Source organism: Thamnophis elegans, chromosome 5 (assembly GCF_009769535.1).
Source record: "Thamnophis elegans isolate rThaEle1 chromosome 5, rThaEle1.pri, whole genome shotgun sequence".
In the NCBI taxonomy this organism is placed as follows: Eukaryota; Metazoa; Chordata; class Lepidosauria; order Squamata; family Colubridae; genus Thamnophis; species Thamnophis elegans.
The window spans coordinates 26,904,390-26,965,438 of NC_045545.1; the positions used below are offsets into that span (position 1 = coordinate 26,904,390).

Below are 61,049 nucleotides of genomic sequence, written 5' to 3' on the forward strand. Positions count from 1 at the left end.
TTTGAAACAAAAATGTAACTCCAGAGAACAATCAGTTCAGTCTTCTAGCAGCAGTTACATTACGTGGTCATAACCATTCTCTCTCCCTTACACAGTGGTCTCAAGGTGCACATTTTTAATGCATTTTAACAGTTTCCAACTAATGTTTTTTTATTTCTCTAGCTATTATTTTCTGTTGAAAGAAAACTAGTAAAGGTTGAATCAGGAAAGGGAAAACAAATGGGAAAAGATCAATATTAACACTCTACAAATATTGACTTAGCAAAGTGACTTGGTTGCTTTTCTCCCACCGGAATGGGTATTGAATGGATGACTTATTTAAAAGAAATTACCTGTAAAACTTATTAGCGTAGATAACACTCAATATTTTCAAGCAACAGTGTATATTTACCAATTAATGTATTCTGATCTGAGCAGGTTTGAAGATATTTCTTTCCAATTACCTTTCCTATAGAAGATTGTGATATATAATCTATATAATCAGGCTACTTAAGCATTTAAGACCCTAATAAGTTATTCAATTTTGAATTTCTCAATGCAATTTTATTCAAGAATGCTTTGCTTTATAGAAAGGCTTAGGTTGTTTTACCAAACTTTCACACCTGCAGAGCCTGTATCTGGTGAGGAAAGCATGAAGAACAATAAAACACCTCTATTCAGTAAGCTTCAGTAAGCTTTGAAGTTTTGTTGCTCGTGGTATCAATACTAACAGAGCAATACATGTGATTTGCACTGACTTCACTGATAACTGGTAACAAATTTCTATATCTGCCAAGCAGACTCAAACATTACAGGATCCATCTGGTTTGAATGAATAAACATTAGAATCCATATTTTGAAATCAGCATCATTATGATACTAAGGAGAGATCTAGTTTAGTGACCATAATTGGGAGTGGCATTCTGGCTGCTAAGTGCTACAGTTACTAAATGGAAAATCACATGACTGATGGTCTTATGACCTTACTTCCACTTCAGTTGTTAACTGAAGCAGCAAAGAATCACATGACTGCAAATTATTATTTTACTTTCTCCTTCTCTAATAACTGCTTGTCACAAAGCATGGGATGATGATCACTTAGGATGCTACAATGAAGAATGATTTTTTTTCTTTCATGTTTCTAACTTTGAATGGTTGCTGCATGAGGTAGGTGTTAAGTGAAGACTCTCTGTATGTCTTCTCATTATGAAGGAAAATTCACTAGGTTATGTTTTTCTCTCAATTATCAAACTAAAGTCTGAATAGAATATTCTCTGAAGTAAAAAAAGTGGTTATCAGTAAATGAATAAGATGAACTAACTTGTTAAATGACCAGGTATAATGAAATTTCCTAAGCTCATATCATTTATCCTATATTTATTGCTTGAATTTAGATATAAAAGCAAAGCACTGCTAGTATGTTTCCACAATCTTATTTGCTATTTTCTAAGCTGCAATTGTATTAAGTTATACTATTTAAGCAAAAAAGAAACACTTATTTATGGAACTTGTATACTATTTATTTTGCAATTGAGGGAAGAACACAAATTAAAACACAAATCACAGCCATTGATGATACTTCAGTAGTTCTGAGTCCACCTAATTTCAGAGGGAAGTCAAATATTTAATTAAGCTTATTGCACTACAGTCAATGGCACAGTTAAATATTTCCTGCTGGCTGCATCACAACCAATATTTGAAGTAAAATCTACTCATTCTCTCTGTTAAATCAATGGAATGATAAACAGATGGTTGATATACCATATTTTATGTTCAGTTGTTTCTTCAATTTTTGAAACAAAGTGATATATGAGTCAATGCATAATATACAAAGAAAAGAACTAGAATGACAGATTCTAGTCTCTAGCAATAATGACAAATTATAATTTTTGGCATTAATGAAGCTAAAGTTATTAATGAAATAATGGTGCCAAACTGACTCTGTCTACTGTAAAATATAGTGTAATAATATATAATATTTATTATTGTAACAGGCCTTTGAGATGGATTTTGCTTGGCTTGCTGAAGGACTGTACAATAGAGCAAAATATTCACATTTCTTGAAATGGATAGATTTGGTTTTTTTCAAAGCAATCAAAATGTGTAGTGATTCAAATTTCACTTTCTTGAATATAGTATTATTTAAATCTATTGTAAACTATTTAAAATTCATTAGCACAATAAAGTAAGGAGTCCAGTAGATTTAATTCTGCTAGTTGTTGGCAACTATAGTGGGTGGTGCGCACCTCCATTTCATTAGTGCAATACCACTAGTATACCAATACTAGTGCAATATTTTCAGGGAGGGCTTATTTTCAGGGGAGGGCTTATTTTCAGGGAGGGCTTATTTTCAGGGGAGGGCTTATTTTAGCACATGTGCTCAAAAGTCCAATTGGGCTTATTATCCAGAGAGGTCTTCTTTTCAGGGAAACGGTATTTTTGCAATCATTGTTGAATTAACAGGTTTTGGTGTAAAAATTATGTTGACTTTATTTTTCCAATTGCCACATTGCCTTGAGGGTCATACTTTGTTTTTGTTTTTTTTAAATTACAGCTATAGTTCTGCTTTATTGGCTTCAACTCACACCTTATATGCAGGTATAACATGTGACACACCTGTTCATTGCTGATGAAATCTATGATAAAATAGATTTGTATGGAGGCTTTAGATATCTGATTCCTAGCAGTTTTATCAATACACAGCAACACAGTATATTTGGGGCATACAAAGAAAAACCTGCATCTGCAATAATTTACAGCGCTTATTTACATTTTTAAATCATATTTAGAAATATTGATCACAATCCATATAGTTCCTTTAGGCACTGTATTGCTTAATGGCACTTTTACCTCTTTCTTTTTTAACAGCAGCCTCCAACGCTAAATGATTAACTGCAATATGAATTCTGCTAAGTTTCCAGTATAGTTTGTGAGAAGACTTCAGGTATGGGGGGGGGGGGAATCCTCCAAAGGCCTGGCAGCATTTATATCTACTTTCCACTGTTCATATTTTGCGATTAACCATTACATGGTATTTTTTCTATATGGCTATTTTAGTTACCCGAAGAGGTTGCTTAGCCTCCTTCTTTGACACAATGTTCATTAAAAAAAAACCTGGGGAAATCCCAATTCTCCAGAGAGATACTGTAAAATTCTGTTACCTGATATTATTTGTACTTCCTGGGAACTATACTTGCTATGAAATGCTAACTTGCCTCCAAAGACTTTTAAAACAAGGTATTTTACATTACAAAATGTACTTGTAAAGAACAGTTGGATGCTGGTAAGTGCCTTGAGACATTTCCACCTAGTTCATAACCTTCTATTTCAGCAAGTAGTTACAATTCATTTATGTACCTCAATTTGAAGAATATTGAAAGTTTGGTGCAGTGGATAAGGCATCAGTCTAGAAATCAGGGCACTGAGTTAAAGTCCTGCCTTAGGCATCTAGACAGTTGAGTGACCTTGGACTAGTCAATCCTAGGAAGGAAATTATGGCAAACCACTTCTGAAAAACCTTGCCAAGAAAACTGCAGAGATTTGCCCAGGTAGTCTCAGAGAATTGGACATGATTGAAAAGGGGAAGATGAAACATACCAGTTATATATGTTATAAATATTACAAATTATAAAGCAGAATTTATCTTATTTATCAATCATCATGCAGTCTGTCTCATTCTAACAATTTGACTTATCAGTAGTTTGATATAAACTAACAGATGTTCTTCAGACATCTCTAATTATATAAAAGGATTGAACTCAATACTGTCTGTACTGAATAGATCTTCAAATGGGCATTGGCAAATATTTGACATGTACTCAAGTGTCATGTGGACAAAGATGAAAGAAACATCAGGGAAAAGTTCACACATTCATCTTTAAAATGCAGATTACCAAAAGATAATGCTGATAATTGACCACCACTAACTGTAAAAAGCCACAAATACCGACCAAATAAGAAGACTACAAAAGAATTTTTGACAAAACCATTTTTTTGTATATTGGATAAATATATAAAAAAATTTAAAAGTATGTATTTCTTGTTTGCTCTGTATCAATTTCTTGCACTCAGCATGTTCTTGTAAATGATGGGTAGACAACCCATGAAACGCATGATCCCAGAAAACTGTAGGAATACCATATGCCAATTTGATTAGTGATTTGCAATGATTTGAGATTGCACCAAATGACTAATTTGGGGTAATTATTTTCCCCCAGTTTTTAAATGAAATAATCTGGTATATTAATCGTACAGTGGTCTTAATGCATCTATTTTGAGCCAAATTCTATGGTCCCCTCCATGGGGCATATCTAGCACTCGGTTGGATGGGGAAGCAGAAAGTAAACATCATATGAAAAAGGGTTCTCTTCCTCCTTTGACCTCATTTGTTTATCATAATTAATCCTTCCAGATGTGCTCCTGATACCTCACCCTTAAGATCCAACAACAATGTATAATAACAATGGAGGGCAGATAAGACAGGCAGTCAGCAGGCTGATGATCCAAAATAATGCTAAAATGGTTTCAAAGTATGAATCTATGTTTCCCAGATATAAGATGAAATAGTGAATTAAACACTCACATTCTATGCATCAATGATATTTTAACACACAGGAGTCAAACTTGCCTCATCACATTGCTGTCACATGACATTCCATGATGTTTTCTCCATTTGCGGAACTAGGGTAGGCGTGGCCTGAGTGTGACGCATGTGGCTGCCAGTTTGACACCCCTGTTAAACACTTCCTTAATATTTAAATTAAAAAACACCCAAATAAAGCTGTTGTTTTGATTCAGTTTTCCAAGTTACTTTTAGAGACAGCTAAATATGTTTCTCTGCAATCTTTATAAAACATTGTCTCTTCATAACGCTGATTTTTTTTTAACTTCAGAATTTTTAGAGAATGCATTTGCTTACAGAATGGCAATGTAGTGCTCTTCTGACTAAGTCACCAGACATCCTGTGAATAATGCAAACATATTTAGAGCCTATTTTTTTTAATTTGGAAGCTTCACTACACATCACCATCTGTCCATCCCCTCTGGTTATGGAAAATACATTAAAAATTAGCCAATGTACTTCCATTTCTGTAAAAAAGAAACCTTCACAAACTTCCACTTTTATTTATATTTCCATACAAAAGTGTAACATTAGTACACTGCTATTAAACCACGGTGGTTCTGGAACAGTTCACAATAATAATATCAAACTTGTAGGTCAATCATTGTGTTAAAACCCAGATTTTGGGTGCAATTCCAAAATGCATTTCATTAAAATTATAGCATCATGATAACATGCAAAAATGAAAATCCATGAAATTGGTACAAGATAATGTTCTACAGTGAATTGTTAGGTCTCCCAAGACAGAAACCTGAAGGTACCAAACTTCCTGTCTCTTGGGGACTGAACACATACACTTACTTTGGAGTAATACACAGATTATTCCTGCTGCAACCTGTTTTCCAGATATGCAGGTAGTCCTTGACTTATGACCACAGTTGGCATCGGAACTTCCATCACTATACAAGGTGGCTGTTCATCACTAAACAAGGGTTTGGAACTTCCACTACTAAACATGTGAATTGTGCCTGATTATATGACTTTTTTGCCATGGTCATTAAGCAAATTGTTGCAATTGTTAAGTGAATCTTGCTTGCTCCAATGACTTTGCTTGTCAGAAGCCAGTTGGAAGATTGCAAATGGTGATCATGTGATCCTGGGATGCTGCAAATGCATGCCAGTTGCCAAGCAACCAAAATTTTATTACATGATCACCGAGACACTGCAATGGTCGTAAATCTAAGGACCAGTCATGAGTCATGTTTTTCAGCACCATCATAATTTTGAATAGTTGCTAAATGAATGATCATATGTCAAGGACTATCTATACTTCGCTAATACGATTTCCCTAATCTGAATGTATGAAAGGTAGAGCTCACACATTGCACTGCCTTTCTGACGACTAAACAATCAGAAAGCAAAAAATAAATACATTTCAATTGTGCCAACTGCTGGCCATGTAGCACAGATTCCTGGAGATTAGAAGATTCAACCCTTATTCTCTACTACAATGTTCCATCGGCAAAATAGAAACAGAATGCTGTCTAAAATAAAGCTACTATTGACAACTGCTAGATTTTATTTTCCCACTGTCTAGATTTATACATTATGCTATGTCATGACTTCTTCTGACCATGGGTTGAATAAGCCTCAGTTTTTGGATCTGCATAACCTAAATTGTAAACCATAACTAACAAGCTACCATGGTAAGCTTTACATGCTAAGACCAAAACAAATATTTTATAATTCTTTGCAATCTAATTTCACATATTTAATTAATAATACAAACTCCACTAAACAGGGGTTTGAGGACCCCTGATGTACTTTATTGAATTGCTAAGTATGCATCAATAAAAATACGTTTTGTTAAAATTATTGTAAAAATTCAGCCAATTATTGCCAGAATTTGATTACCTTTGATGCAGTTAGTTGTGCTTTCTTTTTTCCAGAAAAGAGTCAAGTGAATGTAAATTCAGTAGGTCTATGGAAAACACACATCATCCACTACAAGTGACAACCCGTACAGCATTTCTTTTTAAACAATTATAATTAAGCAAGTCTTTTTCTCATGTATAACTAGTAAATGTCGATTGTCATTTTCTTTTTTTACCAAAAGTGATTTAAGCTTTTAGAAGATCATCAGAAAGTGCATTCAACTGTAGCATTCTGTTGGTAGAACAGCCTGTAAAATCATTTTACCCAGGGCTGACTTCTGAAAAATATATTTTGGTATAATAAATTGAATACATCAAGTTCAGTAAGAACACAACAATAGGTTGGGACCCCTTCAGGACTCATTGGAGCCTTACTTGAGAGGCCTAAATCACTTGCAACTTTTTGAATTATCTATGCCTTTTACACTTGGGAAAGAAAGATAATAATCGCTTATCAGGATAAAGTGCCCTATTTATAACAACTATTCGCTTTACTTGACAGTTTCATACTGTAGTGGAACAAGGAAGACCCCAGGGACACAGTCCAGTTACTGCAAACATGTGCCACTATAATAATTAAGGACCAGTGTTAGCACACACAAAGGAGTTCTAGCCAATGAGTAAACAAAAGAATGTTAATTTTATAGTCATCCATTCCATCAAGTATGAACATGTGTCTCTGGTCATGAACTCTGTCATTATTTAGCCATTTCTCATTTGGGCAGTTATGCACTATGCAGATTATTTAAGTGGAAGAAAGCTTTTTCACTATCTTTATTCAAATAAAAGCTGCATTGAAAGTTCAATAAAAAAAATATTGCTAGAGATAATTTTGGCAAGGCTTATATGGTGTGAAGCCAGATGTGGAATTTTCAAAGTCTAATTCCTATTATTTCTCCAGAACAATTATCTCATATTTACACTTAAAACTATTTTCCCTTCATAATGCTTTTCTGAGTCATTTATTTATCTATCAGCAAGACTAGAACACAACCATGCATATCTAATAATTCATATTGAATATTCTGCATGTAGTCCTTCCAATATGTTATTGATGTCAACTTGATGTCAGGTCTGCAATTATATTCCTTTTAGAATTTTGGCCTGCCACACTTTCTCTTATTTCATTATGCTGTTTCATTAGTATAGTCGATGGGAGGGGGGAATAGAAGGAGTAGGATTGTGGAATGTATTGTTTTTCATTCTTTACTAGAAGCCAAGATCATCCTTTGTCTCCTCACTTTCACACCTGACCGGAAGCAGCTGGGTGGAGACACCAGCGTGGAAGAAGAAGATTGGACCATGTGATGGATTGTGGGTGTGGGGACAAGATCATGAACTTTTAACTGGGTGGAATTCTGATGTCATTTCCAGTATTGGGATTCCATAACACAGATGTGCCTAAGATGTCTGTCTTATTAAATTGGAACAAAAAGTATAGTTTTGCCTTGGACTCTGATTTAATTCTGCATGATACTTGGAACGCTGACACTTGATATACTAGGGTAGTAAATCTGATTTGTACAAAAGGAAACTCTGTTAGTTCCTACACTTGTTCACTCTGCACAATTGAGGAGTTACTCAACTAATATGTCTTCTCTCAGATATTGCCCATAAAATGGCCACAACTGAATGAAAATGGCAAACAATGTAATGAAGATCTGTGCTTATAAGTATATTGATTGGGAGCTGTCCAGAATTGGCAACAAGATGGGCAGCTATATAAATGTTTAAATGTTTTAAATAAACCTCAATAAATAAATTGCATCTGCCAAATATTACTAAAAAGTGATGACAATTGGTAGCTGGGAAAGGGGGAAACCAATGTTTCTTCCATAGTGTACAAGAGAGATGAGTGACTCACAGGATCATTGAAGGAAAAAGATAGTTGGAGGTATTGTTGAGTTGCTTTAATGAGAACTCTCGATATTAGTGGAGAAGTGATTTTATGAATTGGGAAACAGCAATGTCGTATCACTGTATAGAAATGTTGATGTGCTCAATAGGTAGCCAGAAATAGGTAAGGCGGGGGAGGCCCAGATGCAATTAACTGATTTAACATTTAATTATATCTTAAATTTACATATAATTTAGAGACAATATGGTATAGTGAATCTTTCTAGATAGTGAGATGGACAGGCAGGATAGTTAGGGTCAGCAAAATTTATCTCTCAATCTGCAATGAATCCGTGTGGCTGATGACATTCTATAAGATTGAATGTAGAGGGATTTGTTCTGCTATGCATTGATTCAGGACAGCAATAACATATGACTGTTATTACAAGCAACCATTCATGTAGATTCACAGTCACAGTGACATTCTTCAAAACCTAAACCAGATCCCATTGGGGAAACAGCTAATTCCTAGGATATCATATAGATACTGACTCTCTATGCAATTAAAAAAAACCACCACCTTAATCTTTGTTAGAAACCAGTTCCAAACTCCCCCCCCCTTTTTTTTTTTACAAAATTAGTATTTACACTTGGAACTGGCAGAGTAAGTCAAAACATTTCATGGCATGTACAGAGAGCTTCTTCTTTCCAGAATGCAAGCATGACTATCCTTAGAATGTCTGAGATAACATTCATTTATTTATTTACAGTGTTATTTACAGTATTTTCCCACACTTGGAAATAAATATAATTTTCCTTTCAGTTATTCATGTTATTTAAACCTTTGTTGGTGCGCCCACATGTGTATGAGTAATGCAATAAAGTGCTCAACTGAGAACTGAATAGTTGCAGAGTGCATTGGTTTTCTGGGAACTTTTTAAAAAAAAAATAGAGAATGAAAGAAGAAAGAGTATTAAAATAGCAGACAGCGGACTTAATTTCATCTGTGAAACACCAAACGTCCTAAGACACTGCAATTCTTTTTAGGAAAACTTGTAGGTTAGCAGAATTCATCGTAATCAATATAGGAAAAATATCAGCCCAACTCTGGTTATTTTCATTGTGACTTTGCTTGACCGTTCCTAAAATAAAATCCAGAGTTTTAAGGCTGCCTCTTTTCTGTTTCTTGCCACAGCTCGCCTGCAAATAACTACGGGAAATTTTCTATTGGTGAGAATCTGATGGTACTCGAAAAGAACAAGAGGAAAGGAAAACGAAAAGAGAACGATAACAGCGAGCGGAATAAAAAGCCTCGGCCGCTCATACTAAGCCAAGCAAAGAGGAACGGCGTTTTCAGACTGATGTTCCCGCCCGGCCGCTTTTGAGCAGTGCACCGTTTGGACTTGGGGCGGGAGTCTCAGTTTCGCTGCCGAGGAAAGGCTTGGAAGTGGTCCCGATGCCGCGGTAAGACGGAAATTGAGGCGAGGGGGCAGCGGAGGGACACCGTTGCACAGGCGCACTGGCTGGCAGCGCAGGGCCGAGGTTGGGTTTGCTGGTCGCATTTCAATTCAGCAAGTCTTGTGCAGTAGGAACGCAGCCGAAGACCAACGAGTTCTGATGGTGCTACGGAGTGCCCGTTAAGAATGTCTGTAAGCCGGAGGACGGACAGAGACCTATTGCATTAATAACTGTCTTTCACTATACTGACAGAGGAGTGTATTTAGGTGCTGTTGTTTAGGTGTTGAGACTCGTCTAGAAAGAGTGCAGAGAAGAGCAACAAAGCTGATTAGGGGACTGGAGGCTAAAACATATGAAGAACGGTTGCAGGAGCTGGGTAGGTCTAGTTTAATAGAAAGAAGGACTAGAGGAGACATAACAGTGTTCCAATGTTTGGTTGCCCCAAAGTAGAGGGAGTCAACCTATTCTCCAGAGCACCCAAGGACTGGACTAGAAGCAATGGGTGGAAACTAATCAAGGAGAGAAGAAACTAAGACCTAAGGAGAGATTTGCCTGACAGAACAATCAGTGGAGCAACTTGCCTCCAGAAGCTGCGAATGCTCCAACACTGGAAGTTTTTAAGAAGATATGTCTGAAATGGTATAGGGTTTCCTGCCTAAGCAGGGGGTTGAACTTGAAGACCCTCAAGGCCCCTTCCAACTCTGTTATTCTATTCTAGGCAAGGTACTAATTTTTGCATGTTTGCCAAGTTAATTTTTCACTCTTGGCAGCGCCTGGCAGTGTCTGCAATTTTCTTGACAAGGCTTTTCTGGAAGTGGTTTGCCATTGCCTGTTACTTAGATCTAAAGAGTGACTGATGCAAGATCAGTTTATTGACTTTGTGCCTAGAATTCATGGTCTGGTTTATAGCCTGACACCTTAACATTTAGACTAAACTGCCACTAAGAATGTTATTAAAGCAGGAATATATAGAAATAACTATGGGAGTTGTGCTTTGGAGTGTGTACAGCCTATGAGTTTTCTCTGCCCCATGGTAATAAATATTTCTAACAGTGAATAGCCAGTCTGGTGTAGATTGTGAAAAACTTCCATGAACATATGGGGTAGAATATTCAGGTGAAAAGTTATTTGCACCTGCTTGTTAGACAGCCAAACATGCTTTAGCTTGATAAATTAGGAAAAAGTCCTGCTGAGTTTTATAATGTTTAGGTTGAGGATTTTTTTTTTGTTTACTTGAAAAGGTAAAAAATTCAGCACATATATCTCATTTTGTTTCTTTTTCACCTCTATTTATTTGTTAGTACTTTAGCATTGATGAGAATTCCCATTTAAATGCTTGTCCTAAACATTTACTTTTGAGATTTTATATTGTTTCAGAAAAAATTATATATTTAGCATAATAAAAGGATAGAAGAGGTTACTACTGTTGTTTGGGTTCACACATCACATTAATGATGTGGCTTAGCACAATGTTATTAGGATCTTCAGCAACCTATGATTAAATATGACTCCAACTAATAGTAAAGTTTTTATTTTGAACCAAGCATTCCTCTTGATAGCTGCTGCTGCTGGGAACTATACAATAATGATAATCCACTGAATAAACATAACTTATTCATAATTTTCACTGACCACTATCTAACTATTGGGGTTTGATTCATACCACATGCTATGCTAAATTATGGTTTATGGTTTAGTTTGACAGGCAAACATAGATAGTGCCATCCTAGTAAGATATGAAATTAAAGTAAAAAGTGAGCAACATCAAACTTTCAGTTTATACAAAATGCTAGACTATAATCTTCTTGACAATTTGATTGATTTTGGCTTTAAACATTATGTGAACCCAGCTGTAATCAGCATAGATTAGCAAGAGTTTTAAAAATATTCAGGCACATGTACATATGTGAACTGACATATATTTGACAGACTTCTGTTAATTCTCCAAGTCAATTTTTGGTGAGTTTAACGTGATGAAGGACAGCTGAGGACTAAATTCTGAAGTAATAAGGCAAATTGCTCCATTACGCAAGTAAATAAACAAGATTTTTTTTTGTTTGTCTCTGATATTATGAGGAGTTTTTATCTTTAAACTATGTCAGGTCTATTTCAGGATTTGCTAAACATTTTTATAGTTCTTTAAAATCAGAGATGCAGAAAATGTAGCCCAAAATCTGCAAAATCATGCACCAAAAGGCAAGACAAAAAACAATGGTTGGAAACTAACCAAGGAGAGAAGTAACCTAGAACTAAAAAGACATTTTCTAACGTGAGAACAATCAACCAATGGAATGGCTTGCATTCAGAAGTTTTGGATGCTCCACCACTGGAGGCTCAGAAAAGAGATTGGGCAACCATTTACCTGAAATGGTATAGGGTTCCAACTCTATTATTCTACATTCTATGTTCTGTATGTGACTCATTAATATTTCAAATTTCCCCAGAATGACTTGGATCAAATTCTAGATCTTGTATTTCCATTGCTGAGGGATTATGAGGTGTACAGTATAATGGATGTCTGAAGTATTTCAGAAGCTTAATGTATCCATGGAAATGGTGATAGTAATAATTTATTATGGTTGATCAGAATTCCCAGTTATTCACATAATTACTTTCTATTTTGAATAAAACCAAGAACATAAAATTATAACTAAGTCACTGAGCAAATCAGGGTATATTTAATTTATAGACAGTGAAAAAAAACTAACTACATTCAAAGAAATAAAATTTACAGGAATGATAAAAGCAACTGTACGAAAAATAATTCAAAATTGTCTGGATACTTTGCCAACTAGGGAATTATGAAGCAAGCCATTATGTTCTTATAGAAGGAACTATTGGCCATGAGCTATGGCTTCAATGGATCCTTTCTCACAAGGGCACAATCTCAATTTGTAAGAGGGTGGTTTTTTGCAGAATATTTGCCTTGAGACCAGCTTTTGAAAGAGGATTGAAATATGTTAATGTTCTTTTGGATTTAGGGATCCTTACTTAGTTTAAGTATCTTGCTGGTTCAAAAAAAGGCAGTTGACTACTCAGAAACACTTTCTTGGGTAGAGCAGATTGATCTGATTAAGCTTCCAATTTTGTAGCACTTTAAAACTATATGATTGTCATAGAAATATGAATTCTAGCTGCTTTTCATGTAATGCAGATTATACATGTTTTTTATCTAGACTAATTGATGTAACAATGGTAGATTCCTTGAGGTTAAATGAACAGGACAGCTATATGTTGCTGTTTTGGATTGCTGATTCTCAAGATGGCCAAAAAATGAATATAACCATGATTCATAACATAATATGTTTCAGACTGCTAAGAAGGTTATAGGATTTCCTTCAGAGCAAAAAACAAAATGAAACTATTGCTAGAATAGCTGACTTGTGCCTTAAGTTAGAAGTTACTATCTCCAGTCTTGTTGCTGAGAGATGATGGGAAGCTATTCAAAACATTCAAAATATGCCAAATTTCCAATATTATGTTGTCACACCAGCTTTAATGAATGGGTATATGTGCACCTTATCTTATAAAAACATAAGAATTCCATGTCACAACTGAGCCTATGCTCAAAAGACAGGAAGTGGTTCCAAGGCTTGTTAATCATTTATGATAGGTTTCTTTTGAAATCATCTGAGCAAGAATGTTATGACTTTACATCACTGGATTTCTTGGGAAAATAAATTTAATTTAAAGAGGCTTATGCATTTTTAGAGGCTCTATATTTACAGGGCCCTGTATTTAAAAAGAGAACATGCTGCTAAGAATTTTGTGAAATCGTTTTAGTTTTTCGTGAGGAATTTTGCAGGATTAGCCAGGATTGGGTATTGTGATGTCCAGTTGGCCTCGAGACAGAGTTAATTTGAAGCCATGCCTCTGTGCTCCTTGCTTCTGGTTCCCAGTTTCAACTCTGTCTGGCCGAAGAAAGACAGGTTGCTTTTGGTTCCTGATTCTTCCAAAAACAATCCAGTGCCATCCTGCAAATTCCTTCTCCCTGCCTTCTTCCCCTTGCCTCCATTTGATACCTGGAAGCCTCCCCTTGGTGTGGCTCGTTCCCGGCCGGCGGTAAGGGATTTAAAAGTTGCTTCTTGGGGCTTTAGATGCAGGACGCTATTATGGTGGCCATTTTGGGGCCTCAATTCCTGTAGGCTGCATGGGTTGGGACAGAGGCTACTATGAAGCCTCATTTTCATCCCTGCCTTCCTGGGTGGCAATCCTTTCTATAGCGGCAGCAGCAGCAAGGCCCTGCAGGCCCAGATCGACACCAGGAGGCCCAGAGCTGCGCAGCTTGCAAAAGGGGCAGGAAAGGTCTACCAGAGGCTGATTTCGTCACGTGGAGACCGTGAGTGATTGGGGGAAGCAGTTTTTGGTCACTGCTGTTTTTGGTGGGCTGAGCCTGGTGGGGCCCTGACCTGGTGCCATGGCAGAGGCAGAAGAGAGGCTGGATTCCCCCCCTCCCATTGTCTCCTGGGGAGGGGACATCCAGTGGGGCCTGAGTGAGGCCCACAGCCTCTGTGAGAATGTGAAAAACTGCAGCAGCTAGAAAATCCTCCAAGGCCTTGCAGAAGGATGAGGAAAGGAGGCCCAGAGCTCTGGAAAAGCAGGTGTCCAGGGCTGAACAGAGGGGTAGGTCTAGTTCTCCCTTGAGGTCTAGATTGCCCATTAGATCCAGGTCAAGGTCTCCTCACGGGGGATTCCCCAGTATATCTCAGGGACATTTCACCTCCCCCCTCACTCTCCATGTTAGAACAGGGCCCCTATCTAAGGGATCCTTTTCAGGGCAGGGGGGATAGTCCCATCAGGCCATCATTGGCTCCACAGTCTGAAGGCTGTGCACAAGAGGAGGAGGGGAATTCCTTCGTTAGAGACACGGAGCAGCTTCCAGCAAGCATTCAGAGGTTTATCTCCTCTGCAATTTCACATGGAATTTCTGCTGGGTTACAGAAAGGGTCTGTGCGACCTGCAATGGTGGCAAAGGTCCCTGGGAGGGTGCCACTGCTCAGGCCAGGCCAAGGCCTTCCCACTTGGAGGTGCGCCGGCCTGTTTCTCCTTCTCTGGCTAGCGAGGGTTCCATGGCGAGGGATCAGGTTCAGAGAGAGGTAGATATGTCTGATGATGAGGATCCCTCAAAACCTGAGGCACCGGCATTCTCTGGTCTGTTCCCTCCGGATTTATTCAAGTCACTGTTGCGCAAGGCCAGGGCCACAGCACAACTGGGTGAGACGGAGGGCGCCAAGTCAGGTGCGAAGGAGGGTGGTCCGAAGAAAAAGCCGGAGGATCGAGTTTACTCAGAGCCTCCTCCAGCGAAGGAAGACATCCCTGCCCCTAAGTTGTTCCTAGAGGTAGTTAAGAAGCAGTGGGAAAAGCCAGGAACATTTCTCAACCCCAGCAGCAGTGATAGGAGGTTCTTTAACATGGAATCTAGTTTCTCTGAAGCATTGCATGTGCCCACAGTGGACTCTCCAGTGATGGCATTGGCGTCCACGTCAACGGTAGTGTCCAGTGATGTGGCTGATTACTTGAAGGCCGAGGACAAGAAGGCGGAGCTGACCCTTTGTAAAACATTCCAGTCTTCCGCATGGGCCATCAAGGCAGCTGCCTCTGCGTCATTCTTCAGCCACATGGCTATCATTTGGCTACAACAGGATTCCACCTGAGGAGGTACGTACTCATCAAGATCTCAACAAGCTGGTTGCTGTTGCTCAATTCTCTGCGGACGCCACTCTGCATGCCATGAAGTAGGCCTCACAGGCAATGGTGGCCTCGGTGACCTCCTGACGTCTCCTGTGGCTGAGAGGGTGGCAAGCGGAGAACAAGACAAAGTGGCACCTGGCATCATTGCCTTATTCCGGAAGATCCTTTTTGGTACCCCATTGGACCCAATCCTCGTTGAGGACAAGAATAAAAAGTAGGTCATGCCTATGCCAGCAAAGAAGTAAGTCAGAGCAAAAATCTGTGTCTTACTTTCGGAAGCAGTCCTATTGTCAGTCAGATCAGGAAGCGCAGCACAGCAGGTATTTTCCGAGATCGGATAGGCAGTCGGATAGGTACTACACCAGGGATAGGCCTAGGTTCCAAATCCCAGGGGAAGAGGCCCTTTCGGGGGGGAGATGGCCATCTCTACAGCCGGGGCAGATAGGTCAATAGCGACCCCACCCATAGGCGGCAGACTGCTTCTGTTTGCCGATGCCTGGGCTGAGATTACCACTGACGCCTGGGTTTTGAATACCATAAGATTTGGCCTGCGCCTAGAGTTTCTCTCCATTCTACCGAACCACTTTTGGATGTTTTTGGTTGCCAAGAGTAAAGATAAATGCTCTTTCATGAGGCAGGCGATCCGACACCTCCTCGAGATTAGGGTGGTGGAACAGGTTCGACCGGACCAAATGGGTCAGGTTTCTATTCCAACCACTTTGTCGTTCCGAAGAGTTCAGGGGGATGGAGGGCGATTCTGGATCTTAAACTGCTAAATTTTCACTTAGTCTATAGAAGATTCAAGATGGCATCGCTTAAATCCATCTTGGCGGGGGTCAGGCACAATGACTTCATGGCCTCCATCGACCTGACAGAGGCTTATCTCCATATCCCCATCTTCCCTGGCCATTGTAAGTATCTCAAGTTCTCCTATTTAGGTAGCCACTACCAGTATAGGGCCCTACCGTTTGGCTTGGCGTCGGCGCCTCGGACCTTCACTAAGGTCCTAGCTGCAGTGGCAGCTTACCTCCATGAGCACTCTGTCAGGGTCCAATGCTTTCTCGATGACATCTTAGTCCAAGCAGCATCGTTTGACCGGGTGAGGGAGGATCTTTTGTTGGTAGTATCCACACTACAGCAGTTAGATTTTTCAGTTAACCTAGATAAGAGTTCCCTCGTTCCTGCCACCAGGATTCCTCACCTGGGGACCATCATAGATTCTAAGCTGGGGAAGGTGTTCCTGTCCCACGACCGTAAAGTTAGTTTGTTAGCCTTAGTTAGACAAGTTAGAAGTCAACGTTTTGTTCCTGTAGTAGTGCTCTCCAGCTTGCTGGGGAAATTCATTTCTTGCATAGACGTGGTGCCTTGGGCTCGTCTACACGGAGGCCGCTCCAGTGGCGTCTCCTGCAGCATCAGAGGTCAAACTCCAGCAATTCCAAGGAAAAGGTTCCAGTGACACCACAGGTGCAGCTGTCATTGAGGTGGTGGCTCTTCCCAGTGCTACAAGGGAGCTGCGAGTTCAGGGAGCTGGAGCGCCTCATCCTGACAACGGACACCAGCTTGTACGGGTAGGGAGCTCTCTTGGAGTCCTGGATGGCGCAGGGGCGTTGGACCTGGTTGGACCTCCAACACAATATAAATTGGCTGGAACTGTGAGCAATTCACTTGGGGGCAATTCACTTCAAGGACCATGTTTGGGATCAAGACGTCTTGGTGCTGACCGACAACATGGCGACGAAGGCCCACGTCAACCGACAGGGCAGCACACACTCCAGGGCTCTTCGAACCGAGGCGATGGCACTCGGCGCCTGGGCGGAGAGGCATCTTCGATCGCTCAGGGTGGAGCACATCACAAGAGTTAACAACCATCAAGCCGACTGGCTCAGTCGGGCCACGGTCGACCACTGGGAGTGGAGCCTTTCTCCGAAACTGTTCCAGGGTATCTGCTCCAGGTTCGGCCATCTGGAGGTGGACCTGTTTGCCACACCGCAGAACGCTCAGGTGAATTGGTTCTTCTCTCGGTTCCTGGCTCGGGGGACGGAGGCAGTCAATACGCTTCGGATTCCGTGGCCAGAGGGCGTGCTCTACGCCTTCCCTCCCCTTCCCCTTCTTCCTGGGGTAGTTCGGAAAGTGATATCAGAGAAGGCAGAGCTCATCTTAGTGGCGCCCTACTGGCCATGCTAGGCGTGGTTTACGCACCTAATGTGCCTGTCAGTGTCACACCTGTGGAGGATCCCGGGGAGAGATGTGGACCTTAGACAGGGGAACCTGGTGCATCCCGAGCCACAGTGGCTGCAGCTAGCCATGTGGAGATTGAGCGGGAGCGCCTAAGGGCTGCCCAGCTTTCACAGAGGGTGATCTCCACAATTGAGGCTTCACGCAAGGGTTCCACCACTAGGATTTATGATTCCACTTGGCGGGTCCTTGCAGAGTGGCGCCGGGTCTTGGGAGCAAATCCTCGCGAGGCTTTGGTACCACACGTCTTGGAGTTCCTCCAAGATGGATTGGATAGGGGGCTTTCACAAAACCTCCTGCAAAACCTCCTAAAGCAACAGTTCAGGTAACACCAACTGTCACTTTACCAATAGAATAACATATACGGCTGAATAGTTGAATAGTGGAGTCCTTGATGCTCTCTGAGCTTAGTTGTTTGATCATAGATGTTTCATTACCTGACTAGGTACTATCATTGATACTAGTGAGCATGGTGTTTGCTCTGGATTTGTCTCCTTAGTACCCTGATCCTGAAAGCCTATGAAGAATTAAGGAACCAATGAAAAATATGTACTCTAATCAAAGGAAGTATGAATGAGAAAGCCATTCCCCCTCCAACAATGGCAAGGCAAGTTGCTGTTTATAAATAGGGAGTAAACAACATACACAGTACCATTAATGAGTGTGTACTCTGTACACTGTACCTAGTCAGGTTATTAAATATCTGCAAGCAAACAAGCTCAGAGAATACCAAAGACTCAACTGTTCAGCTTTGATTGTCTCTTGGAAAGAATACAAATGGCTCTTACCCAGTGGTGGGATTCAAATTTTTTTACTACCAGTTCTATGGGCGTGGCTTGATGGGCATGGCATGGCGTGGCTTGGTGGGTGTGGCTTGGTGGGCGTGGCAGGGGAAGGATACTGTAAAATCTCCATTCCCTCCCCACTCCAGGGGACGGTTACTGCAAAATCCCCATTTTCACCTGATTAGCTCGGACTCAGGAGGCAGAGATTAGTTGAAGGTGGGGCCAGTAAGAGGTGGTATTTACCGGTTCTCCGAACAACTGAAAATTTCCTACCATTTCTCCAGAACTGGTCATAACCTGCTGAATACCATCTCTGCTGCTTTCATGAAAACATAAATACCATATAATTTACGGTAGCTTATTCTTTTCATACACAAAAAATGTTTTTTTCAGTAATCCCTTTTCAAAATAATCCTAAAATCAAAACTAGCAATATCAAAGATGTCCTTAAACTTTTCTCATTATGTTTCATCTCAAGAGAATAAAGTAAAAATATTTTGGTGAAGATTGGCTTGAGTGTTGGCCTTGCTTATATGTTTTTACATGGAAGCATGTCTCATTGAATTCTTAAAACTTAACTTTTGAGAAGATGAGAACTAATAGGCAGCTTTAGCCAAAGCACATCATGTACACTGTTATACATTTCATTGATTCACAGTCCCATTTAGCTATTTGATCTAAATGATAAACCAGTCCTGCTTAAATAAAGTGTATTTTCTCCTCCTCTAACTGTATGATATAGAAGAGCAATACAAAAGAAACGTAATAAATGCTTCTCAGATTATGCTTTCTTTTTCACAATATAGCCTTGAATTGATGCCCCTTCACTTTCCCATTTAAGAAATGTCATTCCCTAAATCTGTAAAGGTCTTTGCAGCTGTTGAGTTTTACTACTATTGCATAGGGGAAATATGTACCTAAAATAATTGTGTAACAGAAATGTGGCAACACGATTTTTCTTCTCCTGGTAAAGTAGTAATTTCTTGGACTGCGAATGGCTAACGAGTTCAATTATTTCCAAGTTTTCAGCATCTCCACAGGCAGCGGAAAGAAAATTTGGGTATGCTGTAACTCTGCTGCCACCCAAAGTCTCTGACAGATTTTAAATAGCATACTGCTTGGCCAGTCTACCATTTTTCCAAATCCCCCCCCCCCCCTCAGTTTGCTATAGTTTAATGGGATTTTCATGTAGTTTGCCATTTATCCTAATCATAAAGCTATCTTGGGTGCAGATTCCACTGTACTTTTGCTTCCAGCTTTCTTTGAAGTCCACCATAAAAACTTCCATCATAACATGCCTTAGTGTCAAATGCAAATACTTGTCCCCTACAGCATCTTTGCAGAGTGAATGTATTAATGTACACAGCGTTTCCTTGCTGCCACTGAGATACAGAAGATCTAATGGAGTCTGCATTATTTAAGCAATACAGGGCACTATGTTTTAAAAAGAACATTCTGTTAAGAATTTTGTCAAATTTTTTCAGCTTTGATTGTATCTTGGCAAGAATGCAAGTGGCTTTTAACATGAAAAATGTAAATACCATACAGCGTTGCTTGTTTGTTTTAAAGACAAAAATGTTGTTTTTATTTCCATTTCAAGCTAGCAGTTCTAAAGTCATACTTCAAAGATGTCCTTAAACTTTTCTCATATGTTTCATTTCAAAAAATAATTAAAGTAAAAATACTTTGTGGGAGATTGGCTTGGGGTTTGGCATTGCACACAGGCGCCATTTATGCAGGTAATTTTTTGTGAGGTTTGCTCAGTCTAGCACTATGGTTGTTTGGAAACGGGAAAATGGCCTGTTTCCAATGTGATACCTGTAATGTTCTTTTCTAAAATGAAAACCCTCTGCAGACATTGTTTAATGAAAAATTATCTTCTGATGCATTTATTAAATGATTTTAAAGGTTCTTAGTACCTCTACAGGGAAAAAAGGCCCTTTAAATATTGTTAAGATTTTAAAAGGTACATTGGAGTTTTCTCTGGGAACAATAGCCTTAATTTATGTTGACCTTTCTTTCTTTAAAGTATTTAGTCTGCATTCAATAAAATTCTAACGACTGCTCTTTAGAAGACAGCTGTACAATCTAAAATATTATAAATATTCAGCTTTCCATTTCTAGTATTGCCATTAACAGCTGAACATCTAGTTCAGGAAAACAGATTTTACAGAGGAAGCTGGCACATTCCTGAATCAGTACAGTGAAGAATGCGAGAAAATATTTTCTTATGGTTTAGGGACCTGTAAAGTCATAGAGCATCTGCTCCTTAATTCAGTCATAGTCTAGCAGCACTGAATCATGTTAAGAGCTGAAATGTAAGAATTGCTTTTTTCACCTTGAAAAATAAGGAGGTAAGTTACTATGCAATTCTGTATAACAATGTTCATTGTTAGTACTTTATAGTTAATAAATATTTTGGGTAATCTGATATTGGTATTCTGGTATTCTAATCAAAGTGTTTATTCCAGTTGTATGCCACCTGTGAGAAAACGGCACGGTTTTCAAAGCAGTATTTACCAACTTGTACAATGTATACCTGTATGAGATTAGCTCTTACTGTAAGAAAATGTTGTTTGCATGTGGTTAGGGTTAGTTAATGGGGATTATTACTAGCTACCAGTAAAGGATTTTCTTAGATTAAAATTTCCCTTTGCTTTCCGTCTTTTGTAGTGCTAAAAGAGCTTTGAAGCTGGAAAATCTTATTCCAGAAAAAGTAAGTATTTAAATTATTTTGTAAATTATTTTGTAGAAAATGTGTGTTTGTAAATAAGCAACATTTCAGAAAAAATATATAAACAATTTAATAATAATACTGTGTAGAAGCTAGAGATCTTTGAAAAAATGCTATTTTATATAATAATCTAGCTTTGCATGAAACAATTGACTATAAACTAAGGAAATATAGTGCTGTTCTTTGTTTTGTTATATTCAAATCTCTTTGTTATATTCAAATCTCTCTCCAATACCAAATGTTTTTATGACATTGTTTATTAGAAATTTGTTTTATAATTAGTGAAGCAAATGCACTGCTATCTGAATCTACATATAACAATATGCAATTATGATAATAGTATAATCTGCATATTATAAACTGCAAAATTGAAAGCAAAACAAAGACATTTTTATGATGAGAATGTAATTAGCTGAGAGAAGTAATTTAACCTAAAATAATATATTGTAACATTGTATTAAATTACCCATTCGGTTATCACAATAAAAATAAAATTATATTGTTTTTGTGTTTCTCTCGTTCTCCTTTGGTAAATGTGACACTGTGTGTTTGTAAACCCATTGTGTCATGACATATGCCAGTTTATTTTCTTCCAATTAATGGGTGTTTCTGTGAAGCTAAACCAGGTAGCTTGTGGAAGAGAACAAATAATAGGAAAATATATCAAAATGTAAATAAAATGAATTTCCATTTTTGTTTGCATGTGCAATGTTTTTTTTTAATTTTATAGAGATTTGCTACAGTTTAGCTAAACTGAAAATTTGACCTTGCTAAAATATGTATATTTTCTCTTTGTTTGGATTGAAACAAAATTCAAGCCAAACAAATAACAATCATTAGCAATGTAATTTGCAATTTCATTTTCTATTATTCATTATGTGCTGTAAATACAGCTGTGACTGTAATTTTGCATCTGTTTTCTAGGTCAGAAGGGTGTTTTTGGAAACAAGCGATCCAGCTTGAAATTATTTTATTCTACCCTAAAGCTGCTTTTTCTTCTGAAATGGAAATTTAAAAGGGGGAAAATGTTTATTTTAAGAATAATTATTTGGCATGTTTGCTTAGTCAGATCTCTTGCTGCAGGTTTATAATTTCATTACTTTTTCAAAAATCAAAGGTAAAATTAATCACGAAAATTGGGAGAACTACTTTTTTTGCTCAGAGTGAAAACTGTATTGCTAAATGTTGCAAGAAAGTGTTCAGATTACAAGACTACCATAATATATCTCATCCAGAGGTAGTTTCTATGGGCTGTTTTGAGAATATATGTAGGTGATAGAAACTTCAATTTGTAATCCTAAAAATTAAATCCTGAATGTTCTTAATTTCTTATTTCGTTCTACCTTTCCTCCTTTCCCTCCACTTTCCCCTAAATTTTGGGTAGTAAAACTAGAGTTAGAAATGTCTTGCTCTTTATATGGCATTTAATAAATATTAAGTTAATAATAATAAAAAACCTGCAGCTATCAGGCTCAAGTCGAAGATTAGACAGCAAAATCTAATTGATTCCAATCCTTTATTTGCTTACACCTAATAGAGAGAATCTTGCCAGATTAAAGCTATAACCTTCTAACCTAATAGAAGTACCCCTGAGAGATTATAGGATGTTGCTTCCTTGAATTTCTTCCTCCCTCTTCCATCCAGTTCAGGACTGTGCAGTCTCTTATTTTGGGCTTTTCTCTGGAGTGTACTGTCTCCTCCCTGGTAAATGGTGGTGCTTTTGCTACCCCCCCCCGCCTCCTCCAGTTATACATTCTATTACAGCGGCAAAGATATTTCCAATTATGAATGAGCGATAAACGTTATTAATGTTTATTTATACACAAACATTAATGTTTAACAATATGGCAATGTGGAAAGGAATACAGAATTTTATATTAAATAGTAATTCTGTTATGTTTAGTTATAATGTGATGCTGAAGGAAACGGCAAAAGTTCATCATATTCAGATTCTGGCTTCCATCTTTACAATGCTTCTATTGAGGTAAAAGGTTCCCTTTCTCCTGAATCATCTATAAGTAGTGTCTGAGGAGGATTATCTAACAGATTAGTTTGTACAGCACAGTCTCAATCAGAGTCAATATCAGGCAAAAGAAAATCTTGCCTTTGAGGACTATGCTGCTTAATTCTTGGTCTTGCTGTAGGTTTAGGCATAAAGAAATAATTTCACCTTCTTGGAACTGGATTGAACAGGTAAATTGGGAAGTTACCCTGTCCTCTAAGTCAGTGATTCTCAACCTGTAGTCAGCAGATCTCTGGGGGCTCACAATGTCGTCACAGGGGGTCCACAAAGGCTTGAAGAAATGTTATTATTTAAGTCTTGGGGCCCCAGTGGTTAGAGCGCAACATTGTAGGCTACTTCTGCTGACTGCCGACTGCTTGCAGTTTGGCAGTTCGAATCTCACCAGGCTCAAGGTTGACTCAGCCTTCCATCCTTCTGAGGTCGATAAAATGAGGACCCAGATTGTTGGGGGAAATATGCTGACACTGTAAATGGCTGTAGAGAGAGGGCTGTAAAGCACTATATAAAGCAGTATATAAGTCTAAATGCTATTGCTATCAGTTAGGTCCAGCTGAGGGATAAGCCATATCAATGAGGAATTGTTTTTGTGGTTCTTTAATCTGGAGTCTGTTCTAAAGATTTATTAACTGAGCATAAAATAGATCATTGGTGGGGAAATGAGAGAAAAGGATGATTGCATTCTCTCTGCACTGAAGCACTGGTTTTAGTAATGATTGTCCTCTGCTCTTGACAGAAGACTGTAGCTTTAAGCAGGTGAAAAAAGTGTAGGTGGATCAGGGGCTGGACTAGATTATTTCTAAAAATTCTAAAGGAGTATTTTTGTTGAAGAGTTTGTCCCATCCTAAAAAAAAGGTACATTAAATGGTTTATGAAAAAGATACTTTTGAACTTTAGTGATATGTATCCAACCTATAGGCTTGAAGTCACAGTTTTAGGAACTTGCTCAATAATTTATTACAGCTTTCCAAAGTGTAAGATTCCTAGCAAAGATCGAGAGCAGAGCCTGGTTCTTTTGAAGCTATGACTTCAGATTGATTGATTTTTTAATAGAGCACCTGGCATTGTTAGATGTTGTAGCATGGCAACCAGTTGTTAGAATTTGAATCAATTTATCAAGCTTATATTGAATGTCATTTGGGGAAATAAAGATGGCCACAACTGTGGAATCTGTAAATAAATAAAGGTCTCCTAGAATATTTGGGACGGTCTCTGAAGAGTGATTTTTGTGTAGCCTTTCTTTTCTATTCTCTTTAGTATTGTAACTTAGGGTTAGGGTTAGAACTAGACAACTATTGTGTTTCCTCAACCTCCTTCAGAGAGGTAGTTTCCTTTCTCATGGTAGCAAGCTTATTCTTAAATAAAAGGGTACTTATAACTCTGTAAAGATCGTGGTGGGGTAGGAAACAATTTTTTGTTATTTCCCTACCTTGTTTTGTTGTTTCCCCATCTTTTCCCCCCACTTTTGAATACTATTTCTCAGTTGCTTCTTTCATTGCTGGTTATTTTCAAGGTAATCTATTTAATTCTTCCTTGCCTTGGCTTTTCCTTCCTTCCAGAGTCAGTGAATAATTGTGGATGTTCCTAATTTCTATAAGTGTTATCAATGGCTTTGTTTTGGGCTAGAATCATATTTGCTCTGTAGAGGACATTTAGGAACAGATTAATGCAAAACTACTATGCATATTTATTATGGTGCTAGATTACTGTATATACTCGAGTATAAGCCTAGTTTTTCAGCCCACTTTTTGGGCTGAAAAAAGCCGCCTCGGCTTATACTCGAGTCAGTGAAAAATTTGCCCGAAATGGAGGAGAAAAAGGGGCGGGGCCATGCCGCTGGGTGACACTCGTGAATGGCCCAGTGCCCCTGTGAGTTTCCCCTCCCTCTGTGTCAGTTTGCCGCGCAGCGCGCACCGCACCATCCCCCCTCCTCACGTTCTAATGTAATGCAGGGCTGTCTTACGATTCCCCTTCCTCCCCCTCCTGCCGCTCTGCAACGATGTCCCACCTCCTCCTTGTTATGGCAAGCAGCCACATAGCGATGTCCCACCTCCTCTGGTACAGTGATCCAATGATAGGAATCACTGTGCCGTGTGTCATAGGAGGCGGGACATCGCTCCCGCGGCTGCACGGGGCATCATCATCACAGCGGGACATCAGCATCATGAGGTGAGTGAAGTATTTCATTGAATACACCGCTAGTTTACTGTTTTTCTTTGAAATAAATATTCAAAAACATTATTGGTATCTATTTTTATTTTTGAAATTTACCGGTAGCTGCTGCATTTCCCACCCTAGGCTTATACTCGAGTCAATAACTTTTCCAGTTTTTTGTGGTAAAATTAGGTGCCTCGGCTTATATTCGGGTCGGCCTATACTCGAGTATATACGGTATACCATAAATGTTCCTGTATAGATCCAACTTATTAATATTGTCTTCTGTAAATGCTACCTCTGCTTATGACTCTAGAAGCATTACTGATCTCTGAATTTATTAAATCAGTTCAGTGTTGGTTTACTAACAGTGATTTCAACTAAATGTTAGTTCTTATATTATCAAACCAATGCCACCAGCACAAGAAGAAAACAGTAATTTTGAAGAAATCTGATAGTTCACAGAAGTGCTAGAAGATAAGATAATCTTTAGAAGTAAAAGTCATTTAAATGGGGGGGGGGTTGAAGTAAGAATACTGACTACAACTATAATTTGGCACTTTATTACAGGAGTGTCAAACTCGCAGCCCGCAGCCTGGATGCATCACACGCTGACCATGCCCATGCCTGGTTTAATGAAGGGGGACAAAGTCATGATACATCACATGCCGACCCCATGACGATGCGAGTTTGACACACCTGCTCTATTAGGATAAAGCCAGAAATGGAAGTGACAGAGTAGAATAGAGTATCACGATCAGCGTACCATCTTTCAGCATTTTGGTACAAATATCATTGTGTTAATATGTGGGCCTGCATTATCTTCTAGAAGGTTTTTGTGTGTAATTCAAAAATGCTGCTTTTAATATTTGGGATAGGTCTTTCTTGTGCAGTCTCTTCCCCCAGCTCCATCCTTTATCATGTGTATTCACTGAACAACTGATAAGGCTTAGGGAAGGCAACCATTATGCTGGAGAAAATGACATTCCGCCCTTGCTATAGAATAAGCTTTGGTACTTTTGGGAGTCATTCGGAAGGCACATGCTACTACAATAAGATCTAGATTTTTGAGGGTTTTCAGATATTAATTCAGCATCTATAGGAATCTGAAAGAGCAGCCAGAAACATTTGTGCTGCTTCTTCTAGATATTCACTTAAGATCAATTATTTTTCTGTTGTGACACTCATAACTTAGATCACCCTCTTGCAAAATTACATGAGCTGACTTTGATGCAACACGGAATAATGCTGAAAATATTAAAACATATGTAACACTAGATTGCAAGGAGGTGTATTGCATGATAGATAAATTATGACCATTTTAAACAGTAAATAAATATATCGGCATTGAAAGGGAGAATGTGATGGTGCCTTTTTATTGCATTATCCACATTCAAAATGTTTTTGTTGTTTTTTGGTCTAGGTGCCAGCAATATCATCAGCAAAAAATGGCCTTCTTTTTTCACCAATAACAGGAACACGTCTAATGAATTCATTTTCAAGTCCCAGGAGAAATGACCTATCAAATGGTTAGTTGAACATTTTATTCTACTTACTATGGAATTTTTCTGGTTATTGATCAAGTCAGATTCTTGATTTAATAATTTATGTCAATAGTTACATAAATAGCTATAATTTCTTTTTTATATTCTCCCCCACCTTGCTCCCCGGTGAAGTGAGGACCAAGATTTTTACAACTTTTACAAGCATGCTAAAACCAGTGGTGGATTCCTACTGGTTTGGACTGGTTCAGCTGAACCTGTAGTGGTTTGGTGGCCTGGGTTGCTGGAACCGGCAGCAACCCAGGCCTGCCATACCCCGAACTGGTGGCACTACCATCTTGTTTTTTGTTTCTGTTCATGCGCAGAGCAATGTATCAATTGAGAACTCTTAATTAAACAGAAGTTGTGGGATTTCTAAAGATAGAAACAGACAGAGATAGAGACATTTCTGAAGCAGAATGTTCTCAAATGAACACAGAGCTCTGTAAATACAGGCAGGGTGGGCTGCTGGGGGTTCGCAGAGGTTTGAGAGAACCTCTAGCTAAGATTCTGTGCAGTTCGGAGAACACTCAAATCCTACTCCTAGTTGGCTCCGCCCACCCACCCCGCCCCTCCCAGGAGTCCCCAGACAGCCCGTTTTCGATGCAGGTAATTGCAGGGCGCTTGTGGAGGCTCGGGGAAGGTGAAAAACGGGCCTACCGCACATTTGGGGAGGCCAGAAACGAGCCTGTTTCTGGCCTCCAGAGGACCTCTGGAGCCTGGGGAGGACATTTTTGCCCTCCCAGAGACTCAAGGAAAACCTCTGGAACCTGCAGGGAGCCAACTAGGCCACACCCACCATGGCCATGCCCACCCTGCAATGAAGCCTACCCCTGCCATGAATAATTAGTTGCATTCTTTTACATTTAAAGCTCAGAGGGGAGAATTCAGATGAGAAACTCCTAAGAGGGAAATATAATTGATCAGCTAGATTTCCTTGGTAGTCTTAATTTAGAAAAAGCCTTATAATATCTATTCAGCTGTGGTACTGAAAATTTTATATCTTCTGCAATAGCTATTTTTGAAAGATCTTATGTACAGTAAAAGGATGGCATCTCTCACAATGTTGAAATCTCATTATTTTACCCAAGTCAATTTGCAAATATTAGGTTGTTAAAAATAATAAAAATGGGCAAAAAGTTAGAAAGTTGAAAAAAAGTCTGAGAAAAATGCAGTGGCAAAATTATATTCCCCCCCCCAAATAATAATCCTAAATGGATCAGGAGTTAAGCTAACTTTGAAGAAGCCTTTGTTTTGTTGGTCAAGTAAAGAAAGAAAATATTGTTTGGAAATGTATGGCTTAAAATGGACCAATTAAAATAAGGAAAATCTTAGTACTCTTCGTACCTCATATTGCAAGTTAGAGCTACTTTATAAAAAAAAAGCAATTATACAATTTGAAGAAATTATCATATTCACTCAGTAATTTCTATTCTTCTCAGTTGAATATTAATAAATAGATTTATCTATATTCATAATCTATGGAGTAATCCACAACTTCAAAAATCCAAACACTGGATTTCCTGAATGAATCTTTTATTGACAGTATACAAAGTGTTTGCTTTTTCCAACGCTATGATTTTTAGTTTGTGTAGCGCACATGTATATGGCTTAGAGATTGACTGAATTTTTCACATGCCTGTTCTCTGAGTGGGGAAAAAAGGAGAAATAAATGCCTGAAGTAAAATCCCTGAACATTAAGTGTCAAAGGTAAAGGTGAGTGTGTGCTATATTTCCATGCTATAATTAAGTGTGGGCATAAGGGAACAGTCCATTTGCACATAAAATAAGGAATCACATGTTCTCAGCTGACATTTAGATGGGTAATTATATAGCAAAGCCTCAATAGCTTTCCCTTTTTTAGTTCTATCAAGCTGCAGAAATAATGCCGAAGAATCAGATGGTAAGCTTTTTTTAAAAAATTCTACTCTTAATTTCTAAATTTAATTTCTTACTAATAGTGTGAGCACAAGTAAGTTGTGTGTGTATTATGATAAACATGTCATAATGCATAGTTGGAAATTGAAACGGGTATTTTAAAAATCCTAAATGAAATTCTCTTCGGTGTCTCTGTATCATCTCTGTCTTGACATGTTACTTGGCCCTAAGCCTGGTTTAAGGCAAGATTTTAAATAAAAAGCCCTTATTGTTCCTCATGCCTTTATAATGCATGTTACACTACAAGCAGACCTCATGTAACAACTGCAGTTGGGACCAACGACCGCATTGTTAAATGACATGGCTCTTAAGTGAAACTTCGCATGACTGCACCAGACTTAGTATATCCGTTCTGCTGTGGTTGTTAAATGAATCAACTGCAGTTGTTAAGCACAATGTTGCATGACTACGATTTGCAACTTACTAACAGCTTCTCCCTTGACTGCTTCTTGGAAGCTGGCTGTGAAGATCACACATGGTGATTCGGTGATGCAGGATTGATACATAATAAATTTGAATGGTTGCTAAAAAAGAGTAGCCATTAACCAAGGACTACTGTATTTTCTGTATCTGATCTCACACAAACTCCAAAAGTCAGATTCCCCCTAATATCCCTGTAGCTCCCATCTTGTTGGCATTCCAGAAGGCCTTAAAAATAATCGCCTGTTGTCCCAGGCCTTGTGCTAGGGTGGTCAGGATTTGTTTGAGAGGACCAGTGGGTTAGTCATTAGTTCTTATTTTTTATAACTTTCTTACTTGTTTTTATAACTGTTATATTGTGTTTTCTATTCTATTTTGTTTTATTATGCATCTCTCAGTTTAGAGCTGAATGGTGCCTAAATTGAATAAATTAAAACAAAATAAATTAATATATGATCCCATAGCTAGTATTCTGTCTATATTAGCATGACATAATAAACAGGCTATTTTACTAATTTAATTAGATTTCTAAGCATTAATGTTTTTAAAAATTGATTTTAATCCTTACAAATCCCTTTAATGGCTATACATAAATGCAAAAATCCATGAGTGCCAGATTCAGTGACCAAACAGAAATGTAATTAATATACTTTAATGAAAGAATGCTTCGTTTCTGTATCAAATATGGGAAAGGACCAGGTTTCTCAGGCTATTAATAGTTATTCAGGAACCATTTTGCAAATGTTCAAGAGCATTTTTCAAGGATGTTCAGAGCATTCAGATTAGGTCCAGTATAAAAGCCACTGTTATTCATGAATCAAACATAAGGTTCTTCTGTATTTAGAACACAATTTAAATTTGGTAATGGGACATCATTTGTTGTAATCTGCAGAGAGGCTGCATGAAGAGATCCTGCAGCCTTTCTCTCCTTCGGTTCTGCACTTAAGATATATTCCTGAAGGACTAAAATAACAGAATGTTATACATTGTAAATTTTAAGTCATGACTTTTGACATTGCATACAATCAGTAGATCCAGTGCAATGCAGTAAAACACTAGTGATATTCACTTGGTACTTTAATCAGCATTGACTTCTTTTGCTTTCAGATAGCCTTTAACTCTCCCTTAGCTGGAATCATTTGATGTCACAAGACCTGAGAGCAAACTGTGCTCAGTGGGTTGCTATCTCCTACTACTTGTGCCCTATGCTCAGCACTAATTCTGTTGCCTTTTCTTTTAAGTCCACTCCATCCTGTCTCCCAGAGGGAGGCGACATAGACCACACAGTGATTATCTCTTTGCCTTATTCCTTAATGTGCTTGGTTAGAGAGGGCAGGAGAGGAAAAATAATTGCGCCAAGCAGGCTCCACGATGGAGAGATCACATGAGCCCAGTCATGTTGTCTGTATTGTCCCTTCCTGTTAATTTGAACACAATGCAGATTATGACATTTTAGTTTTCCGAACATAACTGTGTTGTGATTCTTTTGAATGAACATTCATTAAGCTTCATTCACTTGTGAGTGAATGTTTGTTGCTTACTCTTGGCTTGATCTGCGCCTCCTGTGTTAGGATAGGGGCATATACTTCATGTTCAATTTGTCATCGAGACAGATTGTAAAGATAATCTTTGGCCAGAAGATCAACAGCAGCTATTTAGTTACTTGGATTTTTATGCCAATCCTCTCATGACATTCTCTCTGGGCAGCTTCTGTAAATAAAAAGTTAATGTTGTAATCCTAAAAAACAACCACGTGCAGAGTGCATTACAATAACCTAATAATGAGGTCATGAATGACTATTGCCAGACAATCAGCTCAAAGAACAGACTAGTGCTCTAGTCAAAACTGAACATGAGCACACTTAACCCTTTCATGTGTTTGTTTCCAAATCCCCTTAAGAAAAGGACTGGTTTTAAAGAATTTAGCCAGAGAATAAGGCAGTAAAGAGGGGAGTATCTATGGCCTGGAACCTATACATGCTCTGTGATACTTTCTTGGTTAAAGGATGGGTTTAGGGTTTTGGGGAAAGAAAATTTTTCCCCATCTCCCTGATGCAAAATGTTCTGTTTCTCTAGAATGTTGAATTCCCTTTTCAGATCCTTTGAACTTTCTCTGGATAGAGAGGGAAAATACATCCCTAACTTAAAGCCACTATTTGGGGATTTAAACCTCTGTCCTGTAGAAAAATGTTTGCCTATCTTACCCAGCTATTGCAATGAGAGCAACTGCTAAAAAGTGTTATGGTTGCTAAACATTGACCTTCATAGGGTTTCCCCCACTTTGGGCGTGATATTGCGCATATTATATGGTGTGGTGACATTGAATTAAAATCAAAGTCTGTGTACGGTTTCCTTTCAGTGATTTGAAAAGTATGAGATAACCCTTATTCTTTTTATATTCTCTGTTGAAAACTTTTTCAAACCATTTCAAATGGAATGTCTTGTTTTTTTCCTTGCTCATTCCAGTCCTTCTATCTGGGACAATGATGGAGTCTTTGTAAGTGAAATCAGGGGCTGGCTGATGTATACACACACACACACATACACACACATACAAAATTTGATAGATAGATAGATGGATGGATGGATGGACACCTACAGATACATACATAAATACATACATATTACTTTAATAGTGAGAGGAGTTTCTGTTCATCAGCAAAATGGGAAATATTCTTTATTGAGAAGATAAATAATTTGTTCCTACTTCTTTAATTATCTTTCTAGAAATCAGAGTGTCTTCCAAAGTCTTGCCAATCCAATCCAATATAAAGGAGCAACATCAAATGAAAAATAATGACAAGTAAGTTTTTCTATTGGGGTAATTGAAGTTCCAACTGCAGGTGATTTGGGAGTGTTCAAAGCATTAGCACTTTTAGATGCCATATATACAATTACTTTTTTGCACTAGTGTTTCCTATGCATTTCCATGTTTTAATGGTTTGAATGACACATTCATCCAAGGGATTGGAAAGGAGGATTAAAACCCTCAGTTTATCCTGCTTGCCATACTTTTTCTTTGTATTTTAAGTTTTATTGGTTTTATTTATTTATTTTAAAGCACAATGTACCTCACGTTACTTAGTGACAGAAATCTCAGCAATTCCCATTGGTATTGTTAATTGAATTCCCCTGGTGGGGACCTACTCCAATCCAAGCCATTACTGACGGTGCCTCCCAGCCCTGAGTTTCAATAAGATAATGGACTTTCTCCTCTTGAAGTCCCCCCCATCTGCCTAGCTCCCCCCCCCCACCCTGTTCTTTTGGCTGCCCTGCATTGTGACATCCTTCAGCAGCAGTGGCAGATCTGGGACTGAAGTAAAAGTCCAATACCTTCAGTATATTCTGCTGGTTGTGACTGCTTTGGGCCTCTACTTTAGCCCCAGCACTGCCAGCCCCATTGTAGAGTGCTGCCTCAAACCAACATGCTGCATCCAGCAACCCAGCACCACAGCACAAAGCCACAGCTGCCCCCACCGCCTAGTATCAAGTGTACCTTGTGCTCTTTCACCAGCCCTACTGCACCTAGGTGACATTTGCTGTCTTCTCCCTCCCGCTGCTGCTGAGGCATCTTTGGCCTGGCCTATGCAAGGCGGCCACTGGTCACCCCAGCCTTCTTCCTTTTTTACAAATTGCATGTACTGTTCTCCAAATTGCATATGTCCTTCTCACAATTCTTTGGAAGACTTCTACTTCAGCCCCAGTGCAGCTGTCACTACGACCACCGCCGAAGCAGCACTCAGGCAGAGCTGGGGGCCCTGGAAGCGCCCCTGAGGCCATTAGTCTTGTTAAGAGTGAATGACCATGCCTCAATTTTGATCATATGACCACAACAGTGCTGCAACAGCCATAACTTCGGGACCAGGCATAAATGCTACTCAAATGATTTTTGAATAATTTCAACAATTATACAGGATTGCCTGTATAATAGGTTGTCTAATCCTGCAAGACACTGTTATTACTTCCAATATTGTTGAACTGGATTTGGCAGCAATGCCATCCAATATGGTTGATGATGAGAGAGGTTAAGAGTTGTAGTTTAGCAACATCTGTGGAATCCTCGTCTTTATCCTATAATATCAGTTTGGTTGTTTCAGCTGTTCGGAGCAAAGCAATTGCTACTTGAGCTTTTATTTAATATATTTGTACAGTGTAGTCCTTCTGTCAAATATCGACCTTCTAACGGCCTTCAGAATAGTGCTGAGGTTCCCATTCTTTTTTCTCTGTTACATCCACTGTTTACTTTCTCCTTGATCTTGAACAACCATGAATTTGGAATGTGGCTTGGTTGGAATTCTTATGTACAGTACTAACACTGGGATATCTGGGTAAGTAGATACTAAATTAGTACACTGAAGCATGTTTGCAATCTTAATGCAACTAGGAAGAAACCTGATGAAGTAGAAATATTTTTCAGATGCATGCCATGATGTAAGCAGTTGTAACTTTATATGGCTGTTGTTTTAACCTTAATTGGGGTAGGGAAAGATTGTTTGCTAAAAACACAACCTTACATGGAAGATCTAGTTCTGTCCTTACTGCTATATTGCTTATTCATGTTTCAAGTATTGTGCCATTGATGTTGTATTTGTCTTTTTACATAGACTCTTGGCATTGCAGTCTGAAGTTGAATATTCCCTGGAAGGATTCCTGCAAATCCGAAAAAAACTAACCAATCTGAAGGTCCATCGTTATGCTTTTCTGCTTTATCAAATTAGTTCAATTATCTTGATTTTTAAAAAATTCATTAAAACTTAGAATTATGTTGTTCCTTTTCTCATTGTGAGTTGAGTTCAATAGAAATACTAAATATGTGTGCTTGTGCCATCCCTTCAAGGTAGACCTGACTAGGGAACCAAAATCATGCAGGCTAAGGCTACATTTGTTATATGTTTATATTAACAGAATTTTACAAGTCTGAGTGTGTTTCCCTGCTCTCTTCCTTTGTCTTTGTGAAAACTAGGGAAGGCTTTGTCTGAGGTGCTTGCTCAGGCTACAGTTTTGCTCTGGATTTAGATTTCTTTTCTGACTATAGTTTTGGTTATGGATCCTCCCCCCTGTTCCTCAAGGAGACTCTTTCTTCCCATTACATCTTTCTAGGGGGTCTGAATCAGCTCTCTATGTTATCACAAATTCTTTGCTAACAAGTTGCCCCTTTCTGCATTTACCTACTACTTTCACTGTCTGAGAGGTGCAGGTGTGTAAGAGGATTTGGGGGTGGCTTTGCTCCTACTTTTAATTTTGTTCAAAGTTAGTAATAATTGAAAAATATGGGGATCACTGCCAGTGAATTTTTAAAATGTAACAGTGGAATAATTGAATTAATTATAAGTAATAATAGTACAACTTCTTTAAAATATGTAAGTAATCCTACTTTTTTGCAGTGCAACTTCTGATATGCTTTTTAAAAGTCTGATGTTTCCCTTAGCCTTAAAAATGTTTGAATCTTTATATAGTGGCTGAATATCAATTTGGACTGGGGGACATCTGAATTAAAATCACTGTTCAACCATCCCTGCATTTTTATTGGGCTATGTTAGTGCATGATATGTCAGAGTTATGGTAAACAATACATTTTATCTAATTTGCGCTAAGAGACACAGTAAAATAATCCAAAGGTTACCTCCAACAGGCAAAAACTTCAAATCATATCCAAAATGAAAATCCTGGTTTCTCAGTTCCCTAACCTACCAAATGTAGCCAGGAAATTAACTTTCCACCTCATTGGGCTGATTCTATTGAGCATATTTCTAATATCACATGCTAGTAACATGATATGTTCTATGAATTGAAAAGAGAGGAAGATGTAAGGAATGTTGTTTTTAAGGTTAAAACCCTTAGCACTGATATTAACTTTTTCAAAAAACAAAATCTGTTTTTCAGGCTTTAGAGGGCACCAGAGAGCTGGAAAATATTCTGGGCACTTCAAACAAGTCTGGTAATTTAAAAATTGAACTGAGAAAATCCAGGAAACTGAGTAAGAAGGATTTTATCTCATTTCAGGGTTTTTTGACAGAATTTAAAGTTTACATTTTGTAGGAGGGCTTGGAGCTATAATTTTATTATCTACTACTTTCCCTTCATTGATTTATTTTTTATAATTTTTGGAAGGCTCTAAAGATACTTTACATGGAACAAAACAATTACAAAGATAAGTGGATATATATATAAGTTATTTAAAGCAACACACTCAATCCTGTGTTTATCTAGTTAAATACAGTATTAAATTTAGTGAGACTCACTCTCATGCAAATAGGACTATACCCTTAAATTAAAGTGTTCTGTTGAGGAAGTTAAAAAGTAACCTAATGTTTAATTCTTCACAGATGAAACAATCAAGTCTGGCATCCTATCTGCATTTCCCAATTTACTAATTTATTCACATATAAGACTTTCTGGGTTTTGATTTAGACAATATCAATATTATGGCTATTAGCTGCATATTTTCTTCGAATACTTATCCTTTATCGGTTCTTGTAATATTATAATTTTGTTTATAAACTCTTTAGTGTATCCTAATATCCTTACCAATGGGTGTAGTAATATATACTATTTATAAGATAAATTGTATGTGGGGGTATTTTCATATATTAAGATACTGTATATTATTGCCATTTATGTGAAGATTTACTAAGATTCTATTTGCTGCTTTTCTTTTTTTGGGTGATATAGAAGTGTTATAAGGTCTAAGGATGATTTCCCTTCTCATTTCCTTAAGTAATATGAGAAAACTGAAAAAAGCCTACAAACCTATAATTTGAATAAAAGTTGCAATAATGAAAATAACTTTTCAAAACATACAGACTGGATTATTAAAGGCCTATTAAACATAACATCTCTGAGACCTTGATTAGTGTTTAAAATTTTATTTTTATGCCTACAGCTGGTCATGTAAATAAAATGGCTTCATTTCCTGTCTACCTGGAACCTTCTGTTTTCATTCCTGATGCTTTTTTAGGAAACACTCATTCTATTAGTATAACGGATGTAGCAATCTGCATCCAATTCCGCATTTTTTAATGTAATGATATCATTGGTTGTTACTTAACCACCATTTTAAACATTTGAATCACACAAATAAAGTTCTCGTGATATCTAAATATTGTTTCTTCTTCAGTTGAGCAAGTCAGAAAGAGAAACCTGAAAAAACCGGGTGCTGCTAGACTTTCTACTCAAGGTGAGGTTTTTATTCCTTAATATTTTATAACATTTGCTTTGATGGTTAAGTTATTAGGGGGTTCCATTTCTTGACACGCTGTTTTGCAAGCCACCATCCCACTCACCCCACCCCACCCCACCCCACCCCTTACAGTATAATGTAACTTTCTTCTCTTCCCCAAGCATTTAAGCAGGTATATAAAGACACATTGTCACATTTAAGGGTCTAACTTTGGTGAGACCAAGAGTGTCCAACCTTGGCAACTTTAAGAACTGTGAATTCCCCAGCCAGCCATGTTTACTGGTCTTATTGTTGCCAAGATTGGACACTCTTGGTCTCACCAAAGTGATATGGTCTAAGAAGCTGTGTTTGGTATTAGTTATTTTGCAGTTTATCAAATGCCAAGTGGCTACATATTTTGAACAGATGTTTCATTTTTTTAAAATTCCAAATAAGATGTTGAATATGTTTATTTACATATCTTTCCCCTCTGGCTAGCAAGGTGAAGGAAAATCTGTAGTGCCTTGTGATGTTGATGTCCTTTTTTAAGGATTGAGAATCACAAAAGTAGAAGTAGCAAACCCGTTTTTCTCCAAGCAGGTGCCTAGGCACCCCAAGGGAAAGAAACGTTCTACTGATGAACTTCAACAACCTCATTCCCATTTTTTCCACTTTATTAACAAACTTCTCCAATTGGCACTCACTCCATCCATGTCCACTAATAAGTGGCATGGAGTGATGGAGTTGAAGTCCAACATGGTTGAAGAGGTCACATGAAGGAAGTTGGATTTATCTTTGTAACAGGGATGATTGGTTAGTGGGGAAGCAACTACTGCAGGGTATCATAGACTGAACCAATTTGTGGAATGTTTATTCATTCATTCATATATCATATAACTGCAAATTCATTGGAAGCCTTGAGTGGGAACACTTTACAACATGGTTGTCCAATCTTTTGGCTGGCCTGTACCACATAGAGTGAAGAGGAATGATCTTGGGCTGCAAGTAAAATATAGTTAATATATATAAATAACAAACTTCCTTTATTTTTCAATTTAAAAAAAATTAAATGGGCCCAACAAAAATGATTTTGTTGGGCCCATTACAGTCTCATGGGCCATGGATTGGACACAACTGCTTTAGAGGATCAAGAAATCAGGGACAATTTTGATTTGTATTCTGGCTTTGCCTTCACGTAATAAAATAATAGAATTTATTGTCTGACATTGGTTTTTGCAGCCTGTTATCATGGTCTTTGAATAAGCTGTATGAAATCCAGTTTCCATGAAATCCAATAATTCTCTTATATCATTGGAAAATCTAGTCCTACAGGATCAGCATTGATAGAATTGATATTTATTATTTACTGAGTCTGCATTAGATCTGCAATAATTTGACAGTTTCAGTGGCTCTTGACTATTTATTTCTTTGATTGCCAAATGCCATTATTTTCTAAAATGAGTTTTGCAGCAAGTTTTTTAAAAAGTATACTAAGGCAGTTCAGAGATCCTAAATAATATCCAGTGAAATACATTTGTATTCTTCCCCATGTAGCCCTTGCATTGTCCAACATATTTTTATAGAAGACTGGGCCCTTATAAAACAATGGAAGTGTGGGAGAGAGGTTTGGAGAAGGAGGAGAAAGTTGGGAACGTTTTGCATGGATACTCATAGGCCCCACTATTTTGAAATCATTTTGGGCTTTCCAGAGGTCCTTACGCAAACGTGCAGAAATGTTTGTTATGAAATTATTTTCCTACTAAAATATTTTTGTTTGCAATGTTGAATCCACGGAAAAGAACCAAATGCACACATTTGTGGAGTGGCTTGTTTTGTTTTTTAAAAAAACTGCAATCTTTGTTTTGAGACACACAAACATATTCATGTTTTGCATTTTGAAAGAGTATGACAAAACACAAGGAAATTTGATTCATTGATCATGGTCATGAAGTATTGAGAACAGTGGTGCCCAGCCTTACCAACTTTAAGACCTGTAAATTTCAACTATCAGAATTGCTGGTAGTTGTATGCTGGCTGGGGAATTCTGGGAGTTGAAATCCACAAGTCTTAAAATTGTCAAGATTGGACACCGTTGCTCTAGAGGCTGCATGTGATCCTAGAGTTGTGATGGCGAACCTATGGCATGGGTGCTGAAAGTGGCACACAGAGCCATCTCTCCGGACACGCCAGCCGTCGTCCGTTGCTCTTCCAAGTTCTGGCATGCACATGCGCGCTGGCCAGTGGGTCTTTGTGTGCGCGAGAGCACCGAAAACTGGAAGAGCAGCTCCCTGGCGCACATGCACGCGCCAGGAAGCTGAGCATGTGCATGCACGCTGGCCAGCTGGTCTGCACCAGAAACAGGAAGACCAAATGACTGGCGCGCATGCACGTGCCAGAAACCAGAAGCTCAGCTTCCCAGTGCTTGCATGCACGCCGGGGAACTGCTCTTCCGATTTCTGGCGCTCCTGTACACATGCACGCTCCCATTTTGGCACTGTCCTAGAGCACCTTCAGTTGCTATCCTTTATGCTAAGGCAGTGATGCAGTTTTCCTGCAGAAGCAGTGGTACGGTCATTTGTGGTAAGGAGCACTTTGCATCTCTATTTTGCTGGAATCCTTGGCCTTTAATATAGATTAAGCCTCACTTAGTACTTGGCTCCCTTTAAGAAAACACATGCTGCCATTTTCTCCCTCGGGCATCTTTAATTCACTGATCTTAATAAAAGCTACCTTTTTTTGCTGTGTTCTTTGGGAAGCTTACAACAAATTGGAGCCAAAACATACAATGCTTTAGTGTTCTTGACACCATGAAAGCAGCATGTTTAAGGGGATTACAGTCTGTTAATGCCTGAATCTACACACACACACACACACACACACACTTCTGTATCTGTGTTACCCATATCCCCATTTCTTAACTTCAAATCTCCGTGTACAGTGTAGCCTTGGTGCCACCCAAGGCTTTAATAATGATAATATTTCTCTAAAGTCTATTACTGGGGGACTTGAGAGAGCACTGAACATTTATAAATACAGCCTTGCCATGTTGCAGAGACAAATGAACTCTATTTTACAAAGTCCAATCTCACCAAGGCACTTAAAAAGATGAGATGCTTAACTGACATCACTGCTTAGCTGACCCACCAGAAGGTTTAAGCATATCTTATTTAAAAACAAGCATCTTATAGTTCTGTTTCATATTATGCATTTCAGTGGCTTAAAGTCAGATGGTTATGAGCTACTGAGATAAATTATCTTTTTCCATGGTCTTGAGTATTTTTGATCACCAGTTTTTCATAGAGATTCTTCTTAAAGTTGTCTAAATTTGACAGATGAAGGAAAAATCTACCTTGAAAACATAACTATATCATGTGTTACACAGATTCATAGAATTTGAAAGACTGTTTAGACCAAATCCAATTCCTTGTTAGTGCAGGAATCAAAATTAAAGCACCCTGTCAGATGACTATACATTGAGCATAGCCAGCACCAGACAGCCTTCCACTTCTTAATGTTATTTGTTCCATTATAATGGTCTGCGACTAAAAAGCTGTTTGATTATTTTCATCTAATTTCCATGTATTTTGGTGTGCTGAAAACACATAAAATATTGAAAAAAGTCCTAGATGTCATGATTTGCCACGACATGCAAAATTGTCTTCAAATTTATCAATTTTTTTTAATTTTCAGGGTTTTTTTATATTATGGGTTTTTAACCGAATTTAAAGTCCAAATTACTATTAATTAATTCAGATAAGTGCATTTAAGATATAAAATGCCAAAAAAACCTTAAAGGGTTTGTCCAAGTTATGTAAAAAAAAAATAGCACTGTATATCTGATGGTCAGCAATATATACATAAGCTAAGCAAGTTTTAAGTCTGTGCTTCTAATGGTAGAAGGGGTTAATCTTTCCTGAAGAATGCAGTGGGAGGGAGACACAGGGCAGATAGCAGCATCTCCGGTCAGTGCAGGGGGCGTGGCCAGCACTGTGACGTCTCGTGTACAGACACAGAGCTGCTCTCTCCTGCATGCCACACTTGTGCATGGATCATCATCAGGTTCTTGGTTCTAGGCTGTTCACACTTTTTCATCGCAATTCATGTTAGCTCGTCATTCTTCAACCGTTAGGTTATGCCTCCACGAAAGTGTATTAATTCGCCAGACAGTTTCTGTTTCATCTGTGGTGAATATACAGTGTTGAAGCAACAGCAGAATATTATAGACTTTGTGAAAAAGGTATACTTTGCATACTTTGGACTAAAAATTAGATATCAAGATAAAGTTTGGGCACCTCATAAAGTGTGCAAACGGTATGTTGATGACCTCCGAAACTGGTTCAAGGGTAAGAAAAAATCTTTCCGTTATGGGATTCCTATGGTATGGCGAGAGCAAAAGCACCATAGTGATGACTGTTACTTTTGTTCATGTGATGTGAAAGGGTTTAATTCCAAATGGAAGCATTCCATTTCATATCCCAATCTTCACTCAGCAATTCGTCCCATCCCCCATGGCACAGATATACCAATACCCAATCCCCCTGCTACCTTGGAAGAGATACCTAGCTGCGATGAAGGTGAAGTCATACCTGAACCAGATGACGAATCAAGTTCTGACTTTGAAGATGATACAGACCAAAATTGTTTTCTCAGGAGGAGATGAATGATTTGGTTAGAGACTTGAATCTTCCCAAAGATGCCGCTGAATTACTCTGATCAAGGCTGAAAAGCAGGAATTTATTGTTGCCAGGAATGTCATCTTCATGGTTCAGACATCATGAAAAGGAGTTCGTTCCTTACTTCGCCCAGGAAGACAAGTTGGTTTATTGCATCGATGTCGAAGGTCTGATGGGTCAATTTAAAATCCAATATGATTCAGAGCAATGGCGTCTTTTTATAGATTCTTCAAAAAGAAGTCTCAAAGCAGTTTTACTCCACAATGGTTTTTACACTTCCATACCTGTAGGTCATTCCGTACACTTGAAGGAAACCTACGAGAACTTGGAATTGGTTCTTCGTAAACTTAAATATGAAGACCATGGTTGGCAAGTGTGTGGGGACTTGAAGGTCTTGTGCATGCTGCTTGGGCAACAAGCTGGGTATACCAAATACCCTTGTTTTCTGTGTCTATGGGACAGTCGAGACCGACAAAATCACTGGACCAAGAAGTGTTGGCAGCCAAGGATGGTAACAGTCGGTGAAAAAAATGTCCTCTGAGAAACTTTGGTACCTTCCCATAAAGTTCTTCTACCACCTCTCCACATAAAATTGGGATTGATGAAGCAATTCGTAAAATCACTTCCAAGAGATGGAGAATGCTTCAAATACTTGGTCACCAAGTTTCCATGCCTGTCAGAGGCAAAATTGAAGGAAGGTGTGTTCGTCGGACCAGACATTAGAAGGCTTATAGTTGAACAAGAGTTTGTCAATACCATGACGGATCCTCAAAAAGAAGGGTGGATTGCATTTAAAGAAGTCGTACAGAAACTTTTAGGCAATAACAAAGATCCTCACTACAAAAAGATCGTTGGAAGAATGCTGAAAGCATTTCAAGCTTTAGGTTGCCTGATGAGTTTGAAAGTGCATTTCCTCCAGTCCCACCATGACTACTTTCCTGAAAATGTGGGAGCTGTGAGTAAGGAAAAAGGTAAATGATTCCACCAAGACATTAAAGAGATGGAAAGGAGATACCAGGGAAAATGGAGCATTACAATGATGGCAGACTACTGTTGGATGTTTCAGAGAGACATTCCAGATGCTACTCACAAGCGTAAATGCACCAAGAGGAGCCTCACAAGTAAGAAGAATCGAGTTTAGTGTGTGTAGGTGAGCTCATTTCAGTTCAAAAAAGGATTTTCATGAAAATATTGTAATAAAGCTTTAATTTTATGTCTATTTCCATTTATTTTTAGGTATTGCCTTATTTAACATAGTTACCCAAATTGTCAGGAAACGTGATGTCCTATGACAAAATGGAGGTCATTTTCGGATTCAGCGCACCAAAAAACATAAAGATCACGTGGAATAACCAAAACAGCTTTTGAAAAGAATTTTTTTGCAGACCTGTGATCTAACAAGCTGCTTTTGTTATTAAGATTTTCCAAACATTCAATCTCTCTCCCTCCCCCCACTCTCTCACTCTCCTTCCCTCCCTCTCTTTCTGCTCCCTCTCTCCTCCACATAAGAGAAGCTGTAAGAACGACCTCTTCTCCCCTATCAACACTGATTGATCCTTAAATGTGGAGGAGATTGACAATATATTGTGCTCGTCACTCTTAACCTCTGGAGCTGGTCCAAAAAGATTTCATAGAAGACAGTATTGAAGGCTGATGGGAGATCAAGAGAAGCAAGGAGAAATACTGCCATCCTGATTCTTCTAGTGGTCATCCAGGAATGTGACCAATTCCTTCTCAGTTCCATACTGAATCTCAACTGCGAGGGGACTGCATGATCCACTTCTTACAGGGCCCTCTGAAGCTTGCCTTAAAAAGACAGGGCAAAGGTCCCTTTCCACTTCCTAATGGGATCATGTTTGCAATGGCATATGTCCTTGTCTGCTTTTTTTGCTGCACTGATCGTGTTTACAAGAAGACTTGATCCCAATCTGTAGTTAGTTAATCATTTAGAAAGAAGTTTTTCATCACACCCAGTATAGCTGTCCATATAACATTGTTTCCAAAATATTTGAAAATGCACTTATATAAGCTATGAGTCTAATTTTATTCTTGGCCCTATATTCATTACTTAAATACACGTGATTTAATGTAATGGATACAAATTAGGAGCAAAACCTTTGATTGATATAAGGATAGTAAAAACAGCATGTTTTTTTTCTTTCACAAAGTTTGGTTAGAGGCTAGGAAGATAAGTAGCTTGTCTGTCCTCACAGGCGAAGAGTCAACCGAGGAAGACAGCTAGTTCCCAATCTTGTGTCTTAAAACTCAAGGCAATACTTCCTTTTTCCTGAGCTTGAGGTCATTTCGCATTTCTATTGATATCTGAAATCTCTGTAGCTCAGCAATGTGTTCTTGGTGCCAGACAGGCAGCCACACATCTTGATCAAATAGATTAGTTTTCCCTTGTGGTTATGATTTAGTTTTTAAAAGAAACCGAATAAAGGACATTTCAGCAATGAAGACTTAGCTGGGTGTCAGATGTGTTGAGTAGGGTTTTCTCATTCTTTATTGTTAACATGAACTGAACGGATAACATTCTTGCCTCGTTTTTTTCCCTTTCTTACTACATTTTTTTAATACATGCTTTGTGTCTGTATATAGAAAATTTTAGCATAGATTTTTCAATTTTAAATCAAAACACTATATTTAGTAAATGGTGTTGCTGTTTAAAAAATACTTTAAAGATAAGTCCACCACAGTAGCAGTTTGTGCCTTAGCTTAGAATCGAGTTTGGTTTATTAGTCCAGCTACATAAAGCAGGAATGAGTATGGCCCAAAGATTAAACACAACCTCTGGTTGATATGTGTTGCCTGCTGAAGATCTCATAACTCTTTGTGATATAGGAAGCCACTAATCCATGGCTGGCTGGGGAATTCTGGGATCTCTTCTTCATGCTGTAGAGGGTGAGAAAAACTGCACTAATCAGTTAGTTGCATAAACCTGTAAGCCTATTTGTGGAAGCCAACAGTGGATTGGTTTGGATTCTCTTTCCCTACTTTTGCTACTTCTCTTTTTTTGTCGTCCCCACCCCTGCCAGCTTTTTGCTTCCTTTCTGTCACTAGTTGTTTTGCTGGGAGCAATGGGAAACCACGAGGGCTCTAATGTATTCATAGCAGACAAGACTAAAAATTATTTCTCATTGCTGGTTTTTGTGTAAGAGTGCTCGTTTTCTGTGATGTGCAAAGGCAGTTTCTAAGGTATCACCTGGAAGCTGGTGGAGCCTTCAGGGACCCAAAGGTTGCTCATCTGTAGAAGATGATCAGGCTGAGCCTCAAATATATCACGAGTTTGAGTTTCACTATTCTCTCACAAGAGAGCTAAATTCAGCTCCCCATGAATTCCGTTGACTCTTAACTACCACCAATTTGTCTTGACCATTAGATTCTTGTGTATAGGTAGCATGAAATAAACTCAAGAATGATGGAAAGAGAAACCATACAAGATTCGAGGATAGTGCTAGGTCTACTTGTCCCTCTCTCTTGTTCACGGGGGGTGGGGGGGGGGAATCAAGCAAACATTTATTAATATATAGCATAGCAGTGAGGAATGTAAATCCATTATATCATTTATGGCAAACTGAACCTTTTTAGGTTTTTTAAAAAAATCTGTTGAACTGGATAGAGTCCCCAATTCCAGTGAAGATAAATGCATATCAAAGTTGCTAGTTGAGGTCAAGAATGTTAACATGACGGAAGTCTTTGGATCTTGAAATCAGTGATTATTTTAAAAACTGGCCATTAGCTAATGAAAAGAACTAAAAACTTAAAACAAGTCCCTACTGGATTGGACTCCTGGCCCATCTAGCCCAGTTCTTACAGTGGCCAACCAACTGTACAAATAAATCATCTACTAATCTTCCATGGTTTTCATGACACACTTCATGTTGTGGCCTGCCAGACTCAGATGAGGAGGAGGTTGGGGGGGAACTTGGGCCAGTTCTGGAGTCTGGGGAAAGCTCTGATGGATGCTCTGCATTGGATGCAGATAGAGCCAGGGCTATCTGACATTTCCCAGCCACTGGAGAGGCAGCTGCCTTTGGAGGCTGATATGAGTGAGGAGGAAGAACACCTGGGACCTGTTCCAGATGCTCGTATGGGCAGAGCAGTTAGGGGAGGTGAGCAACAGAGGACAAGGAGTCAATCAAAGAACATATGGATGCTTTGATAGAAGGGGATGGTTGTCATAGGAGACAACAGTTCGTATTTCTGAAGATTTTGTTCATTGTGTTTTGTGCCACAAAGACTGCTTGCCAGAATTTAATTTGCAGCCTTTCGGCTGGGAGCTCACAGCATTGCAATTATCGCAAAGAACTGATAAAGTCTGTTACTGCAGTTAACTGCTAGAAGGACTATTGCCTGGACTTTTCAGTGAGTGAATGCAATTAATTGACAAGAGGTAAATAAAGAGGGGTTTTTCGTGGCCAGGAGTCTGTTTCTTGCTTCTGCTAAGGCTGGATCAGAACACTTCATCTAGGCCCATAGCCATTGATCTGCTTGACTTCCATGAATTGGTCCAAACCTTTTGTGAAGCCAGCTAGGCTGATACCCTGCACAACATCTTGTGATAGAAAATTCCAGAGTATTTATCAATACCATAGTTTCCTCAGAATCTCCTTTCAATTAACACAAAAACAGAACAAAGCATTGGGTGTTTTGTGTTCAAGAACAGCTATTAATGAGATGTTGAATTGAGATGATTTCTTCCATTTTGAAAACTAGATGCATATTTGACAATCCAACTCCCCTTTCCCGTCCCTCCCCAAAGCACATAAAATTTAGCATGGTGTATGAAATTGGTTATTGAACACAGAACATCTTTTTAGATTTTACAGCATTGATGTTAACTTCTGTAATGGTATCTGTTTTGCTGTCCTGATAAGAATCGGTGTGTCAAAATAACTGCAAGGAGGGAAGGGCAACTGAAGAAGGAACATAGTGTTTTATTTTGCTTTTTACTTTTGGATGTGGTTTTCTATAATTATTTTTAATTAGTTACGCTCAGGACATAAAACTTATGACTGTTCCTTGGTTTGGTACTGATGGAATGTCACATTATCATCACATGGTGAGGCATGAAATTTATTTACTTTACATAAACAGCCTCTACTTAAAACAACTTAATTCAGAGCATTCCTTCATCAATGGAGGGCATTATATAGATCTTACTATATCATTTTATGTTAGCAGCAGAAAAAATAGCACCATTGTTTGCCCATGACTAGCATTTACAGTAAACAAAATGTTTTTTGAAGACAATGTAAGCAAACTTGAAAACAGCTGTCAGGAGATGAAATCGAGTTGTGTTGCTGCTGTCTAAAGCATGCAGTGTCTGTGTGTAGGATGGGTGCCGCATATTTCCAAAGGGAATTTTTGTTTCAGCATATGGAGGAGAAAATCCAAACACAATTAACCTTTATCTTGCTGAGTCCCGGACAGTACTTGATCACTTGGGGAGAGGCTTGTGTCTTGTGCCATATAGAAAAAACGGTGCTTATCCACTGGGCACTTTCCTATTGATTAGAAAACAAAAGGATCTGTTACAAATGCGTTTGCCATGTCCAAGACAAAGCAGTGGAGTTTTGCAGTCTTTTTATTACTTTTTTTTAAAGCTGCCTTCTGAGTTTTGCAATATTATTATATTGTATTTAGCCTGATTTTGGATAATCCTTCTAATCTAGCTTTCTGCCGTGAAGAGATCAAACAATGTGAAGCTAGCAGACTTTGTTTGCCTCCTCAGTCAGTTTGTCATTTGCCACAATTGTATAGTGCCACTGGCTGATCCCAAAAAGATACAATGGATCCCCAAAAGTAGAATGGAAATCCTTGGACAGGTAGAAGGCAAATGGTGTCTAGGCCTGATATTTAGAGCAAGATAAATTACAAAGTACTGTATGCCGAGTGGTCTGGATCGTTATTTCTCAACCTTGTAAACTTTAAAGTAGGGGAACTTCAACTCCCAGAATATCCCAGCCAGTGTTAAAGTTGCTAATAGTGAAAAGCATTGCTCTAGACATTATGACATTTTCATGTGAGAAGATAAAAAATGTCATATACCAAGACAGACCCATTAGTCCAGCTTGTTCAGAGCTACCTACATTGATTGGTACCCCATCAAAATACTCATCTGCCCTAACTTGGCTTGTCTTCCCAATCTAACCAAGGTTGGCCAAGTCTTACATCATCTGAAAAGTGTAGACCGCAGACCTGCTGGTCATAGGAGTTGCCTTATATACTATTAGATTCTCCATAAAAAAGGTATCTTCTGAAATTGCTCTGAGGGGGATTCAAAGTACCATTGGCTGGAGATAATGGGCATTATAGTACCACACATCTGGATCATGGTAACTTTGTAACAATGCATTTTATAAATTTAGTCTAACAGAGTTTTTAAAATGTTATTATTTAATGACCTTTCTGCATTTCTTTCTATCAAAGTCTTTTTTACAAACCGAACCTGGTTATCTATAAGATAGAATTTATTATCTTTGTTACAATATTTTTCTTAAAAATGTTTTACAATTATAATATATTCCTAGAGTCAGTCCTATACATGTATATTCAAAAGTAATCTCCAGTACAGTAGGACTTCTGGTCACCAACACTTCTGACCACGACCAAATCGGGTTCCGACCTAAAAATTCACAATTCCCTCCCCCCTTCTAAAATTAGGTTTTGGTCACAACCAAATCGGTTTGTGACCAAAGTTATGGGGCAAATTATGGTTGTGACCAGAGGTTCTACTGTATGTTCAATATGGCAGATGATGTGATTTATTTCTCAGAAATAAATTCCAAAAGCATGATGTAAAATTGAAACTTTGCATTGCAACCCCTTTAATGCCTACTCAAAGGTAAACTCCTAAGAGTACAATAGGATTTAGCCTCAGAAAACTGAGAACAACATTGTGGTCTCACTTCACTTTGAAGTCTGAACCACTCTTGAAATTATTTTGTAAGAAACTAAGTTTGGGCTGTATCGATTTTGTGTGGCATTTGTTGCTTTAGGTGAGATTTTAATCTGTCTAGGAGAGAAATGCTACTTAGTGGGAAGAAAAATGGTTAGTCCTCTATTATTCTTTTGGCCTCTGATTATTGCAGGATCTAATGCTTTTTTCACTGTATAAAATTTGGTTGTCTTAATCTTTGGCCTAGCAGTAGTTAAGATGTCAATTTTAAAATACAACATTAGAGGTATGTAGTGTCATAGTTTATAGTAATGTTAGATATTTTGAAAGTAAACTGAATGTTTCAAGTATAGTTTAATGTTGTATACTTTCTAGATTAAATGTTACTTATCAGGTTGGCGGTGATACTCAGTTACAGAAAATATATACCTGAATATCTTCAGTTATATTCCAAATCAACTATACAAATGTATCTAAACATAGACAAGCTTACCAAATTGCATTCCTTATAGGCAAACCTTTCAGAATTGGCTCGTGAACTTGGATCCAATTGTTGTATGCTCTTATTTCTTATAGTTTCTTTTTTAGCGAGGCTTACAGTAATATACGAATATGAATATCAAGTGAAATGAAATCTTAAATTATAAAATGTTATCAGTACTGTGTTCCTACATGACTACAAATGCTCAAAAAGAATACCTGTTTCTTTTCTTTCAGACATGTAATGGTTATTTAAAATAAAACAGGGTGTGGGAAGGCACAACTGAGGCGATTAATAGCAATTACTTTTAAAGAGGTGTAAATAACTTGCTATCCAGACATTACAAATATCCAGGTGCTCTTTATGTGCTGATGACAACAAAATTGAAAAGAAAGACGGTAATAATTCTGACTGGTTTTCTCTGCAGAAGATATTGATTATTTGTGTGTGGTGAGAGATTTGGAAAATTCAATTAAAGGAGTTGTGCAAAGGTTTCATAAATTTTCCTTGTACAGCGTGTACACAGACAATGTTGTGTATTAAATCAATGCAGCACTTCACAATATATTTTCTTTGAAACATAAAAATAAATAACATTTAAACAGTTCTGCTTACTACAGAAACAAGTTTTATTTTCTGCGAAGCATTTAGTCATGTGCTATCACTGACTCATACACATTTGCCAGCTATAACAAATTTTATAGACATTTTCTCCAGAGACATAGTTCATGTACTATGAATTTTTAAATGAGCAAATGGTGAAGAGGAGATGTCAGCAATATAAAAATTGATCAGTTAAAAGATAAAAGCATAAGTAAAGAGATTTGTATGGTAGTCTTAATAGGTTTTATTAAATAAAAATACTATAAAAAGAACCATAATGAATAGTCTAAAGATTTTAACTGTGCTTGAGGGTTATGGAGAAAAATTATTCTGGCACATTTAAGAAAAGAGAGGTTTTATATCAGCAGTCAAGTGATCATTTTTTTCTCTGTTTCTGCTTTCCCTATCCACTTTGGAGTTGCACGTGGCTTAAAATGTGTTAACTTTGCATGCACTTGCAAAAATCAAAGCAAAAATCCAGAATAAACTTTTAGAGAACTCGTGGTCTCTTGTGATTTTGATTGAGATTCTTATAGACTTCACCCAATAGTCACAAATGCCACTTGAGGTTGAATGTCCCATGTTACCTCTGGAAAATTATCTTCCTACTCTTTCTTGTGAGAGACAAAAAGGGGGAGGGAAAGTAAAAAAAAAAAGAGTTTTCACAAAAGAGGTCCCTTTCTCTGTAATTGTGACTATAATAAAAGCAGGATAAAATGACTAATGCAATGGAAATGGAATGGGAATTACTTGGGGTGGGTATTGGATTTGAAGGGTTTTTTTTTTTTAGTTTATCCAGCTTTATAGCTGTAAGACACCAGTAACTCTTAAAAAGTAAATAAATATCCATTTATGGCCACTACTGCTCAGCTGAAAAATCCTCAGCCTTCACATTTATTTGAATTTAATAGTAGATTGTACTCTATAATGGGCCGTAATAAGTGGGAAGAACTGCAACGTGAGTGTATTAAAACATCATGTTAAGTATAAGTTGTGCTTGTTTTGCAGAAAATCTCCAGCCTACCAATAGCTTTGCATTCCTGAAATCTCTCATTGGCTAAGGTGAGGAGACATTAATGCTTTAAATGTGCAATATAGAAAATCATGTAATGGGAACTTTCATGGGAATTATAGACCTCTGATAGCATTACATTTTTAATGTAATATAATTGATTAAAAACTGTTTCAAAAGTGTTCATCTGATTGAATTAGTCAATGGAAAAACAATGCATGTGATCACAATTATTTTCTCTGCAAATTGGTAATTCTCAAATGGCAAAATATTTTGCAAAAGAGATATTGTGCTGTTTCAGATACAATGTAATCAAAAGCATTCTTTAATCCAAGGGTATATTTATAGGTTCTAATTCCATCCTTGTATTATTCAAAGTAAATCCCATTTACTTTGTATTTTAATGTGTATATATAAATATTTGTTAGGATATTAGTTTTAATTTTTTAAAAAATTGGATGATCATTAAAATGAAGTTGATAAGGATTTCAATCATTTTTGTGCCATATTCAAGAGTTTTATGTTTACATGGGTACTCAAGATGTACAGTTTGATATTTGTTTTTAGAAATGCATTTCATTCAGCCTTGATCAGATGGTCATACTTCAGAACATATTTCAGTTTGCTTTTATAATTTTGTAAAATCATATTGTGCTAACCAGTGCTAGTTAGAACACATTTTCATGAAGTAATCTTCATCAAGTTGAATGTTATTTATTCCCTACTTAATCAGGATAAGATTGTACTCATTTAAGTACATAATGTTTTGAAGACAATGGTTTTCTTATCATCAAACAAAATTTACATATAATACAGAATCGGCATTGTATCAACCCAGGCTGATTTATATTGGAATTTAAGATGGCAGCCCTGTATTTCAGCGTCACTGAAAAGTGGGTGATTCTGAGTTGCATAGTGGCCTGCTCACTCTCGCATTCTATGAAATATATATTTCTCCCTTGTTTGTTACCGTTATAGCACAAGAGCAAGTGGACTGCAGTTTGCACTACAGCTCTGATGCTTATAACTCTTATATTAATAAATATAACGTTATTGAAGAGTACAGCAGTAAGAAAAACAACAAATAGCACTGTCTTAGGTTGTTCAACTAGAAAGAAAAATACACTCTGAACTGCTCAAGGGATGAAAGAAGCATATATACTTGGAGCTGAATCAGCAGAAGTTCAGCAACAAAACTTAGTGCAGCACAAAAGAAAAGCAGGGTGGTTTTTTTATTTTTTTGTTTGCTGCCAGTGAGAAAGCAATAGAGTTTCTTCATCCTTGGCATTTTGAAACACAGTCCGAAAGCTCAGCAGGACAGCACAAGACCATGCACAAAGGGCATCCTAAACACTCAATAAGCCAAGAGATGTTTGACCATCTTAAAAATACCCTGAAGGCCAGCTTTAGTAGGATGCCAGATGCGACACAGAACGGGGATGTACACCAAAGCTCAACAAACAAACCAAGACAGCATTAGTAACTGTGCAAAGCAAAGTAATGCATGTATGAACCAGTGACGTGCAGTCAGGGGAGGCAGGGCCTCACCACTGTCATCATGAAAAGAAAAAAAAATTAAAAGGAAAAAGGCTGAGTTAGTTGTTGCCAGAGTCACAATAGATGACTCTGCTTAGTGCTTAACTGTTTAAAAAAGCCTCTAAAAAAGTGCCCTCTACAGGAGGAGGCGGGAGAACCACGTGCCTCATTTAGTCTGACTTTATGATCACTCGAGCAGAGTTAAGCAAGAGTTAAAAGCCAAAAAATTCCTTATGTAGATGAGGCACGTGGTTCTCTTGCCGCCTCCTGTAGAGGGCATTTTTTTAGAGGCTTTTTTAAACAGTTAAGCAGAGTCATCCATTGGGGACTCTGGCAGCAGCTAACCCAGCCTGACCTCAGCAGCTCTTGCCTTTTTCCTTTTATATTTTTACATTTTCATCATGGCAGACAAGAGCAGAGTTGAAATCCTCTGTGAAACAGCTGGAAAAGGTATGTGGGTCATAGGGAGGGGGAGGAATTCAAAATTAATGTAATTTGTAAGTAATTGTAATTTGTAAGTAATTTGTGTGTGTTTGTGTGTGTGCTTTTCTTCACTCAGAGGGAAGGGGGTAGGAGAGACAAGGGAGGGCAGCCTGCCAGCTTTCTTTCTCTGTGTTGGAGAAGCCTGCCAGCAAAGGCGGGTCTTTTACCCGTCTCTGCTGGTGGGCTGGCACCTTCTTTTTTTCTTGAAAGTGGCTTTTGGCCGCTCCGGCGCTTTTGCCCACTGTCAAGAAAGAAGCGGCTTTTGCCCGCTTTCAAGAAAGCGGTTTTTGCCCGCTTTCAAAAAGCGGCTTTTGCTCGCTTTTAAGAAAGCGGCTTTTGCCCACTCCGGCGCTATGTCCGACAGGTCAGGTCAGAAACCAGGTCAATGATCGGAAGGCGAACGAGCAGGAAGCGTTGGCAGCCTGTAAAAAGCTAGCCACGGTTGCCTTCCAATCACTGACCTGGTTTCCCCCCCCAAGTCCCACCGGGCAAGAAGGTTACACAGTATACATTTAGGACAGGAGTAGGAGGCGGTCTGGGTTTGGGGCTGCAAAATGGGGTCCGGCTCCTCTCGCATCCTGCCCCCATTGAACGCGGTACCTTCCAGCCATCCCCGGGACTGCCCTTGCAGGTGGCGCAGTCGGCCGGCAGACCGAAGCCCGGGTGCTGCCCGTTGTGGACGTCCCGCGGAGTCGGGGACTGGCTGCCGTTCCCCACTGCCTGAACTTGGTGGTCGTTCTCGCCTCACGGGAAGAGTCTGCAGCGGCGCTGGAACCGAGCCATGAGTTGAGAGCCCAAGAGGTTGCCTATCAGGCCGGCCATCCTCCCTCCAGGTGGGAAGCCAGGTGCAGCGGGACGCTCCGCCAACACAGCCGCCAACCGGCCACCGCTCTGCAGAGGAGCCGGAGAGAAGTTTAGTTTAGTTTAGTTTAATGAAATTTGTATGCCACCCACTCTCATTGGGACTCTGGGCGGCTCACAGGCAAGATAAAAGCATTTTTAAAAATTTTTAAATAAGAAATACAATATTAAAATTAACACAACATCCATTCTGTCCAAGAGGGGCTGGATATTAATTAACAGTCCCAGGCCTGCCGGAACAGCCAGGTCTTGGTGGCTTTACGGAAGGCCGGGAGAGTGGTGAGGGTCCGGATCTCTACGGGTAGTTCGTTCCACAGGGCCGGCGCAGCTACAGAGAAGGCCCTCCCCTGAGGGGCCACCAGCCGGCATTGTCTGGTTGACGGTACCCGAAGGAGGCCCAACCTGTGCGATCTTATTGGTCATTGGGAGGTAAATGGCAGGAGGCGGTCTCTCAGGTAGCCAGGTCCTAAAGGGCCGGGCTTGGGACAGGTGCAGCTGTGGGATGCCTCTATGTCAGATATAGCAGGGGGGCAGCCAAAAGCTGCTTTCTTTCTTTTTGCCTCACGAGCCATAAACCTCACCGCACGTCACTGGTATGAACATTCACACTTTTTGCAATACTTGTCTGCAAAAGCAGGAATGTATGCTTATGAACAATGTAACTTGTCCATCCATATGTACTTTTTTAAAAAAGACCGAAGTGATTTCACAACATCCCTACAACAGTCTTATTCATGCGGTGATGTACTTTCCTTTCAACACTCCCCTCCTCTTATTCTGTTCAGTGTAAACTAGTAGTAGCAGGTGCAATACTAGTTATATGGGAAAAAGTTTGGAAAAAGAAACTTGCACATGAATGATAGAATAAAAACACAGAATACAGCACTTAAAATGGTCAGGACATTGGAAACAATTAAAAAGCCAAGGTACTTTTCTTTAATTTCACATACCACAAATGTATTGTATTGAAACTACTATTTGATATCAGAGCATTTCCCATATTCCTAACATGAATTGGAGGTAGGACTTTCTCAGGTGAGTTGATGACCTGCTATGAGGGCAACCCAGATAAATTAATGTCTAGGAGGCATCATTCTCATTGGCTTTGCGAGGCAGGCAGAAGAAAAGAGGCTGCCAGGGTTTTCCTATTGATCTACCAATCTACCAACCAGTTTCAGAGAATAGTCTTGCTCAGGATGCTGGTACATAGACACAACAGTTTGTGGGATCTAGTTAGATATGAGCACTGGTTGCCAACAAGTTGTATCTTCTCATCCTGCTCAGGTAATGCAAAATAAGAATGTTCAATGTTATTGTTTAAACCAACAGATGAACTCTCTCTTCTTATTAATTTTCAGCTTTCCTCGTACACTGAGCATGAGGATACTACATGTGAGTTCACCAATAATTAGAAAATAGTAAAATAACCTCCATTTATTGTAAAAGGGGGAATTTGCTGAAGAGATATAAACTCATTTGTATTATTATAGTAATCCACAATACATGTTTCAGAATCTAAACTTTCCAACACTTAAGTGTCATTATTGGTTCTTGGTAGCTATCAGTTGCCTATTATCAAAGCAATTAAGAGCATTTATTTATTTGTGCCACATAGACCAAATAATCAGCATGAAATAGTGTTGTGTTAAACCTCCTCCTTTTTATTTTCTTGAAATATTAAGACATTTGGCTCTGCTCCCATTTTAAATGATAAACTAAAATAGTAGTGAGCATTTGTATGGTAACAAATGTTTCCTTGCACATCACCAGGATATTTTATTTCCCAATGGTTTGTGTGTGCTAGTATGTTTCATCTTTTAATTGTAATTAGCAATGGTAAACAGTGTAACATTGGTGCTATATCCTGTTATTTTAATCGTTTGTGTGTGTGTTTTAAAAAACCCACAGGTCTTAAGAATATACCAAGCAAGGCTGCAAGATTCTCCAACTGCCTGATCCTACTTAAAAGGTTAAAAAAAACCTCCTGTAAATCTATCTCTCCAGCAAATACCAGCTAAGAATTGCTCAGTGTACCAGGCAGGTGCACATCTAGATACAGTTTCTTGCATCTAATTTAAACTTTACAATCTGTACAACCAGTTAATCTCAATGTAAATAATACACTTGCCATAGCTTTTTATGCAAATATGTAATGGCATAAATTGTATTTCTTCTATATAGTTAAAAAAAAGCCTAAGAAAATTTGCCTGATGTTGGAAAAATTCTTTAATGAGCTTTTCATTACATTTTGAAAGAACGACTACTTTTAGAGATGGATGCTATTTCCCAGGCCTTCAAACAAACTGCAAATTTCACAGTAATTATATGCTCCACGCTGCCTCTGATGGCCTGCCAATTCTACCACAAACAATGAAGATGCCTTGCCAATTTACAGCACATTGTTTATCTTATCAGCACACACAAAATCAAGCAAATATGCCATTTATCTTTGTATATAACCCTTCATTTGTTAATAAAGACTTATGAGGTCCAAGCATTGTAGATGCAATTACTGTTTTAGCAACGTTGGTTTCCCAGTGAAGTTCAGGTTTTTTTATTGTTAGTGGAAACCATCCAACACCGGTGTATGTTTTATGTTATTGGAACTTAAACGACTAAATGCATTAAAGTTCAATCCTTAAAAGGTTAAATATTTTTGTGAAATAGCATTTGCAAGCATAAAAATTAAGCTAGTTGTAATATAAGGTAATCCTTGCTTAATGTCCACTTGTTCAGTGACCATTTGAAATTATGGCACAGAATAAGGGGTATGTACTTACCCTTGGATCCTTGTAATTGTGACCATTGCAGTATCCTCACGATAGCCTTATGGCCAGTCCTCAAATTTACAACCATCCCAGTATGATCATGTGATCATGCACTTATGTGATATGATTCAGGCACTTTGTAACTGGCTCACATTTATGTTGCAGCATCCCATAGTCATGGATCAACAACTGTGACTTTTTCTACCAGTGTCTAACAAAGTCAGTAGGGAAGCCATCAAGTAGTTACAAATGGTGGTCACATAACTGTGGGACATGACCACCTGGGGTTCATCTAAATGACAACAACTTGGGACTGCTGGAATTAATGCTGTAAGTGCAGTCATGACACCACACATCTTATGACTGAATATCAAAATAGCAGAGTTGGAAGGGACTTTGGATGTCTTCTCATCCAACCCCTGCTCAAGCAGTAGACCCTATATCATTTCAGATAAATGGTTGTCCACTCTCTTCTTAAAAACCTCCAGTGATGGAGCACCCACAACTTCTAAAGGCAAGCTGTTCCACTGATTATTTTTGATTCCTGTCCAAATTACTGTTGGTGAGGACTACCTTTATATGCTTTGGGACCCATAAATGATTTAACATTTCAGTTTGCATATTAGAGGAACATTTTTAAGACAGATGATTTTGAATGGAAGTAATGAAATGTTTTGTTTGCTTTATGAAAACATATACTTTTCTAAATTACTAATAACTTAGTTTAGGAATAGCAAAGAGTAGGAATTGAAATTTACTTTCTAATTTTCTTTAATTAGCACAGTCTTTATTATTTATTATTTCTTTCCCTTACAAAAAGAGAAAGAAAATAGATTGCTTTAGAAAACTCATTACCAAGAAATTATCATAAAACAAAAGAGCAACACTTGTAAATTGAATGTTTTATGTTCTTGTATGATTCAGTAAAAGTATTTGAGAACCTAGAATGTGAATTAAGAATTCTCATCTCTTTATTTAAAAAAAAAACGTAATATTTATCTGTATGACTCTTAAATTTAGAAATAATTAGGAAGGAAAAAACACATCTCAGGATACCATATTAGGAATACATGTATCTGTCTTCCTAGAACCATTGGGGCAAAGTCTCCAAGGATAAGGAGCTTAATGAAATCAAAATATTACAACAAGCTTTAGAAAAGGCTCGTCTCAGGGTTAAGTTGTCTAAATACACAGCAACAGAGGGCCTATAGCAGTCTAACACTGGAAGCTAAAATTCAGGAGCATGAATGCTTTACTATTGAATGGGCCTCCATAAGAGTTAAGTAGCCTATATATTCACTAGGAAAAGCAAGACTACATTATTTTTCTATACAAGTTTGATACCAACACAATCAGTAGCTGTCTATCAATCACAGAACAGGCCTTGAGATGACTGGAGCTTTAAATTTTCATTTCCTATTTGTAGATAACAGATTAACAGAGTTGGAAGAGAACCTTATAGGTTATCTAGGCCAACACACACACACATACACCCGTGGATGGGTTACGACCGGTACGCCTAGGTACGGGTGTACCGGTGCCTACTGGGAGCACCAAGTACCGTTCTGGTATGTGCTCCGGAAGGCCCACCCGCCCGCTCTCCTTACCTCTATTTGAGCCGCCCGGGGCATTTGCGCATGTGTACGGAGCATATGGTGCCTGCGCGATGCTCTGCCGAGCAGCTAGAGTGTCAGGGTGGTGAGTACGTGCACGTGTGGACGCCCGGTCCCGTTGCAGCATACCGGTTGCAACGGGATCCGGACTCTACCACTGAACCCCCTGCTCAAGCAGGAGACCCTACATCATTTCTGACAAATGGCAGTCCAGTCTCTTCTTAAAAGTCTCAAGTGATGAAGCTCCCATAATTTCTGAGGGCAAGCTGTTCCATTGGTTGATTGTTCTCACTGTCAGAAGGTTCCTCCTTATTTCTAGGTTGAATCTCTCCTTGGGTCAGTTTCCATCCATTATTCCTTGTCTGGCCCTCAGGTGCTTTGGGAAATAGCTTGACCCTCCTCCTTTCTGTGGCAGTCCCTCAAATATTGGAACACTGCTGTCATGTCTCCCCTGGTCCTTCTCTTCACTAGACTAGGCATGCCCAGTTCCTGTAACCATTCTTCATATGTTTTAGTCTCCAGTCCCCTAATCATCCTCGTTGCTCTTCTCTGAATTTTTTCTAATCTCAACATATTTTTATAGTGTGGTGACCAAACCTGGATGCAGTACTCTAGGTGTGGTCTTACTAGGGCTTTATAGAGTGATATTAGTACCTCACTTGATCTTGATTGTATACCTGTTAATGAAATTTAGGATTGCACTGGCTTTTTTAGCTGCCGCTGCCCACTGCTGGCTCATATTATATAGATAAACCATTATATCTTATAGCACTTTTTCTTGTTTTTCATGTTTAGCTGTTTATGCCTTTTGAAAAGCTGCTCATGAGAAGGCACTATAGAAACAGCATTTTAAAAAGTAGTAGAAAGTGCTTCTGTTTGTATAGAACTATTATGTACCATATTGGCATGGTTGGGAAAAGTCACCATCTGGTTTTAAAATGTATGACTTAGACTAGTGTAGTGATTCTGGTTTTGGAGAGACCCAGTTCAAGGTCACTGAATAACCTTGATCCAATCACACCCGGCTCAACCACTTTCACAAGATGGTTATGGGGGGAAATGGGAGGGATGCTCTGTATGGGAATTTGTCTTCCTGTGGAAAAGCAAGACATAAATCTCATAAATTATAATAAAGTTTGATTTTAATACAGTAAAACTTTTATTTGATGATTTTTCATTTACCAATTATTTTCATTTTGACATTTCAGTGTTAAAAGGTAGTTTCCCCCCACTAAAATGTAAGTATGTTGTATGAAAACACACATACACTGGACAGGATTGATCATAATTTTAAAAGTAGGACAAGGGAATTATTCATAAAAGCTAAATTGCTAATCATGGATATCAACAAGATTCCAAAGAGCTTAATGTTTTACACTAAGTTATAACACAATAGTACACAACATAGCTAGTTCTAAATTACTTAATTACATTTGTTTTGCTGATTTTAGTAGAATTTGCTTCTCTATAGGATTTCCAAAGGATGTCAACTACTAAAACTTCATAGTTACCGGTTTTAGGCCCTTCCCCCTTTTCAATAATAGCTGTGGAAGTAAACAACCCTTTTAGATTTCTATGAAAGGAGTTATCATAACTCTCCCTCTACTGAAAGCCATCAGAAGGAGAAAGGAGAAATAATGCATATAATGCTAAGCTGTTTCTATGCTAATGAGCACTTCCTCTTGACCTCTGATTACTGCGTAGGAAAAAGATAGCATAGGGTAATAAAAACATGAGACCAGTACAGGTAGCCCTTGACTTATGATTGATCACTTTGCAACTGTTCAAAGTTATGACAGATCCCTCAAATTACATCTAATTTGTGAGCAACAGAAGGATATCATATTCAATGGCATTATTTAATTGATTTGCTTTAATAAGGTTAAAATGGAATATCATTTTTCCATACATGTATTTTTAGTAGGTAGCTGAACCTAGAGAAATCTATGGAAAGTAGACCTATTGTGTCTATTTTAAAAAACTTTATCCAATATAAATGTTTAAATTTAAATCTGATATGTGGAATAATGCTTGAAATGCCCTTGCAGCCTGAGAATGGTTATGACAGATCAGTAAAAATCAGTATTACATGAAAAGACTTGCCCACATACATAACAATCTCTTTCCTACCAAAGGAAAGGAATGAAACTAATCCTTTAGGAAAGAAAAGAACCAATGCAAATATTCATTTACCATTACTGTTTATTTTATTTATCTAGTTTGTCACTCATGTACAAGAGGAATAAGAATAAACATGAATAAGAACACAGGGAATGGGTACAAATAAATGGGGACATTAGGGCAGGGACGTTAGGCATGCTGGTGCATTATGAATGCCCCTACTGATCTCTCAGGAATGGGGTGAGGTCAACAGTAGACAGTTTAAGCTTAAAGTTATGGAAGTTTGAGAATGTAACAACAGTGTCAGGTAGTGGATTCCAGGCATTGACCACTCTGTTGCTGAAGTCGTATTTTCTGCAATCGAGTTTGGTGCGGTTTACCTTGAGTTTGTATTTATTGTGTGCTCATGTATTATTGCGGTTGAAGCTGAAGTAGTCGTTGACAGGACGTTGTAGCAGATACTTTTCAAGCTTGGTGGCATAAGGTATTCTGTTGCAAGTAGAGGAGTGGAGTGAAATACCTCTGGACTCGCTCAATTGTGTTAATATCCAATATACTGTGCGGATTCCAGACAGACGAGCTATATTCGAGGATTGGTCTACCAAAGCTTTTTTATGCTCTGGTTTGCAGTACAATATTACCGGAGAAGAAGCTTCGCAAGATTAGGTTAACAACTCTTAATGCCTTTTTGGCAATGCTGTTTCAGTGACTCAACCCAGCCCCAAATCAGTTATCTAGTAACTTTTACTTACCATTAATGCTAGGGATTCAGACTACATATGGTAGATACCATATCCATTTCTTCAGAGCTTAGAAGTTTACGTTCATCCCAGAATCATTGAAAGCCTAGATCAATCTAACAAACAAGCTTGCTAATTAGCTAGCAAGCAAGCAAGCATGCGTACATACATACTAACTCTGTATCTTGAGGAAAAGGGAAAGAGAAATAGAGAATGATATCCAAAGTCAAAGTGGATCTTAGAGTAAGAAAGATTTACTGTACTTAGTTGCATCTCTATTGAGGATATTCATATATAATAGAAATGCAAAACTTTTAAATATTCCATTGGTCAGAATGGAAATCTGACTAATCAAACCATATTTTTTGTTAGGACCTTGTATTATAAAACTGCCTTCAATTGTCATATGAAAAAGCAAGAGTCTTGCAAGACAATATGCAAAACAACCTGATTTTGCAACATAATTTGAACTTTTCTGAGTGATCTGTTAATTAAGCATTCTAGTTTTAGTGCTGCACTGAGGTTCTCTTTCTCTCAGTCTACTGAAGGATGAAGGCCTCTTAGTTCAGCACATTGATAGATTGTTTTTCAATTTTCCAGTCAGAAGAGAAAGCATAGCTGGCCCAAAATTACGCAACCAGCTTCCATGCCTATGAAAAGACTAGAAAATTCCTAAATCAATTATCTGAACCCTAATGACCACAATGACTCATATATTTATGTGGGAAAATCTCCAAATACTATAAGGTTTATATATTGATATACATGGAAAGTATTAACCACAGCTATACATTGTAGTGGCTCAGTGG

General features: G+C 38.4%; 1 protein-coding gene across 1 annotated transcript; it reads left to right on the plus strand.

Moving 5' to 3' along the window:
- The first annotated feature begins 9,691 nt into the window (after positions 1–9,691).
- Positions 9,692–55,492, plus strand: ITGB3BP (integrin subunit beta 3 binding protein). The gene is made up of 11 exons (XM_032218942.1): positions 9,692–9,774; positions 21,153–21,195; positions 26,811–26,916; positions 28,793–28,831; positions 32,014–32,089; positions 33,891–33,969; positions 35,170–35,263; positions 36,404–36,463; positions 50,115–50,168; positions 54,357–54,390; positions 54,907–55,492. Exons 1-9 carry the CDS (start codon positions 9,767–9,769, stop codon positions 50,165–50,167), a joined length of 558 nt encoding a protein of 185 aa, XP_032074833.1. The 5' UTR covers positions 9,692–9,766; the 3' UTR covers position 50,168; positions 54,357–54,390; positions 54,907–55,492.
- Positions 55,493–61,049: the final 5,557 nt, after the last annotated feature.

Coding starts and splice junctions, on each gene's coding strand:
- ITGB3BP (XM_032218942.1), top strand. Junction 28,832..32,013: donor TAATGCCGAAGAATCAGATG/GTAAGCTTTTTT, acceptor TTATCTTTCTAG/AAATCAGAGTGTCTTCCAAA. Junction 33,970..35,169: donor AAAAACTAACCAATCTGAAG/GTCCATCGTTAT, acceptor TCTGTTTTTCAG/GCTTTAGAGGGCACCAGAGA.